The sequence below is a fragment of the Papaver somniferum genome, unplaced genomic scaffold (genome assembly GCF_003573695.1).
Source record: "Papaver somniferum cultivar HN1 unplaced genomic scaffold, ASM357369v1 unplaced-scaffold_10, whole genome shotgun sequence".
Classification (NCBI taxonomy): domain Eukaryota; kingdom Viridiplantae; phylum Streptophyta; class Magnoliopsida; order Ranunculales; family Papaveraceae; genus Papaver; species Papaver somniferum.
Window position 1 is genome coordinate 14,128,698 of NW_020618825.1, and position 72,089 is coordinate 14,200,786.

At 37.3% G+C, this 72,089-nt stretch overlaps 4 protein-coding genes across 4 annotated transcripts; all 4 read right to left on the bottom strand.

Annotated features, from left to right (window-relative positions):
• Window positions 1–28,593: 28,593 nt before the first annotated feature.
• On the bottom strand, window positions 28,594–30,781 carry LOC113326392. Its single transcript, XM_026574132.1, has 8 exons — window positions 30,715–30,781; window positions 30,259–30,310; window positions 29,974–30,125; window positions 29,774–29,901; window positions 29,465–29,682; window positions 29,139–29,357; window positions 28,934–29,014; window positions 28,594–28,840 (listed from the first exon to the last, which is right to left on the bottom strand). Exons 1-8 carry the CDS (start codon window positions 30,779–30,781, stop codon window positions 28,594–28,596), a joined length of 1,164 nt encoding a protein of 387 aa, XP_026429917.1.
• Window positions 30,782–41,342: 10,561 nt separating this feature from the next.
• Window positions 41,343–43,131, bottom strand: LOC113326393 (RNA exonuclease 4-like). The gene is made up of 7 exons (XM_026574133.1): window positions 43,048–43,131; window positions 42,756–42,907; window positions 42,488–42,618; window positions 42,182–42,405; window positions 41,848–42,066; window positions 41,670–41,750; window positions 41,343–41,577 (listed from the first exon to the last, which is right to left on the bottom strand). Exons 1-7 carry the CDS (start codon window positions 43,068–43,070, stop codon window positions 41,343–41,345), a joined length of 1,065 nt encoding a protein of 354 aa, XP_026429918.1. The 5' UTR covers window positions 43,071–43,131.
• Window positions 43,132–54,464: 11,333 nt separating this feature from the next.
• On the bottom strand, window positions 54,465–55,208 carry LOC113326394. The gene has a single exon (XM_026574134.1). It carries the CDS (start codon window positions 55,206–55,208, stop codon window positions 54,465–54,467), a length of 744 nt encoding a protein of 247 aa, XP_026429919.1.
• Window positions 55,209–55,214: 6 nt separating this feature from the next.
• Window positions 55,215–55,589, bottom strand: LOC113326395. The gene has a single exon (XM_026574135.1). It carries the CDS (start codon window positions 55,587–55,589, stop codon window positions 55,215–55,217), a length of 375 nt encoding a protein of 124 aa, XP_026429920.1.
• Between the last annotated feature and the right edge of the window lie 16,500 nt (window positions 55,590–72,089).

Sequence of the window (72,089 nt, forward strand, 5' to 3'; positions counted from 1 at the left end):
GCTTAATTAGATCCTTACAAGACTCCGGTTAGATTATCATTCATGGAAATGGTTCAAGAAAACGAGTGCCTTGAAACACTCTTAAAGTTTACAAAAGATTAAAAGTGGGAATCGTGAAAGAGAAGTTTACAAGATTAAAAATATGAACTGTCATGTCTTCCCAAATTGCCAAGTACCTGATGTCAAAGTATTTTCATAGCTCAACTTTCGCAGGGAAAAAATTTATACTTCTAACAGGTGATAGCCTCGCAACACCCCCACCTCAGTAAGAGAAACATAGAAACCCGTCCATTTGGCAAGGCATTTGCAGTCGATAACTGGACAAGTCCTACAAAATATAGATAACTCAGTGACTAACTCATCATAGATTAAACTTAAATTCAAAATAATCCAAGCATCACAAAGGGGAAAACTTTTATTAGATCAATAAGATGAAATAATACTCACCACTATTAAAATTCCATATCGTCACGGTTGTTATTATCATAAAATTCATACTCATCCTCATCATCAGAGGTGTAAACAACATCTGTATCAGGTTCCTCTTCATCTTCTTGGCTTCGACAAGCTACTGTTGCTGCAGCACGACTGATAATTTTGGGTGGAACGTCGTTCCTATCCCCAAAAAAACTGTCACTGCGATCCTGATGTGGCACTCCTCTTAGATCTTTCATCGAATAACTTGAATACCATTCTTGATATGCCTCACCTGAAATAGAGGTTTCTATTTCAGTTTCCCCATCCGAATCTTCTTCTGGAATATTGAAAGACCGACGAGGTTGCGTTTTTATAACCACTTCCTTTTGTTGATTATATACATCCTTGATGTAGAAAACCTGTTGTGCTTGAGATGCTAAAATAAACGGTTCATTCACATAATATCTTCTATTCATATGGACACTAGTAAATCCAAGCTCATATGTTCCTGCAATCGGCCGCCAATCGCATTTGAAAAGAAGAACTCGGAGTTGACCCACATACCATGCCTCGATAATATTATTCACAACTCCATAAAAATCATTTTCATCTTCAGCTACACCTTCGTCTTCCCGAGGGACACATAGTCCACTATTCTGTGACTTTCGTCGACTCTCCCACTCTCTTGTATGAAATCTAAACCCATTGATAATGTATCCATTGTAAATCAAACATTATTTAGCAGGACCTTGACTCAACGAATATAGTTCATCACTCACCTGACCATTTTTATGCAATTGGTATATCTATTCATACATGCATAGAGATGTTTATCAATGACGAAAAAAACGAAGTGAAAGTCATTAAAATCGCAAAAGAAATTATGTTACAATGATATATCGGTACTTACTTTAGTTGTAAACCAATCAGGAAACTCTTTGATGTGTCTTCTATTAACCTCGGCGTCTCTTAAGCCACGGCTTTGCAGCTCACTTTTGTGTTCCCTGCAGGTGCAGCGCTTAACATAGTTAACCACAACAGTGCTAAAATATTACGAGATCATGAACAAGTTAATGGCTATAAGAACAAAAATAAATAGCACGCGCACTCCTCATATGGCTGCACTTCTTTGGTATTCAGCAAAGCATAAAGTTGGATTTGTTTCATCTCTGACTCCGTAAGATGTCCCCAAGTTTCAGCTCCAAGGGGCCTACCGGATTGTTTGAAAACTATTAATCGATTATCAGGTTGTGGCGCCTCATCATCCTCATTCTTTTCAAGTTCATTAAATTTTGTAACAACACTATTCAAGTAACGCGTACAAAAAGTGATACATTCATCTATAAGGTATGCTTCAGCCATCGATCCTTCGGGGCAAGATTTATTCCGCACATAAGACTTCAACTTACGCAGATACCTTAAGTAATTACAGTAAGACTTCAAAGGATGCAAAAATAGTGATTGTATAAAAAAAATTACAAAAAGAAATATTCACCCAAGTCGTCAATGTAATTAGACAAATGTTGCACATAAAATAAATGAATACCCTTACCTCTCGATCGAATACATCCACCGATACTGAACTGGACCTGCATCCTTTGCTTGTTGTGTTATATGAATGGGCAAATGCATCATCACAACAAAAAAAGATGGGGGGAATATTCTTTCCAACTTGCACAAAGTAATTGCGATTCTATCTTGTAGTTTATCCAGATCCTCTATCTTGAGAACCCGTGTACACAACACTTTAAAAAACATACATAACTCACTCAGTGCTTCCAATATATCCCCATCCAAGTGTCCACGTAAGGAAATAGGCAATAAATATTCCATTAATACATGATAGTCATGACTTTTCAGACCCATAATCTTTCGATCCTTAACGTTCACACACCGAGAAATATTTGATGAGTATCCATCGGGAACCTTAATATCCTTCAAAGTTATACAAAAAGATTCCTTTTCTTTGGGCGACATGACAAAAGAAGCTGTTGGCACCACTACTTTATCTCCCTCTTGTCTCAAATGTAACTCCGGTCGTAATCCCCAGTCCATCAGATCCAACCGGGCATTAAGATTGTCTTTCGTTTTCCCTTCTACATTCATCACTGTTCCCAATACAGTTTCACAAATATTCTTCTCAACGTGCATCACATCGACATTATGAAAACATATAATTGAGCTTAAGTACGGCAACTCATGAAATATTCTCTTTTTTTTCCAGTTGTGTTCAAAAGTAATCGGTGTTATTTCTGTCAGACCAGTCTGTTTGGCGTTCTTACCAAACTGAACTTGTCGAAAATGAGCCATCTGTTGAGCAATTTCATCCCCATTCATCAAATGTGGTGGTTCTCGAAGTTCTTTCTCTCCATCAAAGGATGACTTCTAGTGGCGCCAATGATGATCAGCAGGCAAGTATCGGCGATGATGCATGTAACAATACTTGCCCCCATTGCTCAGTCGTTCTGAACATCGGTCAGGCCCACAGCACGGACAAGCAAATTCCCCTTTGGTGCTCCACCCGGAAAGCATAGCTAGTGCAGGGAAATCATTGATGGTGCCAAGTAATGCTGCACGACATTTAAAATTCTCTTTCTTTGAAATATCGTAAGTTTCAACACCTTCATCCCACAATTCCTTCAATTCCTCTATGAGTGGTTGCAAATACACATCGATGTCGTTTCCTGGGGATTTGGGTCCAGGAATTATCATAGACAAGATAAAATTTTCCTCTTTCATACACAACCACGGTGGTAAGTTATAATTGATAAGAACAACTGGCCATGTACTATGTGGATGCAACATATTCCCAAACGGATTCATCCCATCAGTTGCTAATGCAAGTCTTACATTGCGAGGATCAGCTGCAAACGCTGGGTGCTTCTTATCAAAGGTCTTCCATGTCTCTGCATCAACTGGATTCCTCAAAATTCCATCTTTGGGACGTCTTTTGGCATGATATCGCATATAAGAAGCGGTCTTTGAAGACATAAATAACCTCTGAAGTCTTGGCTTCAATGGGAAGTACCGCAATTGCTTTACTGGAATGTTTTTACCTCTTGGTGTCCTTCTGATTGATTCGTTATCCACATTCAATTCAGTAGTTTTCCATCTTGAAGCATGACATACCGGGAAAGAAGTTTTATCTGCATTCTCTTTCCAGAACAAAACACAATCATTCTCCCAAGCATCGATCAAAATGTAGCCAATCCCCAATCCCTTGATTGTTGTTCTAGCTTCATAAATAATCTTTGGTAGTTTGGCATCCGGAAAGGCTTTGGTCAAGAGACTCAACAACGCATCAAACCCCTTGATGTTCAATCCACCGAGGGACTTGACATGAAGTAAGTACACAATGAAGGATAATCTTGAAAACTTTTCACAGCCAGGATATAGTGACACCTACCCATCGTTCAGCAACTTGTAAAAATTGGAGGCGTCATAGTTCATTTCTTGCAGCAAATCAGACATTTCTTCATCGTCGTCCTGCACCACATTTCCAGTATTGGTTGTTTCCCTCACCTGGTCATCCCCTTATCCATGGTATACCCAATCGACATATCCCGGCATAAAGCCATTCCACAGAATATGTCCGTGCACTATAGACACAAGCTCTCTCTTATTATTATTGCAATCCTTACAAGGACAAAAAAATTTCTGGTCGGGTTCTAAATCCCAACTCGCATAGTCTATGAAATTTCGAACTCCTGCTGTAAATGCATCGTCGTCTCTTGGCAGTCCTATCCAGCTCTTGTCAATAGTAGTGAAGTCTTGGAAATCCATCCTATGAACATAAAGAGTAAATATATCAATTCGATTTTGATGAGCAATTTAGATGCAAATATTTAAGATACCTAAAATATAGTCTGAATTAGATCACTAAACTAAACATGCTCCAGTAAATTCAACATCAATGGTAACCAATAGCTTTATTATAGCAAGACAAAATCCATGGAACATCATGACATAACGAACACAAATGAGAATTAGTTATTACTTAATAGCAAAGAAAGTCGCAGTGCAAGCCTGTATAGAATGGATATAATTTATATGGCAGTACATTTCAAGTAGAATCGTGCAAACATGGGTTATAAGATTTTCAGCTGATGAAGTACTTGTTTAGATAGTTACTAAACGAAAATGCATGAATCAAGGTCTATAAAGAAGACCAAGATCAATTCACACGGCATTTATAGACTGTATTTTAAGTTTCAAAATTCTAATTGACTAGGTAATTTTCACAAACAGTTATAGGCTACTCTAAAAAATGAATTAGAACTTGCTAGGTAATCAATTCAAGGCTTGATTTATGATGGTAATTATAACTTATTTGGCTGCCTAGATTTACAAATCTTCATGAAATCATTTATCACATTAAAATATATACACATCTTGATATTAAGAGTTAAACACAAAGAAATTAGACAATTTCAAGCTAAATATGTCGGTGTGCAAAATCATCATAGCAGGAAAAGAGGTTCACAGACAAAGTTAAGTTGTTAAATTCTCGGTTGATAAACATACACATAACTAAACTAAATTGAGCCCATAACTAAAATAAAAGAGGTCAACGGAAAACATAACTTGGTAAGATGAAGGTTTGAATCAAAAATCGATAAGTTTCCTGTGAATAGAAAAAATATCAATTAGGGTTTCGAAACGATTTAGGGTTTTGTTTACAGTGAATGTCAAACGACTTTAGGGATCTCTTAAATAAATGAAGAGATACGCGGGAACAATCCCGCCCAAAAATTAATCCATTTGATTTTATCCCGCACAAAAAAAATTCTGATGGTGAACAAATTTCATTAGAGAGTGGAGAAATACTCCGATAACAAGGTTTCTGGGATCTAATCCAAGGTTCGGTTTATTAAGAAAAAAAAGAAACAAACTGGTTCATCTAGAAAATACAACATGGTCCACCACGAGATATATCAAAGAAAAAAAAATGTAAATATTTGGTGTTTGTGTGTTCGGCAAAAATGTACATGTGCCATATTTCTTTAGATGAAATATTGTTTGTCACATTGGCCCATAGGTAAGAGTATTACTCAGACTCAACCATTAACTTTGGTCAATATTTCGGTTCACTGACATAATCTATTCGTTTGACCCGATTCACTCAATTCGGTCAGTGTACTCGATTCTCCTGATCCTGTCCTGTCTATTTATGCCCTCATTTAGTTTTTCAGTCATGCAGTTAACCTAGTCTGTCAACAAGTCTTTCCAGTTAAAGTTTAACAACTATGCTTATATATACTAACTAAATTTCAAAAATAAAATAAAAAACACTTTATAGATCCAACTTGCATCCCCTTACTTCATCACTGAGCTTTGATATCTCTGGATTAGATTAAGATTTTCTAACTCACTAAGAATGGTTGCCTCTTAAGCTTCAAATCGTCTCAATTCAGAAGGATGGATTTCCGGTTACTTCATTTTTGCTCGAACTCGTTCCGACTCGGTCAAATTTTCAACGGAATTGTCGAGTCTTGATTATGTAACTATATTTTGACGCAAATCGTCTCAATTCGAAAGGATGAAGTTCCGGTTTCTTCATTTTTGCTCGAACTCCTTCCGACTCGGTCAAATTTCAACAGAAATGTCGAGTCTTGATTATGTAACTATATTTTGACGCAAATCGTCTCAATTCGAAAGGATGAAGTTCCGGTTTCTTCATTTTTGCTCGAAATCGTTCCGACTCGGTCTAATTTTCAGTAAAATTGTCGAGTCTTGATTATGTAAATATATTTTGACGCAAATCGTCTCAATTCGAAAGGATGAAGTTCTGGTTTCTTCATTTTTTCTCGAACTCGTTCCGACTCGGTCAAATTTTCAACAGAATTGTCGAGTCTTGATTATGTAACTATATTTTAACACAAATCGTCTCAATTCAAAAGGATGGAGTTCCGGTTTCTTCATCTTTGCTCGACCTCGTTCCGACTCGGTCAAATTTTCAACAGAATTGTCGAGTCTTGATTATGTAACTATATTTTGACGCAAATCGTCTGAATTCGAAAGGATGAAGTTCCGGTTTCTTCATTTTTGCTCGAACTCCTTCCGACTCGATCAAATTTTCAACAAAATTGTCGAGTCTTGATTATGTAACTATATTTTGTTGCAAATCGTCTCAATTCAAAAGGATGGAGTTCCCGTTTTTTCATTTTTGCTCGATCTCGTTCCGACTCGGTCAAATTTTCGACAGAATTGCCGAGTCTTGATTATGTAAATATATTTTGACTCAAAGCGTCTCAATTCAAAAGGATGGAGTTCTGGTTTCTTCATTTTCGCTCGAACTCGTTCCGACTCGGTTAAATTTTCAACAGAATTGTCGAGTCTTGATTATGTAAATATATTTTGACGCAAATCTTCTCAATTCGAAAGGATGAAGTTCCGGTTTCTTTATTTTTCCTCGAACTCGTTCCGACTCGGTCAAATTTTCAACAGAATTGTCAAGTCTTGATTATGTAACTATATTTTCAATTATAAATCGTCTCAATTCAAAAGGATTAAGTTCCAATTTCTTCAGTTTTACTCGAACTCGTCCCAACTCGATCCAATTTTCATCAAAAAAATATTCATATTGTTTCTTATTTATTTATTTATTTATTATGATTGACGTGTCGAATTTTGATTGTGTAATAAATCTTGATGCAAATCGCCTCTACTTGGAAGAATAAATTCTAGTCTCTGCAATTTACTCGAACTCGTTTCAACTCGGTCGAATCTTCATTAAAATATACTTAAATTGTTTTTGATTTATTACAAATGAAGTGTCGAAAGTGGGGTTTTGAAGAATGTTACTCTTGGTCTATCTGCCGACATCTAAAAGATTTTGAATATTTGATGTGGATAGATTTTTTAACTTTGACATAAAAATAGTGAAATTTGGATTCTTCTGCTTCAATGTTATTTCAGATATGCTTTATCTTGATCAAATTTTTATCAAAAATATTCAAATAATTTATAATTTACTAAATTTAAGTATCAAGTTTTAATTATAATCATGTAGTACGGGACAAATTTTAGTTCAAAACTTAATCAGATGAATAATGATAATATGCGCGAAACTCGACAATTATTCAACGATTGAAAAATGTCATGGAATTAAAAATCAACACGATTATGAGCGAGACAGAATTTTTGTATGTAACTAATTTCATTAATTTTATGTGGTGTTATAATTTTAATATGCTTCACAAATTAATTTAACAAGAAAACTTTTTCTTATATACAATATTTCTTATTGGGGAAGGTCAACCCTACTCAGGACCATTAAAAATAGACCGTGGATGTTAACAGGGCAAGTATTTCGTTTCATCAAAATAAATTAGAAGATGCTGATCCATCTTCTTCGAATGTTAGAAATAATTAATTCAGCATCTTCTTTAGCTTACGGCCTTACGGCTTTGAACCCAGCATCTGCTGAATTGAACATTTAACAAATACAGACCACCAACATTTCTTCCATTAAAAACCCAATTCTATTAAAAAGGATATCATCCATTTAACATTTCCACATTAAAAGTATCATAATTTATTTGTTAGAGTATTTGGTCCTATGGGTTATGTCCATAACGATCAAAAATTCAATCTGAACTGTTAGCAATGGTGGTGGTGAGAGGCGGTAATATTTTGGGGACGGTGGTGGAAATTGCTGCCCGGCGGTGATGAGTACTTTTGGTCCAATTGCAAAAAGTAAAAGCGAAAAAGTAAACTGCTCACGTCCCTTGGAATAAGATTACGGCCCTGTCAATAGGAGCGGTCTAAAAATAAAATACCAAAGCCTTTACTTTACCGTGTACGCCCAACTAAAAAAGGAAAAAAAAGAAGGAAGTAAAACAGACGTGTGTCTTTGATTTCACAATGTAAACATAGTTTTATCCTCAAGAATCAATTCCAGATCCAGCGTATTTCTCCCCATCTCTATTTCAGGTAGAAGATTTCTCCTCCATCTGATAGTTTGGCAGAAAATTAGGGATTATTCATCGAAGTTTAGTTCTACAATTTTGGAAATATCTCTGCATCGCTGTAGGATGATTGTGTTGATTATATTGATAAGGATTGGAAGAAGAATATCAAGCGGTAATAATCTCGGTCCAAAAACTTTCGATTTGAACCCTAACAATTTTTGGGCGGGATGAAAATCAAAAGAAAATCCTTTTGGGCAGGGATTATTTCTGCTTGGTGTTTTGGAATAGCTATAAATCTCAACCCTAAAATCATTCGAGAGATGTTAAGAGATTTATCTTTTTTGGGGAATTATCAGAGATCAAAAACAACAAGGTATATCTTTTTTATGCTTATCTGTAGCTAAATAACTTACGATTTTTGATTTGATCCATGAGTTCATAAGTTGATATTAGACTATTTGATTGAATCTGAAATTGGGGTTACATATTTTTGTTGGCTAGTGTTTTGGTCTAAATTTGGCCTTGTCTCTAGCTTTTTAGAGCTTTGTTTTCCTTGTAGCACTGTAATGTGTTTCTCTTGGATTCCTTTTTCTAATACATTTAACTTTTTTCCTCAAAGAAAAAAAAAAGAAACTAGGGTTACATAGGATTCATCTAGTTTTGTAAAAATTCAATCTTATTAGATTATCTTTAATTGAAAAGACTCATGATACATATTATTATTCAGTTATCAAACAAGTTACTTGATTTGCTTGACATACAGGAAGGTGTGGAGTGATGACCATATCCCTCTTTAGAATTTAGGAAAGTCTGCATCTGAGGCTAGAAAATGCATATCAAATCGCCGCACTATTTTACAAAGCAGTTAATTGTGTATGTTATCCTGCTTAAGTTGGGTGTTCCCTTTCCATCAGGTTGTGCAGAATGGTTCAAAACAAAAAATAATGCATCTAAATTATGATTGAATTTGTTATAGTTTAGTAATAATATAATCCTATGCTTGTCTCTACAGGATTGTTATAGTTTTGTAATATCATTCTTGATATTCAGATTTGGTTTCGTGACTGATCTTTTCTTATTCCTTTCCAGATGTCTCAAACCAAAAAACAACTTTCCAAGAACAAAATTGGGATCTCCGACAGAGCAAGCATAGCCCCTGGACAGTTGAGGTCAAATTACGGTAAGAATTATATTGTCAGATGACGGTATATAATGAAGTGTGTAGCATGTGTTAATTTTTTCATTCATTGTTTTCCTACAGGTAGCGTAAAGAATAGAGGAGGAAGGGCTAGTCAACTCGGTCGTCAACAATCAGTGCGCCATTCATTGGAGGATTTGGTTGAACCACCATCGCGTTCAGGAAAATCAAGAAGAGGATCAATATTCCAAAAAGTTTGTAGAAAGAAACAACAACCAATGAATCAGAAACCATCATCTTATATCGAAGAGCATGAACAAGTGGAGGAAGAATACCTTCAACCACCAGAAGAAATATCAGGAAGAACTCGTAACACTCCCTTGCCAACACGTTCACCACCACCGCGAGACAGGGGTGGACAAAGTCTTCCTATAACACCAAGCAGGTTACCTCTAATTGATGATGATTTTCTTGATTCTCCGAGAAGATATCCTAGAGGACTTGGTATTAATCGAGTACTAACCAGCAGGTCTAATGATTTTATTAATTCTTTAAGGAGATCTCCAAGGGGACTCGACAATAATAGGGTACAAAGATCGCTTGAGGCAGAGTACAATGCTTCAAATGCAGGACATATGCAAAGACATCGTCAAGTCCAACATCAATCAGATCAAGTTTATAACACTCAAGTATCAAGTTCTTCTCGGCAACAACCATTGGGATTACAACATCAGGTAGTCGAAGTTCATCTTCCCAATGACAATCTCAAACACCATCAAATGGCGCTCCTCTTGGAAACCAAAACATCTTGCATCATAATACTTCACGTTATGATCCACAACAAAATGATACTCCTGAAGATCAACACCTCCAGCGGCAGCATCCTTCACGTTCAACATCTAATTCTCCCCAATCAAATGAAGAATATGGTACTGCAGAAATAATGGGTAAGTATAAATGTATGCATATGTGAAACTAAAAGATGCAGACCACTTCATTTTATTTTTTTGCGCGAGTTCACTTATATGTTCAATTTTAATATTAAACAGCTGTACCATTAAGGAAAAAAAGAGGGCGCAGCTGTATGAAGGAACTTTCCAAATTCAGGGGACAAATACTTGAATTGGATCTCTATGAAGGTAGACTATGTGGTTATAAAAACGAAGTCGCAATCAATTCAGTGTGCATGTGGACTAGGCAAAGTCAAAACTGTCCCTTGAATTACGAGGCATTTGATGATATTCCTCTTGAAAAAATTCAGTGGGTGATCAAAAATATCTATGTATGTATTATAAGTCACTGTGTTATTCCAATTTTAATAATATTTTTTGTGAAAGCAATAATTCGGATGTTTTAATGTCAATTATAACTCCCAGCTAATCAGTTTTTTCTCAACCAGGACTACTTTACAATCAAGTCTCGCACTGGAGAAGACCCAGAGGAAGCAATCAAGAAAATAATGAGGAATGCATATAACAGGCATAGGCACAAAATTCATAAAGCATACCTAAAGATTCAAAACCTTAGTAGTCACGAGGTAGCTTTGGCCTCCGAACCACCCTCTGAACTGGAGATTAACAAAGAGGATTGGATATATATGTGCAAGACTTTAGACACGCCAGATTTAAAGTTATATACATTCAGTTACATGTGATCTTTTCATCAAACTATCATTGCTTATGTGTGAGATTCTGAGTTTACTTGTGGATACATTATAACCATAAAATTAGATAGCATATGCAATTTTATGTCACCTAGTGATACACCCCTTATACAATTTCATTGCTTCTTTGAAAATTTATTGTTTCTAGTTAGGAGTGTGTTCTTTTCCGCAAGGGTATGCATTTGAACTTCCTATCTGTTCTTCTATTGTCAAATATGCGTAGCATACCTAGTTTTAGACTGTCACAAATAAAATGAAGTTTTGACTTTCCATGAAAGAGCCTCCTGTAGTATGTGTAGAATGTTTAAAATATCAAGCTATATATGTTATGAATACACTGCAGAGTTGATTAAGCTAACAGATGGTGGAGTTTAAATGACAGAAAAAATCAGACAAAGGGACTGCGGCTGCTAAAGCAAAGGAAATTAATCATAATGCGGGCAACAGAAGTTTTGCCAGCGTAGAATATGATTTGGTATGCATTAATTGTATCTCATTATTTGTATACTGATGTTGGTTCGAATCCGTGTTTTATATACCGTGTAGTGTTAACTTACTTGGTTTGTATGCAACTGCTTGCTGCTTCAAAGATTGCGGAGAACAAGCCTTGTGATGCAGTGATTTTGTTTTCAGAAACCCATGGTTCTAAAAAATTACCACCGAAATGTCAGGAGATGAAAGTAAGACATACTACAAATATACTTTGAATTTTGTGTCTAAATTAATCTCTGCAACAGTATATGATCATGTATAGCTATCTGTAATTTATGTAGAAAACAATGGAGGACATGAAAGAAGCAACACTGCGAGGAGAATCTAGTAAAACTCCATCTGACATATATGAAACTGTCTATAATGAACAACGTGGGAGTATTAACAAACGTCGTCGCAAAGATTCTCACACTCACAAGAGTTTGGCTGATTTAAGGGGAAAAGAAATACAATTGTTGAATGGAATAATTGAGTCTCTACAGACTGAAAACATGCTACAGAGAAGAGAAACACGTCGGCTTACTGATCTAATTAAGAGTTTTTTTTCTAAACATTATCCTTCCATGGTTGTACCAGATGTACCAGATGATGAAATGGAGGATGATGCAGAGGTCAGTGGGCGAGATGAGGATCTTGATGTGGAAGGTAAAAATGATGAGGATGACTATGATGACCTAGAGGATGAAAACTACATCCGTGACTATCCTGATATGGAGGATCGAAATGTGGAAGGTGCCATGGATGATGAATGATTTTCTTTATTTGAAAGACTGACGTGGAGGATCCCAGTTCGGAGTGGGCCAGCCAGTGATGAATGAACTTCTATTTTATTTTGTTTTGTGTTTTTTTTCTTTCTTGTTTTTTTTTCCTGGTATTAGGATATTAGGGTAGGGAGGATGATAACGTGTAGTATGGCTTTTTGAAGCATCCTGTAGTAAGGTGTTATGACTTTTTACTCTTGGTTTTGGAAATGAAATGCATATTTTATTTTATTTTTTTGTCGATGCATACATTATATAAAAAAATTATTAATTAGGATATGATCAAAAATGGTAATTAACTAATTATGAGGTTAATTACGATATTATCATTACCATATTAATTATGATAATTATTTGAGTTTAATTACGATGTTAATTACAATATTAATTACAAGATAAATGAAGATATTAATTACCATATTAATTACAATAATTAATTGTGATATTAATTACGATATTAATTACAATATCATCCATGCATACAACCAAAATAATTACATTACGAAATGTTAGTTTTCGTCACAGTTGCGGAATGATTTGGGAACCATATGCCAACTAGTAAATTTAATTGTTTAACGATTCGATAACTATCAATCAACTTCAACTTAATTTTCTATCCCTATTGAAATTATGAATACGGCTACCACCAAATTAGTTGCTAAATAAATCCACAACAAGATTTTAATTTAGTTGCCATATTATGTGGCAAGTTACTGACAACTACGATGATTATATTGTCAATATGTTTCGCAACTCTAGAACAACTGCAAAAATTTGTGGTTTTAATTAATTGCATTTAACTAAGTAACGTATTTGGCTACTGTAACATAAGTTTCCAAATGAAACCATGGCAACTATGTATTTTTAGTAGTTTCCTTTACATTTGGAAACACCCCAAACGGAAACTTAGGGTCCGCAACTACCATTAATTGCCAATGTGTTTGGCAACTAAAAACTCATATTCGGCAACCAAACTGGCTTGGTTTCCAGTGCTCAGGTTTTTTGTAGTGAGTTGATTTCCTCTTGCAACTCATTATGGATAGAGTATTTGATCTTGGGAAAGAAATTCAACTTATGGGAAGGTATTCTAAACTTTCTGTGGGTTTCAAATTGTTGGATAAACACTATAGGAGACTTGTTCATGAGTTGATTAGAAAATACAGTTATCAACCAGATGTGTTTTTTAGTGAAAAAGTTACTTGTCTGTTAATTACTGGTGGTTTTACTGATATTGTTTTGGCGTTCTTTCGTCTAATTACTGCGAGTGAAGCTTGGTGTCTGTGTGATGGTGGAGATGTTTTTATCTTACTTCTTAAGACAGCGCAAATGAGTTACAAGTTAATAGTGGATGAGTGTCTCTTCCTTATCATCAGTTCTCCTAACTGGATATACGATCGTGGCAAGGTCCTTGTACAAATGCTTAAAGTTTCTACTCACTGGATATATGATAGAGGCAAGCTGTTCTGGAGTACAGGGAATATACCTCATAGGGTGGTTGTTGGAGTTTACTTCTCTCTGGCCAGGCTTGTGAGATCATATTGTACCTCAACTGACAATGTCTTTTTGCAACTACTTACAGTTGTAAGTTCAGCAGGTGCTTTTGTTCGATCTAATTTTTATACTTCCACATTGATGCTTGAACTTCCAAGAAGTTGCCTTAGATTCTTTAGCACAAGTTTATCCCTCCGTTGTTCATTGCTTATTCTTGAGTTCTGTCGTCACTATATTCTCCCACAAGAAAGTGTCCAGGTATTTCTGAACTCCATCCTAAGCACTGGCCCTTGCTACTTACACTATGATCCACATGAATTATATGGATGCATTCACTGGTGGAGTTTGAATGGAAGACTGGCGACTCACGAGAGAAATATATTGCAATTTAGGCAGTCCCTTTGTAGTTCTTTGCACTTGTGTTACTCTACCTGGTATATTGATCCTTTCTGCAAGAACCTAACAATTTTTTCCAAATTGGATTTGAGTGAATATTATCTTCCTTGTTACCCTGCTATATGGGATGGTGATTCTCAGCTCAATGAGGTACTGGTATTCACACATGTGATGAGGAGATTGGCTGAGAGTCTCAAGCACTTGAAGTTTCATGGCTGGCTTACAGTCAACAGTTATATTCATAGTCACCTTCTGGGAGGTAGAGTAACGGTGGAGGACTTGGCTTCTATCTCAGCTAATACGGTGTCTAACTACTTACTTCATGTCTTAACTTCAGGTGGTAACCCTGTGGAGTTCCTTATTTTTTCTTATATGGCGAGTCTCACATTTTTTATAAGATATTATAGACTCTTAGTTACATGCTTATTTATGCTCAGTACCTTGATTGCTCCTGCGATCTATGAGACTCTTACTGTTCTAAAGGCAGTTGAACTTGGTTTTTCTACCAAGTTGGAGTTCTTTGCAATGTTAAGTGGAACTCCGTTATTGCTCACAGTATTGAGTATTCTGAATGTGCTTATATGGTTCGAGTACTTGAAATGGAAATTCAGATTAGGCTCAACAAGTTTATGGAGTACGAGAGTTAATAATTATGTTATATGGCTTGTCATCAAGCTACTTGGAACACCTGTCTCTCTGAGTTGTGTTCGTTTGTTGTTTGATAAGGGAAAAATGATTCAACCCATTTTAGGGAAATCTGATTCTAAGGATTTTGGTGTGGCCAGTTGGATCGCATTTCAAAGCATAGAAGTGAATGATTATAAATGGTTTTTTATGGTTTCACGGCATGGTGCAATAGGTACGGTTAGATTTTGTTTAAAAGATACATTTTCTATTCAAATGAGGATTACAGAGAAAGCACCTGGATTCCTTGTTAACATGCCTGGATGTGCTTTGTGGAACTGGAGCACGAGTGAAGGTGAAATTGTCAAACATAGAAATGAGAATTCAGCTGCGTTTGTTCTCCAGTACTGGTACTCCGTCAAACATAGACATTTGTGTTGTGATAAACTGACGTGTGCGGCGTATCAACAACCAAGGGGTTATATCCAGCTTGAGTTCTCGGATCAGACAATGGGAATGCTTAGTCAGGATTGGATTCTTAATGAGACTTCAACAAGTTCATCTCCCAATGAAGTGGATGCTTCCACTTATGTGGTGACGATCCAAGCTGAAGTTTTTGAGCAGTTACAGGCTTACTTAAGGGTTACAGCCGTCTGTATTTCTTGTCAGCATTTTAAGGCATGCACAGTTAATGTAAAGAAGAAAGTTGCGCTGGACGTGATAAAGTTAGAAATTACACAGAGAATCAAAATGGTTGGCAGATTAACAAAAGGAATTATTACAGCTGACCATTTTATTTCCAGATTTCAAACAGGTGACTTCAAGCAGCTGATAAGCATGTAAATGCTACATTTTGTACCCATATTTATATTAGCTAGGATACAATATGTTAGTTGTTAATACTATTTTTGTGCTTTTGTAGAAAGTACAAGTGAATTCGATCATCCAGCGAATAAACAACAAAATGTGAGACTTAATGGTGTTTGCGACAAAAATTGCAAAATGTGGTTGGCCTGGTATTTCCATATATCAGCAACCACAATGATGAAATGTGGTTGGCCTGGTATTTCCATATATCAGCAATCACAATGATGAAACGTGGTTGGCCTGGTATTTCCATGTATCATCAACCACAATGATGAAATGGAGTTGGCCTGGTATTTCCATGTATCAGCAACCACAATGATCAAATATGTTGGCCTGGTATTTCTATATATCCGCAGCACTTATTATGATGGTCTGGTATTTCTATATATCAACAGCACTTATTATGTTGGCCTGATATCTCCATATATATCAGCAGCATATAATTATTTCACAGCCGAGGTCACAATGGGCAGACAAGTTTTAATTTGATCTTCAATTAATGTATGGTGAAGCGAGTCGACGTCAGCACACTAAGGCCACCTAAGATTGGTCAAGAGTGACTTTATTATTGTTAGCATAAGAATGGAAGAATATCACCTCCATGACCACGTGCAAATGAAGAAAAAGGAAAGATTAAGATATCTTGTCCTTACATAAGTTCTCTTGTTATATATATATAAAGAATCTGAAGGAATGTTTGAGACCAAATGACGTTATTTGTGCAAATACAGTTAAGGTGGGCCCAACACATGCAAGAAAATATCATGCTTTTTAAATTAAATTAATTTATTTCCTTGGTGGTTTCATATATTATGGAAAGTGAAGATTCGCTGATACTTTACAATGTTTCGTCATATTATGACACGCGACACAATATTATTGGGCGGATTATATTTCATGACATGTGGCAGACTTCTATTGGGAGGTGATGTGGCGACGACGTGAATTTATCTGTGTGCTATATTTATGTGTTGTTTGAAAATGAAAAGGAAGGAGCGGCCAGAGAGCCGTTCACAGAGAAGAGGCGACAAGGGTTTGGTGTATTTTGAGTTTTCTTTTCTCATGGTTTGCTAAATTGTTTGTTAGGATTTAGATTGAAGCCAATTTATTTATATAAACTCTACGATGATATTTCTAGTAATGATTCATTTATTAGTGATTTCTCTTTCATATAGCTTGGTGTTTAATCGATTATGTGATTTTCTTGATTACTTATGATTTTCAATTGATATAGCGTGCTTGGTTAAATTCTTTGACGCAATATTCTTTAAGATTGATATGTAATACTTTAGAATCACTACCCATGAAGCGAAGGAAATCACAGCGGAGAAACCATATTTTAGAATTTAAACATATTATCTTCCGAGACATGAGATTGATTTCGAAATTTTTCTTGAGTAATAAATAGAAATTAGTAGAGTCTTATATGATTGAATTGGTGGAAATCGAAAACCCTAGCAACCTTAATAACCCATTCTCATTTGTTTATCGTTAGAATTATTATTATTTCATTTTGTTTCTGAAAATCGTTAAAACATTATCTCTTTTATTATTGAGTTTTGGTATTAGTTAGTAGAAGTATATTCACACTCCTCGTGGGAACGACCTGTACTTGCCATTGTTCTACTAGTTAGACACTGTGCACTTGCAGTATTTTATTGTAGGTTTCCGATCCTACCAGCAGCCGACAACCTTTTCTACTGGCAAGAGTATGACACCTCAACTGATGAGTACTTGGCATTATCGATCTTCACTGGAGTTGTACAAGAGATTTCTCTCATAGTACCAAGCCACACCTTTCAAAATTCTCCAACACAACCTTGCTAGTCAGTTCTTTCATCCTTGAGGACAAGGATGTCTTGAAGGGGCGGGGAATGTTATGTGCCTCATGTGAAGAGAGTGCCCCATATCCTGTTAGTGTCAGTATTTAGTATTAGTTATTGGTGGTAGTGTTTATCTTAACAATAGGTGTATTTATCAGTTGTATGGGATGGGTTAGATTTAGGCATCTGTGCAGGTAATAGCCGTTAGATGCAGGGCAGGGCAGCTTAGCTTTATAAGTTCATTGTTCTGTAATGAAAACTCAACCAAAATTACTAATCAAAAACAATCTTTCATTCGATTATTAGACTGTTCGCAAGAGCAGAGAAACTTGATTCTCTGAATCAAGTATTTATCCTGTCATTGTACATCCTTGTACATGACAGTTTTCATCTAACGGTGGATATTGTTTTCTTTGTGACCAAGGAGAAACCCTGATTTGAAAGACTATATAAAGGAGACATCTAGTATTGTGCAAAACTAATCCCCACACTTCACGTGTGATACTAGTTTGCGTGCTAGAGTCGATTCTCCTTTAACATTTGGTTTTCTTCTTCTAAAACCAGGTTAACGACTTAAATACTTCATTGGGATTGTGAAGCCAGGCCGATACTACTTTTATCGTAGTTGTATGATCTGATCTTGCATATTCTATCCTACGAGTACAATCAGATTTATTGGCTTGATATTAATATCTCCGATAGGAAAGATATAAAAAGTAGTCACAAACATCTTCGTCTCATTGTTTGTGATTCCGCAACATCTTGTTTCGCTACCATACGATTAAGATTGTCGTGAGGTGATTGATTTATCTAGGCTGTTGTTCGGGAATATAAGACCGGATTATCAATTGGTTCCTGTTCACCTTGATTATTATCAAAAGACGGAACAAAAACTTTAGGGTTTTTCTGTGGGAGACAGATTGATCCTTTGATAGACTTGTTTGTGTGAGACATATTTTTTTATTGTCAAATCGTGCGATTCTGGGTCGTAGAAACTCTTAGTTGTGGGTGAGATCATCTAAGGGAATCAAGTGCGCAGTATCCTGCTGGGATCAGAGGCGTAGGGAGTACAACTGTACCTTGGATCAGTGGGAGACTGATTGGGGTTCAACTACAGTCGAGTTCGAAGTTAGCTTGGAGTAGGCTAGTGTATGTAGCGGCCTAATACAGTGTGTGTTCAATCTGGACTAGGTCCCGGGTTTTTTTTTGCATTTGCGGTTTCCTCGTTAACAAAATTTCTGGTGTCTGTGTTATTTCATTTTCCGCATTATATTGTTTTATCTTTATAATTGAAATAATACAGGTTGTTCGTTAGATCATCAATTAGAGTAATCCAACCTTTGGTTGTTGATTGTCATTTATTCATCCTTGGATATTGGTCTTTGGTACCATCCAAGTTATTCCTTGTATTTTGATAAGTACTCGCAGTTTCTGTTTGAGGAAATCAAATCAAGAGAGAGAGATATAAAATCGTTGATGTAATTTTAATTGATTGAGTCCTGTTGATTCTCTTAAAAGTATATTCGAGTTTGTCCATACATATTTTTAAGTGAAATATTGGGTGGTGGTGTTGTTAAACCCTCGCTTTTTCACCCTCCTATTATACTTTTAAAGTAACAAAGCATGTAACTGATTTTACAAAGTCATTATTCAGTAAAAAGGATTGGGATCATCCTAAGATGAAAATGGTAAACAAACCATTCTTTCAAAGGAAACAAGGTGATATTTGTGAACATATCCATACAGAATGCAGACCATTCAAGTGATTTATGGCTCATGTGGATGATTCGAAGTGTTGAATTAGTTATTGATCACATGAAATAATGTGTTTTTGAAACAATCCTAGCACATATTATACAATTTAAGGTGTCACAAAACTTGTCAATGCTGGATATTTACATCAAAAGGACTTGATGAATATTGCATGTTTAATGGGATCGGTGTACCCCATAGCCTCGCAGAGGCTACCGCATCAAAGGTTACAATTGGTGTCTAAGGATAGGTTATGCGTAACAATCTTCCTATAAATGCTTGGGGGTTATGAAATATTACACGCATGCTCACTTATTCGTTTTAGAACCAAAAATTAGTCAATCATTTATGCATACCAGTTGGTAACTAGATATAATCCTGACACTTGTATTCTTACGCATTTTTGGTTGTGTTATATATGTTCCACTACGACTCCACATCGTACTACAATTGTCATCAAAACGATAAAGTAGTTATGTTGGATATGAATTCCCAAAAATTATCCACATTTGAAAACTTTAGCAGGAAATATTTTATCAGCGATATTTACGGATCGTCACTTTGATGAGGCAGTCCTGTCGCTAGGGGGAGATAAGAAATTTCCGTGGAACGATAGGAATTGTCGTGGAACGATAGGAATTGTCGTGGTGTGTTCCCACTCTGTCTCATATTGATTCTTGTACTCCACAAATTTAAATGTGAAGTGAAAAGAGTAATCGATTTTCATAAAGTACATTGATATCGGCAACATGACAAGATCATACATACTAGCTGGAAATGTGCCTGTAAGGTTAGAAATCCTCAGTTTGGGGTATACCGTAGACTAAGGTGTTGCAACTACATTTGGTGGAAGTGTATAGTCAACTAGTAATATTGATAATATTATTGCATATCAATACTAGATGTTCATCAATCATCTATAAACATATAGATAAGATATTATGTATGGGTATTCAGCAAAGGAGTACTTTCAGACTTATCGCGTTGTACTCTTTTTCCTCCCTCAAGGTTTTATCCCATTGGGTTTTCCCTTATCAATGTGCCACTATGACTCCGCATCGTACTATAGTTGGTCATCAAAACGATTAATTAGTTATGTTGTATATGAATTCCCAACAATTATCCTTATTTGAAAACTTTATCAGGCAATATTTTATCTGTTATATTTACGGATCGTCACTTTGATGAGGCAGACTTCCCATCGCTAGGGGGAGATAATAAATTGCCGTGGAACGATAAGAATTTCCTAAAGGAACGATATAAATTATCGTGGTGTGTTCCCACTCTGTCTCATATTGATTCTTGTACTACACAAATTTAAATATGAAAAATCATACATGTTAGCTGTAAATGCCCCTGCAAGGTTAGAAACCCTCAGTATGGGGTACACCATAGACTAAGGTGTTGCAACTACACTTGGTGGAAGTGTATAGTCAACTAGTAATATTGATAATATTATTGCGTATCAATACTAGGTGTTCATCAATCATCTATAAACATAGATAAGATATTATGTATGGGTATTCAGCAAAGGAGTACTTTCGGACTTATCGCGTTGTACTCTTTTTCCTCTCTCAAGGTTTTATCCCACTGGGTTTTTCCTTGTCAAGGTTTTAATGAGGAAACATATGCAAGTTCAACTATGTCCTAAGCTTTCTTAATATTGTACTCTTTTTCTTTAGTTCCGGACCTCCGGTTTGTCCCTTTGGGTTTTTATGTAGAGGTTTTAATGAGGCAATAGACTTATATATGGTGGTCATCAAGGATAGAACTACATTTGAAGAACTACATCAAAAAGACTATATGTAAAGCACTACATATGAAGCACTAATATTGGACCGCACAAGAAAAAGGAGTGTTGAATGGCCTTGGGCCTTGAGTTTTCCTCATAACCTATATATAGAGGCTTTAACCTATGTAACGTGGAACTTATCTCTAATCATTAAGAGTTTCTCTTCTTCTATTCTTTCATATTCTGTTTCTACTTCAACATTTGTTTGTTTTTCTGGAAAAAAAAAACCAAGTTTCTGCTAACTTTTCACTAGGTGTATACTTAGTTATCAATCCCACGTACCTAAACTTCAAAATTGTTTTTTTGCCAGGTATCTGAGTTCGAAACTCGTCAACACCAAATTCTTTACCGATCGGAGGAAAAAAAAAAGTAGGACGAGATATATAGTTATGCGGAACCTACGGCATCCAATCACCAGAATTGTTGAATGGAAAATAGCCAAATGGAGATAGTATATTATTTTATTTTTATCTTAAACCTCTTTTACAAGAAGAGGTTTGCTACCTACAACCCAGGTAGCTAGGCATAAAAAGCAAATTCCTCTCCACCATGATGTAATTAAATGAAAATAGGGACAAGTTCCATGCTTTTACTCTGCTATATTATATGTTATAGTTTTGAAAGTCGTAGTAAAAGTTCGTTGCTCGGACTTGTAAAGATTTAAAAATAAAAATATATACAAAAAGTATTAACAATATGGGCAAGAGTACTGGGACTAAAGATACGGCCGTTTTTTTCATTTTCAAGTGGTTCAGAAATTAATTCTAACAATTATAGTTCAAAAACAAAACAAATATTAACTCTATTTTATTGCCAAGATAGATTTTATAAAATATTAGTTGTATTTTATGAGCATGGCGCATCAAAAATCCCTAGGACCAAGCATACACCATCAAATAAAATCACAAGGAATTAATTTAAAATCTTAATTCAATTAAAATTAGTGAAAAAAGTAAATAAAAGAATTAATTAAATTACCACATGGATGAATTAAGGCTTTCTCCGTCGTCCCAGTGCTTGGGTTTAGCTCATCATAGTGAAATACCTCTCAAAATATTTTATTAAGCTCAATTGGTGTTTACAATGAAGAGAAAATGGAGAAAAGGGTGAAAATCGGTAAACTGCAACGCTTATAAGCGTTACAGAACACTGTTACAAAGAACGATAAAAGAGTGCTGTTGTTGTCTGCGTAGCTGACTACGACCCACAGAGACCGGTCGTTGTCACTGTTGGGGAACGACTGTCTTTGGCCGTCTGTTCTTCGTGTTCTTCCTCTTCATCAATGGCAGCAGCAGAGAAAAATGGTGATTCTCCCTCTGCAGCCTTCTCTCCTCTCCTCCCAACTCTCGACACCCTTTCTCCTTGACCTCAGTGAGCTATTTATACCCAACATCATCGATATCTTCAATCATAACTCCATATAATCTTCTCTTCAATTCTTTGCAGACGCGAGAATAATATTTTTGATTTTTTTCCTGTTTAATCGAAATCGTGTTTACCAAATATTCTCTTGGCTTCTGACGCTCTCTCAATCTTTCCTAGCTTAGATATATTCGAATCCCATGAGATAACGCACGTATATCCTCCAACAGAATCCAATATTTTCCAAAATATTCTCCCGTGAAAACAGCTCCCCTGTTTGGACTTTGATCTTCTCTCCCGGTCATTTCAGCCCAACTTGATCGCTAAAATCACTTGCATTCGGCCTGTTTAGCCTTAACAGGCTTAGCCCAATAATTTCCAGCGATCGAATCTTCCAAAAAAACGTCCAAGAATCGAGTAGAAATTTCATGCAGGCGTGATTGATTTCTCCCGCCATTTTCAAATTCAAATCGTGAAAAGGTGTCCCCTTAGCAAACAGTGGTGTCCCCTTAGGAATTTGGGCTGAAATAGTAATTCTTGGGTTGAAATAGTAATTTTTCTGGTTTCCTCCGGGACATTTCTGGGACGTTTCCGGTACATTTCTGGGACGTTTCCGGTACATTTCTGGGGTGCCTTTAGTACTTTTCTCCGGGGTGTAAATCATCACTTTTTGAGCAACTCTTTCCATACAAGGGTATTTTCTCCAAAAACACCTAAACAAACATAAAACACAATATTAGTACAAAAATAGAGTTCCAACAATACAGGCATTGAGGACAAATTAGACACAAAAATGTGTCTATCAAATACCCCCAAACTTATTATTTGCTAGTCCTCGAGCAAATTTATTCTTGAAAAGTGACCGAGTTAATCTCGGGTGGGTTTATCAGAGGTGTACCCACAAAAACCAATACTCCAGACCCTAACTATCTACGCAAACTTGGAAAGCACTAAAGAACCTCCTTGGTTGGCATACATTATTATAGGAGGAAGTACCCTGATGCGAAATTCCAATTACTGTACACGAGTTTTCACTCAAGCATACTAAAATTCATATAAGTGACAGAGCTCTACTAAGATAGTTTCACGATGGACATCATACTCGGAGTCAGACTAATCACATGAAAAGATTAAGAAGATGGAAAAAGAAAAATGTAGATGGTTGAAAAGTGAACGATGTTTCCCATATCTGTCTGAAGGCCACTGCCAGAATGAACCTATCCTAATGGACTGAGATACCGGTCTGACTAATATCAACACAACTGGCATATACAAGGGAACCAGTGGTCAATAACTTAAATCTAGATCAACAAACTGGCAAATACAAGGGAACCAGCAGTTGACTACAATAACAATAACCATTTTTTTTTAACGGCATGAATAGATATTTTTGATCCAAGCGCATGCTTCTTGTCAGCAGATTACACGATAGTTCCCACGGGTCCTGCATTCCACGCTTGCTTAGGCGACGGAAACAGGGAGAACACACGCATATTGCTATCCAAGTGTTAATACTTATTCCGATTGGTCTAACTGGTCCAGTCTTTTTTTTTTTTTTGTAATCTCAGTCACTCTAATTCACCCTAGCAGTGTAACAACTTGAATCGTGTGCCCCACCAAATCACTTGAAATAAAAGAAAACTGAAAATAGAAAGTGAAAAGGACTCGACGAGATATGGCGAAACTATCATGTTATTTCTAACACCTGAGCTCTGTGCTTTTATGAATAGACTCTATAGATGTTTCCATCTAGTCAGATTGGTTCCTCAACTCCTAAAACAAAAATGTTTCCATCCACTTAGATTGGTTAGTGCTATCCTTAATAGGCGTAAATTTCTAGGCTCTGGAGTTTATTTATTGCAACTAAAAGATTTTCCCATACCCCCAAACTTAAATCTAACATTGTCCTCAATGTTCTAAAGATGAAATTAAAAGCATGAACAAGGAGAAACGGTTATTTGAAGCAAAAGAGTTAAGGAAGGATATTACCGTGTTGCATGAGATTGGGTTACCTCCCAAAAAGTGCTAAGTTTAAAGTCTTCAGCCAGACTTAGAAAAGGTTTAGTCAACTCGAACCGTATAACAGTAGCCGGAATAACTGCGGGTCTTTAAAACCAAAAAGAGATGACAACAGGAAATTGCAGTGAACCAAGAAAATGAACAAGACTAGCGTGCCCTTACCTAGTTTCCTGATTAAGATATTTATATCTAATTGTGGTTCAGGTTCAGGTTCTATGAAAGGGTCTAAATAAAATATTTTTCTTGGATGCATTTCCTCATAGATTGGATCTAAATTACTAGGTCCTAGAGTCTGGAAAAACTCAAATACGAACTTAGAATCACGAAGTAATAACCTAAATAATTGCGGATCCTCTAAGTCAATCAGATATGACTTACATAATTGACCACAATGAGAGTAGTGGTCATCCTTAAGCAAATGTGTCGATTCTAATTTCCTAAAGCATTTAGGTTTAGTCTCACAACTTAATATTCGACACATTTGAAATCTATATGTTCCCACATTTGGAAGAAAACTATTTGGTGGGAAAAAAAATCAATCTTGGTATTATTGCCTGGGTTAACCACATCAACCAGAGGATGGGTTTCTAACAGTTGAGACTCTTGTTGGATATCATTAGGTTCTGGAAAACGAGTACGAAGATAGTCTCGTAAGATGGGTGAGGCATTGATGTCAAGTCCCAAGTGAGGGATATTTTTAAGAGTTAAAGAACATGGAGAATGATAATCACCCCCAAACTTAGAGTTTTCGGCGTCTCTAGGTAGACTGGTCATAATCTCCCTAATTTCTAGGTCATCAGATTCCTGAAAGTGGGCGATTGATTTTTCTAAGTCAGGTTCATCCCCGCTAATCTCTACGAGTTCTTCTAAGACTATTGTTTTCTAAATCGTTTGACTCGAAAACAGTACTCTCAAGATAAACTGGTTCCTCTAAACCATCATCGGTTTCGTAATCATCGTCTAAAACGGGGGTATTTCTAGTCAAATCCTCGTCCTTTTGAATAGGTAAATAATTATTAAAATTATTTGGATTTGAACTAGAAATATCATTATAATCATCATCACCATCCTCCTCATCATCATCATCACAATATAATTTTTGATATTCACGAATTCTCAAGCTTTGTTCCCAACTACATGGTCTATGTTTATAATATTTCTCATAGATCGTTAGAGGTGATTCCTCAATAAAAGTTGGAGTATCCATATATCGCTGCCCACGCATATATTCACCAAGAGTCATTTCCGAAGACGTCTCTTGATAACGAGAATTTCTAGACATATATTCTCGCAACGTCATCGCAGGTGGCGTCTCCTCAAAAGGATTCATCACCGAAGAAATATAAACTACAGAGGGATTCTATACAATCACAAACAAGGCCGACTCGACTCCACCAAAGCAAACCTAAAGATTTCTAGCAAACAAAAAGCATGATGGCTCCACTTAGATTGTTTCTAGACCAGCTTCTATCTTTCGAAAGGGAATTCGTTGCAATTTGAGCAAACCCCTCTGGAATCAATCCGAGTCAAAGTAAGTTGAATTGAGGCGAGGGAAGCTCAGTGGAGCTTTGATACCCAAGGCCTCACCGCTATCACAAGGCGGCGCAGTCACGCATTCAACTCACAGAAACCATCATGAACTTTGGAGTGTGCTTAAAGAGCAACCAATATTTTCGAACGAGTTTTCCTATTAAGCTCGTTACCCTATCGGCTCGTTCTATTCCAAATTTTAGCTTGGGTTCGCGTTAGGTTTTCGTTTTCCTAAGGAGGGCAAGAAGGGAACGGTGATGAAATCCGAACCCTTATCTTGTTTAGGCCAGGCCTTGCCCTTTACTAGGAAAATAAAGACAGTCGGTTCGTCCTCAAACAATTATCACCTTAAGGCAGACAGTAACCCGCTTGCAGATGATTCGCGGTGTTTCGATTGGACTTACCTCTCCGTACCAGACGGGGCGATGAACCGTTGTGTCGACTCGGGCCACGACTCCTATGCCGTGTGCGAACCCGAGGGCCGAGACGATAAGTAATCGTCGTCCTTTCCCTGCACACAGTTTTAATATAATTTTTTTTTTTTTTTAATAATAATACCCTTCCGTAGGGTTAAAAAAAAAACAAAGTCCAATTGTTTAAAGTCCAAATCCAAAATAAATAAATAAAAATTACAGTTTTTCCTCACACACTCTAAAAAAAAATTACAAATTAAAATCCTAAAATTGTCCTTTTTTCTTCTCTTTTTCGCTTTTCGCTTTAAGATTTTTCCTCTCCAAGTCCTTAGTTTTCACTTTGAACCTGCAAAATAAGACAAAAAGAAACGTAAAAAGGAACAAACAATTCTAAAAAAAATAATAAACCTAAAAAAAAAATCAATCTATATACAGTCCGCGGTCGACGGCGCCATTTTGTTATAGTTTTTGAAAGTGGTAGTAAAAGTTCGTTTGCTCGGACTTGTAAGATTTAAAAATAAAATATATACAAAAAATATTAACATATGGGCAAGAGTACTGGGACTAAAGATAACGGCCGTTTTTTTCATTTTCAAGTGGTTCAGAAATTAATTCTAACAATTATAGTTCAAAACAAAACAAATATTAACTCTAGTTTATTGCCAAGATAGATTTTATAAAATATTAGTTGTATTTTATGACCATGGCGCATCAAAAATCCCTAGGACCAAGCATACTCCATCAAATAAAATCACAAGTAATTAATTTAAAATCTTAATTCAATTAAAATTAGTGCAAAAAGTAAATAAAAGAATTAATTAAATTACCACATGGATGAATTAAGGCTTTCTCCGTCGTCCCAGTGCTTGGGTTTAGCTCATCATAGTGAAATACCTCTCAAAATATTTTATTAAGCTCAATTGGTGTTTACAATGAAGAGAAAATGGAGAAAAGGGTGAAAATCGGTAAACTGCAACGCTTATAAGCGTTACAGAACACCGTTACAAAAAACGATAAGAAAGTGCTGTTGTTGTCTGCCTAGCTGACTACGACCCACAGAGACCGGTCGTTGTCGCTGTTGGGGAACGACTGTCTTTGGCCGTCTGTTCTTCGTGTTCTTCCTCTTCATCAATGGCAGCAGCAGTAGAGAAAAATGGTGATTCTCCCTCTGCATCCTTCTCTCCTCTCCTCCCAACTCTCGACACCCTTTCTCCTTGACCTCAGTGAGCTATTTATACCCAACATCATCGATATCTTCAATCATAACTCCATATAATCTTCTCTTCAATTCTTTGCAGACGCGAGAATAATATTTTTGATTTTTTTCCTGTTTAATCGAAATCGTGTTTACCAAATATTCTCTTGGCTTCTGACGCTCTCTCAATCTTTCCTATCTTAGATATATTCGAATCCCATGAGATAACGCACGTATATCCTCCAACAGAATCCAAAATATTTTCCAAAATATTCTCCCGTGAAAACAGCTCCCCTGTTTGGACTTTGATCTTCTCTCCCGGTCATTTCAGCCCAACTTGATCGCTAAAATCACTTGCATTCGGCCTGTTTAGCCTTAACAGGCTTAGCCCAATAATTTCCAGCGATCGAATCTTCCAAAAACACGTCCAAGAATCGAGTAGAAATTTCATGCAGGCGTGATTGATTTCTCCCGCCATTTTCAAATTCAAATCGTGAAAAGGTGTCCCCTTAGCAAACAGTGGTGTCCCCTTAGGAATTTGGGCTGAAATAGTAATTCTTGGGTTGAAATAGTAATTTTTCTGGTTTCCTCCGGGACATTTCTGGGACGTTTCCGGTACATTTCTGGGGTGCCTTTAGTACTTTTCTCCGGGGTGTAAATCATCACTTTTTGAGCAACTCTTTCCATACAAGGGTATTTTCTCCAAAAACACCTAAACAAACATAAAAACACAGTATTAGTACAAAAATAGAGTTCCAACAATACAGGCATTGAGGAAAAATTAGACACAAAAATGTGTCTATCATTATATTGACGTAATAGGATAAATTAAGCTAAGAGCTCTCTTAAAATAAAGTAGGTTATTATCTGATTTTATATCTTGATTACTATACGTTATATAGTTCTGGTAACAAAATGGCTCAAACGTCTTGGATTATATTCGAGTCAGTGTTTGGAATCCAAACACCAGCAATGGTAATCAGACGTTGAAATGGCCAAGAGCTGATCCGGGGTCATTCTCTCGAGATCATTTTGCCTCAAACCTGCAAAATTGTTACTGTTACCGTTTTGTGCATCTGTTGCAGTTGAAACGTCCTCGGCTTTGTGATTATGATTACGCATTCTCTTGTAGAGCATCATTGTTGCTACGCAATCCTCAAAAGGGTCTTGTATCCCAGTTTGAATATCATACCTGTTCATTTTTTATGTATACTTTTCTTTCAGCATCAACTATATATAATTTCAAAACGCACGATTGATTGATCGGTTCAAAAAATTTACGTACCCAAGGTAAGCTTGTGCTAGGTACTTCAGTGTGTTGCTCAGCTTACTGGTTTTCATCAGTGGTGGGTATTTTGCCGTATCCCTGATGAACAGTACCATAATATTAGCTTTTTCAAACATTGTTTTCTATAAAGTAAAAATGGATGTGGTTTGAGTTAATATTAAGAAACATCATGAATCTATGCTCGAAGGGATTAATCAATTACCTTATGAGTTTTGAGGGATATTCCAATCCTAAAGACTCCAAGTCATGACCGAGGCCATGACCTACAAGTATCCGTGCTTTTCCAGTACCTTTTGATGAACGTATCTTCCATATAGGCTCACCATTGCACAAGAAATCTTGGATGATCTTTTGCACGTCCCTCAGTTGCATTGCGTTTGAATCCCTTAAGTATTCAGGCCGTACACCGGTTGTTTCAAACCTAAATTCGTGTACATGGTTATCTATATTAGGTTTTGAAATGAAGATAATTGTATAATCTGTTAGTTTTCAATTGGTATCAATTTAGTTTATTTCTTCAGAACTTACCGATAGTTAGTGACTGGAATGAGTGGCTTAACATAAGCCTGAAGTATGATCCTATTATCTTCATCGATGAGGCACAGTCTTGCACAAAGATTTAGAGATCCATCACTTCCTCCCCCAACCATTTTGCAACCTAGTGCGAATGCTTGAGGTCCTCTGGTTCTTCCATCACCGTTTATACCCATGTTGGATATTCGGGAGAGGATGTCATAGTGAGAACCCTAGTAAAATTAAAACCAGAGGTCACTAGATATCATAAACCTAGCATAGATACATGTACGTAGCTCAAGTAATTTTGGCTATTAAGCTTACAAGGTTTGTCCGGGAGAACTGGCATGTTTTTCGATTACCGTCGACAGCATTAGGTCCATTAAGAATAGTTAAACAAAGGCTGCATCCTCGGGCACTGAATACCGATGTAAATATGTACTGTACGTACGCTTGTATTTAGTTTAGCTAAAAGGTTTCCACATGTATATATTGAGAGAGAGAGAGTATGAAGATTGTTATACGGATAAGATGCTCCCTGAGAGACTCGAAAGAACGGCAGTGTTTACCACAAACGCCACACATGGGTTCATGAACAGAGTGAAATGAGATCTTCATGTGCTCAACAAGGTGTTCGTTCTTATTGAATTGTCTATAGCATGCTGCACACTTATTCCTGGTCATTGCCATAAGTTCGCTGAGTAAGTTCCATTACATAACAAGAAGTACGAACCCACAGATGTAACGTACGTGTATATATACATAGAGCGCGAGACAGAGATATGGACAGAAAGGGTTATGCAATGTACCTAAGAGACTCTGAATCCATGATCGATGAATAAAAGAGAGTAGTAGTACGAGCTAGTAATAAGACAACAGAAGTGCAGAGGTTGTTGTTGAAAAGGGTGGAGGTAGCTGGTATTTATAATGGCTCTGAAGGGCTCAACTTGCACGGTGAAAGAGAAAAAAAGATAAATACTTATTCCTTTGAAGTTTCAACGCCTTTGGAGTTTTCTTCATACCTTAAATTTGTGATTAATATCATGCTTACTTGCATGGTCACTCTCACTGCCTCTTGACTCGACTCATACGACAATGTAGCACATTCGTAGTGATCCAAATGCATTTGATGCGTCCATTTAGTGTCAACTGGAATATTTCCCTTACCCTACACTCCTCGCATGGACGTGGCTGTGCATGGTTCACAAGCTGGTTTTAGGGTTCTAAAGCTTACATGTACACGTGCATGTCTTAGTTTCACGTACCCAATAGGGAGAAAGATGCATTAAACAGTACATGTACAATGTAGTCCACTATAATCAAAGAGTCCATCGTCAGGTATTTGTCTCGCCAAACCAAAAATATTTGTCTCATGTGCAATAGGAGAAATTCTAGACCAACAAAAAAAAAAGGGTACTCAAATCCTCCTTCCATAATATTTTGTTCATGTATTACACAAATTTACCATTTATCAACGATTTATCAACATTGTTAAGATATTACATTTATAATATATAGAGTAAATTTTCCACAATATTGGTCAATTAACCCATAATTTTTGGGTGAAAAAAATATGTAAAATTTGATACTGTTTAAATGGACGAGAATGTAAAAATAGTCAAAGATGTAAACAATTTTATCCTACCCATTTTCAAATGTTTTTTCTTATTTTTAATTTACATCAAGATGCATCCAGTTTCTTCGCTCTTTTTTAAGTTTAAGCCGGGATGAATCCAATTTCATTCTTATTAGTTTTTTAGTATTTATTTCACCCATACTAATTTGGGTAAATGACCCAATTTCCGTAAATTTTAGTAGGAAATCTCATTAATTTCACAACTTGTACGTATCCCTTCTTGAGAATTTATTCCCGATTGTATTCACGGCTCCATACCCACTGCTGCTGTAAGTGCCATCCAGGTGAATATACAAAAAGTATCATTTACCAAAGAGTAAAATAAAGAATCACTTTCACGTACAACACAGATGTGGCTCTCGCTACTTTCCCATCTTATCATGTTTTTGTTCTGCTTCCGTGAATCCATGATATGGACATACAGTCAAAAGGTTTTTGACTTTTGATCTGGTGATATATATGCGGAGTCAAAATGCCAACAGTCCTTTTATATGCGGTTTGACGGGATAAAAGAAAATCAACTACATTGGTCGGTTCTCAATTTCTAGATATCTCTTACCCCACAACCTGAATAGATTAATCAACATGTTCGTAATTTCACCACCCTGTCAGTGTTTTTTTTATTTTATTTTGGAAATCACATTTCAATTCATTCAAATTATAATGATGATTACATGATTGCTTACAAGATTATCAAAAACATCAAAATACAGGAAAATCAAAACTTAAATACAAATGATGACACCAATTACAAGTGCATCGTGAAGAGAAAGAGCCATAAACCGCAAAGACATCCGATTTTTGTAGATCTAGTGGTGATGAATAATGGTGTAACCGGAATCACCTCCGACATGTAATCTTCTTCAATAAGAGATGCTCCAAATGAAATGGAGTATTTTGCCCAAAATCTCGTAGATCCAAACGAATGCGGATACCTTAAACCCCTCTTGTTGAAGATGAATCCAAAACGGCGTCAAGCAGAATTTTTGATGTTCTTGATGCATCAAGGATAGCAGACCGAGGAACACCATAGAGATTTGAAAGAATCGCTATTAAAGCGAAGAGAAAATCGTCAAAAAAACGAAGAAAAGATCGCCCAAACAGCGAAGAAATGTGTCCATAGACACCAAAAACAACAAAAATAAAAACTAAAAACACATATTAAATTATTCTTGTTCATAAAATACTAAAACTCCTTAGAATCAGATAAGTTATTTCTTTATTTTTGTGTTTTATAATTTTTTTTGAGTCAAGAGTTGGGATTTATACATTATTTCATTGAGAATTAAGCACTTACAACCATATTTCCCAACCTAGCCATCTCAGCGATGTCTGGCAGAATTTTATCAAAATCATTACCGGAATTTCTAAAAAGAAATTATCGTACAGTTGGAAACTATTATTTAAAAGGATTGGGATTTGTCATTCAAAAATAGCTGGCGTTCAACTTGTTACTTACTTGTATGCTCATCCTATGTAATTCATTTGGCCACTCTTAAGAGCATACACTAATAATAATAAATAAATAAAAACTAATTAACACCAGCAGATTACAGTAAAATCTTAATATGTACGCAATAATATTCGTGGGACTAGAAAGAATATGAAATTATTAATTACTTCTATTAGTTGCTGAAATCAAAACCGGAAAAATTTATTAATTGAACGATCTCTTTTCAGGAACATACCTGGCAAGGGGCTAAGCTAGGCTATAGACCGTCCCCATTTTAGGTTTAATTCGGTTTTACTATTCAATTTTTTGTTAATTTATGGTTTTGCCCACCATTTGTGAATTAAGGTTTGTACTCCTTTTAGATACTTCATTAATCAACTCTTCGTTAACTTTGTTGCTTCAAGAGTTGTCTATAAATAAAAGTAGGTAGTATTTGTAAGGACACTCCGATGCATTAATAGGAAAGAGTTGTATGTAAGTATCTGTGGAGAGGAAATGATTAGAAAATATGTACATTTGCGGTAGGAACTTCTTTCTATCTATAGGTTGTCAAGGATCTGTCTAAATTCATCTTGACTATTTACTTGGACTAGATACTCTCTAGATTCATCTTTATCTTTAGGATAATCTAATTAACATTATTTACCAAGATAATACAATTATACCTGGACTGGTTAATGACCAGGTGCACCCCTATTTTAAGAATAATTGTGGTTTTCCCATGAATTTGGACTAGTAAACACCATATGATTCATTTTTAACTCAATGTTTGGATATTCATCTTATCTACTTTGTTTCCAGATTCATCTTACCCATTAAGTACATTATATATCTGGTCTATTTTTTGCAATGAAACCAGCATTGTGGGCTACTAACCCATCACGGACTTAGACTATAAACCAATAGAACCGGGGTCTAATTGAAGAATTATTTTTTTGGGACCATGGTTCTATTTTTAGTAAGACATTTAGAAGCAAATTTAGGTCATCCCTTATCTAGATATTTATATTAATATCTAAACTACACTCCTGATTAATTTGGGGTAATGATTAATGAAATGATTAAGCTAAAGAAGTAGAATTATTGAGAGAGTAAAATTAGAGAAGATGAAGAAGAAAAACATGAAAAATAATTTTTTTTCAATTCACCAAGCTTGAGTATTCAAGTGATGATAGCTCATCTGATTCTTCATCTCCATCCTCTCCTAGAGTATTTGTTAATCTTCACAATGATCTAGATATGAGTTATTTCTTAGATGGTGAATGTATTCTTCCACAAACTCAATCTCAAGATGAAAATGATGGATTTTACCAACCACAACCGGAGGAAGAGTATTTGGGTACCCATGTATGCTTCAAACTTAGATAATGGTGGTAGAATTGGTCCAAATATTCATAAAACTGTAAATTTTTATAAAAAATTCCTGCTAGGTTCAGGTAGTTCGGTTACCAAGTGTGAAGAACAGGTTACCAAACACGGAGTTCGGTCAAGAACATATAACCGAACACAGAGTTCGGTTTCTTTCTGCAAACACGCAGGTAGCCGAACTTTAGTAATAAGATTTACAGAGGTATGTTCGGTTAGTTCGCAAACTTCAACGCAACCAAGTTCCCAACCGAACTGCAGGTCAAAAGTAACCTAGTATTAGAAGTTCGGTTGGTTCGCAAACTTCAACATATTTTGCGAATTAACCGAACTGGGCTTATATCTGCATATATGCAATTAGGCAAACGTTCGGTTACTACGAAATTTATTTCTTGGCGAATTAGGTAGAGTTCGGTTACGAAGTTTCAAAAGTAGAGTTCGGTTACAAAGAAAACTTAACATTTTTGCGAACAAACCGAATTTTTGGACTTCTCATTATTTTTGTAAACTAATGTTCGGTGATATCCTTATTTTGCGTAGGAACCGAACTTATGGACTTGTGTTGTTCTAATACAAGGAGTTCGGTTAAAAGTATTTTTTAAAAATCAACCAAACTCTGAGTTCGGTTAAGAAAAAATTAATTCGTGATAACCGAACTTTTTGCGACGAAACCGAACATTTTGCGACGTAACCGAAATTTTCTCTGAAAAAACCTCCATTAAACCTCTCTGCAACTTTCATTTTCAACTCATTTTGATGATTACTTCTCATTTATTCAATCAAAATCGAATGACAAGTAATGGGTTTGTGAGAATATCTGTGTTAATGTTTTTAAATTAAGCTATATATATAGAGAGAGGTGGTGGTGGTTGGTGGTGGTGGTAATCGGCGGTGGTGGTGGTAATCGACGGTGGTGGGTGGTGGTGGTGGGAGGAGGTGGTGGTGGTAATCGGTGGTTGGTGTGGTGATAATCAGTGGTGGTGGTGGTGATAATCGGCGGTGGTGGGCGCTGGTGGTGGGAGGAGGTGGTGGTTATATATATATATATATATATATATATATATGTGGTTATTAGGTTGGTTTTAAATTAAATTAGATTAAGGGTAGGTTAGTCATTTCAACGTTTTAGGACATCCTTTATAATTATAGGGAGGGTGTCTAATAAAATCATGGTGCTCTCGTAAAAACCATGATCCCTAAAAACTCATTGCAGTGGAAAACACAATTGAAGATTCAAATTATAAAGAGGAGATATAGTCATAGATCTAACAGTATGGTATCATTAGATATTAGATTCCGGTGTGAAATATGAAGGGATTATTAATAGTAGAAAAAGTGGATGCTCTAAAAATATCCTATCAAGAAAACTAAACCTACTTGTCGTTGACTCAAGAAACTCATATGATGAAAATTAAAAATTGTTGAGTAAAATATATTCGGTGAGATGAGAATTAGCAATGGTGAGACATGCCATATCTCAAGGTCTCTGTGGAGGAGCATTAACAATTTGGGATGATGCATTGTAGGCAGTGTGTGGATGAGATGTTAGGTCTCAACTCTCTGTCTCAAAAGTTTCAAATGTAAAACTGAAAATGATAAATAGTCTTTTAACAAATGTTTATTCCACTCTCGCTTTTATTGAGGAAGGTATTCTGGAAAAAAAAAATAGAAATACTTAAAAAGAACGGGCACCTAGTTCAGCTGGTCATCCCTGTTCCTTAAAGTTTCATGCGTTTCAGGAGGTCCCAGGTTCGAATCCCCAGTGACGTAATATTGCAGAAATTAACATGGAAAGTAGACTTAATTTGCCTCCTTGTGACACAATCTCAGCCCCCCCACACACACCCAATCCGTTTCAGTTTCTTTGGCTAGGTTACCCACAAGAGGCTCGCTGGTAGATTAGCACAGCAACCTGTTCAATAAATGTAGTAGTATGTCGTTGGAGCTTAACTTGTTAGGCTTCCAACTAGTTTCATGTAATAATCGTTATCCTATAATATAATAATAGATTAAAAAGATGGGCTAAAGAAAATTGGTTGAGATTTTAATGCAACTTTAATAAATAAAGAAAAAAAATCTCTTCACGAGTATGTCAAATATACAAGTGTTGGGGCTTATGATAATTATTAGGTTGAAAAGAGTATACTTATACATAAGTTACAGGCAACTAACCCGGTGCGTATGCACCGGATGATTCGATTGTCTAAATCATATAAAAATAAAATTGGGTCGCTGGACATAGTACTATCACTTGGCATCATGAAAAATGCATATCAAACTTGGAAAGTTGTAAATACTATCCCCAAATCATGAGCAGAAAAAAGACATTTTAATCTTTCTCCATGGTAATAGCTAATTCAGTTGCTCCGAGTCTCATATCTCGTGATGTAATCGTGGTCTACATTCCTGAAGTATTATGTATCCCACATATCCGTTAAGCATTCATTAGTTTCTATCACGTGGTACTTTTAGTGTCGGTACTTTATCTGCATTGCCGTACCTTGTTTTCCCTTCCGTTGCGTTTGACCTACATTGTTATGCATCAGTATTTCTTAAAATATAGTTTTTAAGAAAATGAGAACCATATGTATATTGCTATGACATCTATAACAACAGAAAACATTTTACAACTCCGCCATATATAAGTACATGTCGTCCGAAAAAAATCCTAATAATTACCAGAATCTTCATTGTCGTAGAAAAACAGATTTCAATGTAAGCCCAAGTCAGGAATTTTTCCTTTCTTCGTACTGTAAATGAACCACATAATTTTCAAACTCGGAATATATTGTATATACGAACTATTCGAACAATTCATCAATTCTATCTATGTATTATTGTACACAACCATGTCTCCTGATTTTTCACCATCAATGCTAATGTGTCGTTGTTTAACCTCCAAAATTGTATTATTCAGCTTTAATGCCACTGACACCATCTTGGAATTGGTCTCTTCTCGAATCATATTGACGTAAAACCCAGCATTTGTATGATGTATTGCGCATTTGAATATCTTAATCTTGAAATGTTTACTAACCGATAACACTACCATACCAAATTTATTACTAAAACTACTGGCAATCCTCATCTGGTTCTAAATTTACTGATTTTTTTTTCTTTCCCCGCAGATGATACTCCACAAATTAATTGCATATTCTCATCAAAAAAAAAAATTTGAAGGAACAGGAGAAAATTCTCAATTTTATATATTATGAAGAACATTTACAACGATTGAGAACATCATAACTGAAATACATGAAGAAATACAAAATTTATGTATTCTAAAATACATCAAAAGTATCAAATACATGTAATTCATAGAGGAACTCGATAATATTTGGGGGATGGTGTGAAGATTCTGATTCCACCATTTGAATTGTTGTTCTTCATCAAGAATAAATTTTTCTTCTTCATTAAGAATAAATGCTCCTAAAAGAGAGGAGTAATCTGCACTGCATATCGAAAAAACGATCACATCTGGTAGCCATGGATTTCCATAACAATACAAATCTACGTCAATCCGATGTAATTTGCCCTCAAAGAAGATATACTTGAAACGATCATAACGATCTAACGAAGCGCCTGAATGGCTATATGAAATCGGGCATCTCCCCATTTTCTAAAGGGGGTAACCGAAGTTTCACCCCAGGATATGCTATTTCAGCCGCTATTACCTGCAAGCGTAACAAGTATGCTGATATATGTTCCGCTCATGGGTACAGTTTTGGTGTGTTAGCATTTTCAACCTTTGGGGAACTAGGAGACGATGTCATTGATTTCGTGAAGAGATTGAAGAACTGTATGGCAGATCACGATGTGAAAAATCATCTAGGCAGTATTCTATTTCATAGGCTAGGTATTATTATTCAGAAAGGTGTTGGTGCGCAAATTGTTGCGCGACTCCCAACCAAGTCATTGTAGTTTTCTCTTTTGGTTTGCTTAATAAATGCCTCAGTGACCCCCTTTCATAATAAAAAAAAAGAAAAAAGAAAAATAATAATAATATAATAATAACAATAATAAACCTAATTGACTTAACCAAGCCATTAGATGGAAAACAAAAGAACACACAGGCATATTTACACAGAGAAACCTAATAATCACTAAATCAGGGATTATTTTTATTCTAGATAAAGATTATTACATACTATTGTCCAAATCTACCCATTAATCGGATTTGGTATGTTTTTTGAAGAACAACTTGGATCTGAGAAAACTTAGTTTTTTCTTTTGGAGAGAGATGAGAGAAGGAAACCTATTCTCATCAAATTGGAAGAGTATGAAACGTCTCCATAGATTCGATAATATATTTATCGAAGCGTCAACAGTCACATCCCTGGTTCCTTTAAGAGTCATCCTTAACATCTTCCTAAAATCTCAAACAGACACTTTTGCTTTTCCTCCTAGTGTCTCTGTGGGATTGCTCATCAGATATCCAGCGCTTTATGCACCTGCATCGTCATTGCTTCATCGCATATTATTAGGTCTACCCTAGACATTAACGTCGCCAAAAATTTGTTCCTTTTCGTATGTCACACAAAGAGTTTTCATCAAGTTGTAAGGGTATTTTGAGTTTTGAATGCGGTGTCCTCTCTTTCGGCAAAGAAAGTGATGTTACTCCTTACCAAGCCACTGCAAAAAAAAAAAAAAATTGTTCTGGATCTTAAGCCGACTGCCAATGTTTTCAATAGATATGTCATTCCCGTCCCACCACTTCCAGAAATTAAAAAACAAAAAACAAAAAACACTCATCCTTTTTTGGATGCAATCATCAGCTCAAACACGTTTTTTTGCTAGATATTCAGTCTCTTGTGCAGCCATAAGAAATCTTCAGAAATTTGGGTTTTGTTCACGAATGAGTCTTTTTTCCTTTCTTCGGTTTGCAACATATTTGTGCAACATGTAAATCATCTCCTTTCAGTCTAAGGTGGTATTTTTTCTTCCAGGAAAACGAAGATAAAAAATACAAAACAGAATCACCATGAATATTTTATAAACTGGTTACTTAACATAAGACAAAAATAAACTGCATTAATTAATATCACTATGGATTAAGCATACGTTGTAACATTGGAAATTAGAAAACCATACACGGAGCATTTGTGTTTAATATCTTAAGAAACTATAGCTTAGTGGAATTTAAGATCACCTACCTTGAAACTGTTATCTTTAAGAGATGCACTTTGGTCCCAGATGATGTTAGCATCATCTTTAGAATTAGACATATCAGTTGCGCATTAGGATCACTGCATGCGATCATTTCATGGATCAATGTTTAATGGGAAAATTAACACGAAATCGGTAAGCCACGTCAAATTACACATCAATGATTAAATTCTTATGTTTGTCAGTGATATTTATACCGCAACCAGAAATAACTTACAGAAAAGGGAAAATGAAACCTATAATGGGTAGGATGCATTTAAAATTTCGACACATAAGAGATGTATACCATGCATGGATTAAACAATCTTCCATTAGAATTAGAGATCTTTGCGTGATGCAAAAAAAAAAAATAACCATGCTGAAATCATTCTTACAACCGCTCAATTTCTCCATCTCTGCGTTGCTTTCTGCAACTAACATTAGTCTTCTGATCGTAAAATTCTGTAGCTAAAATATCAGATTACGGAATATTGATCTTAATTAAGTACGCTCTTGATTCTGAGAAGATAATTCCCAGTGTGGATGATAATTTTTTTTTTCCAATGCCCGCTTCCACCAATGATTCAAACATAAGACACGTTTGTGACACTAGATTTAGATCGGCAAACTTATCCATGCCGTAGTACAGAGTTATATCTGAAACATGATTAGAATATATGCTGTTAGGACTTGAGAATATATATTTGCACTTCCTAACAGTCGTGTCTTTACGAAAATCTTGAATAGACATTTTTTTCTGATCGACACACCGATTTTCTGTTGGTGAACAGAAGGTGTCCATTAAGATAAACTGGATATATTTGCACCTCAAAAAAACAACGTTTCGAGTTGTCGATCATTGATCTCAAGATCTTTATTTTATCCTTTTTTTTTTTGTTGATGCAGAATATCATCAGATAGTTTTCTCCAGCATCGATCCCAAAGTTCTGCTGGATTGGTTATTTCGCAAAAAGTAACAATGTGATGAAGAACTGACGTAATGATTTATCATCCTGCCTCTTTCATCGCTTTATGCCATTCTCTTTCTGTGTCCAATGTTCTGGGATTTCGGAAATGTCAAAAGCTTTTGTCGAGGGATGATGGTACTGGTTAATGTGTGCATTTATAATGCTACCAAACAGTGTGATGATTTGAGATTGTTACGATGGTCTGTTTTTAATTTTGACACGAGACCTTTCACTGTTTCTTTTGACATACAACTCTGGGAACGCACAATATATGCTCTCGTAATACTTTCCTAGATGTTAGGATTACTCATTAATATATCTCTGGCGACTCTTCAAGTTGTCGTTTTGATTATCTCTTGGAGTATGATTAAATAATGGGGACTGCTGGAGGGTTATTCGGGGTTGCCTACTGGCTTATGTCTTGTGGGAATAACAAATCGTGACTCTTTAAGCTGCCGTCTGGATGTCTTGGATTATGTGTGGAACAGTGGCGACTCTTGGAGGGGGACTTGTCTACTGGATTATGTCTTATCGGAATAGCCAATCAAGTCGCGATGACAGGGATAGTTAGTGTTGACATGGCTTCATCACAATTGAGAGTGATTGTTAGATCGACATGTGGTGATTTTGGGGTCTCTTATTATTATAAAGAAAAATTATTAATTGAGGTTTTTGTTCTTTTCGGAAAAGAGGTTAAACCTCGGCAGAAAGGGACGGAGCTATGTAGAGCTTAGGGGTGGCCCTGCCCCCTGTTTTTACTTAATTCATTAGTGATCCTTCAAAATTCTTATTAATTAAAAATAAAATCTCTTAATAAGCCCCCTTAAATAATTTGTTTTGTCTATTAGCCCTTCATGTATGAAATTTTTGGCTCTGTCACTGTCAGCAGATATATTGATAACTCCAATTTAGGAAATCGGAAACATACAGGGCCAAATAGGCTTTGAAAACAAAATTAATCTGTATCCGCGAACACGCCAATGACCTGATCAGAATCAACCGGATATTTATCGGAACATGCGAATAACATGGACTATGGTTTTTAAAGTATCGGTGGAAGTTAGCCGAATAGGGATATTTCATTACTTTATTTTTATTTTAAACATCTATTACAACCCAGAAGGTAGCTAGGCAAGGAAAAGAAATGTCCTCGATAGACTCTTATATCTTATTGATGTAATAAGATTAATTAAGCTAAGATCCCTTATACAAATTATTAGGTTATTAAGTAATATTCGGTTGATTATATTTTTTGATTAATTAGTACACGTTGTATATAGTTCTGGTAACAAATTGGCTGAAATGTCTTGGCTAGTATTCCACTGTTTACTTGGAATCCAAACACCAACAGTAGTAATCGGACCTTGAAATGGCCAACAGCTGATCGGGGGTCATTCTATCAAGTTCACTCTGCCTCCAACTCGCAAAATTATTTTTACGTACATCTGCACAAGTTGAAATGTCCTCGGCTTTATGATTTAGATTACGCATTCTCTTGTAGAGCCTCATTGTTGCTACACAATCCTCAAAAGGGTCTTGTATCCCAGTTTGAATATCATACCTGTTCATTTTAATGTTCTTTCAGCATCAACTATATATAATTTCAAGACAAAACTAGCACAGTGGATCGATTGGTTCAAAAACTTTACGTACCCAAGATACGCTTGTGTTAGGTACTTAAGTGTGTTGCTCAGCTTACTGGTTTTCATTAGTGGTGGGTATTTTGCTGTATCCCTGGTGAACAATATAATACCAAACTATTAGATTTTTCAATCAAAACACTGATAGGAACATCCTTATGAACCAATGCTCAAAGAGCTTAATGAATTACCTTATCAGGTTTAAGGGATATTCCATTCCTAAGCACTCAAGGTCATAACCCAGACCATGACCTACAAGTATCCTTGCTTTTCCTGTATCTTTTGATGAACGTATCTTCCATATGGGTTCGCCGTTGCACAAGAAATCTTGAATGATCTTTTGCACGTCTCTCAGTTGCATTGCGTTTGAATCCCTCAAGTATTCAGGCCGTAAGCCAGTTGTTTCAAACCTAAATTTGTATACATGGATCACATTTATATTAGTTTTTGTAAGGAAGATAATAGTATAATGCTAATGTCAATCGGTAACTATTATGCATAAATAATTAGAACTTTATAACTTACCGATAGTTAGTGACCGGAATGAGTGGCTTAACATAAGCCTGAAATACGACCCTTTTATCCTCATCGATAAGGCATACTCTTGCACAAACATTTAGTGATCCATCGCTTCCTCCACCGACCATTTTGCAACCTAGTGCAAATGCTTGAGGTCCCCTACCCCTCGTTCTTCCATCACCGTTTAAACCCATGTTGGTCATTCGGGAGAGGATGTCGTCAGGACAACCCTAGTAAATTTAAAACCGGAGGTCACTAGCTATCACAAAACACTAATTAAACGATGTATATATATGTAGCTATTAAGCTTACAAGGTTTTTCCTGGAGAACTGGCATGTTTGGCGATGACTGCGAACAGCATTAGGTCCATTAAGAATAGTTAAACAAAGGTTGCATCCCCGGGCACTGAATACCCTAGCGCATTCTACCTTTGGCAAGGGTCCTGTTAATACCACAATTAATAAGCAAAGATCAATATATGATATACATATGATATACTGTATGCATGTATATTAAGTATAGCCTGTTGGTTTCCACATGATCTATATGTCTAGTGAGGCTGAAGATTGCTTAATTTACCGATAAGATGCTCCCTGAGGGACTCAAAAGAACGGCAGTGTTTACCACAAACACCACATATGGGTTCATGAGCAGAGTGAAATGAGATCTTCATGTGATCAACAAGGTGTTCTTTCTTATTGAATTGTCTATAGCATGCTGCACACTTGTTCCTGGTTATGTCATACACACAGAGCAAGTTATATTACATACAACAAGAAATACGAACCCACACATACGACGACGTATGGTATATATATATATATATATACACATAGAGAGCTAGAGATGAGAGCTGGGGTGATGTACATACCTGATTAGAGACTCCGAATCCATGATCTGCAATGAATCAATGTATAGATTATTAACAGCTATATATATAATGGTTGTTGAAAAAAAAAGATAGATGTGCCGAGATTGTTGAAGAAAAAGGATGGAACAGCTGCTAGTATTTATAAGGGTTTCTGAAAGGCTCAACTTGCATGCTGAAAGGGAAATGATGATTCTTCTTCAAAGAAAAAATATTTATTCTTCTCAACAAGTTTCAACGCCTTTGGAGTTTTCTTCGTTCCTTATGGCACTTACTTGGTCGCTCTCATCACTGATCACTGCCCCTTGATTTCATTCATACGGCAACATAACACATTCGTAGCAATCCACAAATGCATTTGACGGGTCCATTTAGTGTCAACTGGAATATTTCCCTTACCCTACTACTTTTTTCTTCTCAGTTGAACTACGTCAAGAACCCATGTTGGCTAGCTCCACGTGTGGACGTGGATGTGCATGGTTCACTAGGCTTTCAGAAGTTCGACAAAAAGTTACATTATGCATATTCATTAGATTAACTTTATGCATGTAGGGTTCTGAGGAGCATAGTAAAGCTGGATAGTCTTCAATAGACTAACATTATGTCCAAGATTGTAACCATGCATGTCTTATTTTTACAAAGCAGGGGGGAGATGCATTAAACAATATTGCTGCACGCATCCGTAGATATCCTCATATATTTCTTCTTGTTCTTAATGCTAGTAGGATACTTTTGGTCATGGACTCATGGCAACCCTTGTTTTCAAAACTCTTCATCTAAAAACTATGTAAACCTTGCATGTTTATCGCGTAGTTAGCTAATCAAAGAGTCCACCACTATACATTATAGTTAAGCCAAGTTCAGTAAGATCCATCAACTCCTTTCTTCTTTTTTCGAAAAGAAAAAACTCATTCAGTAAATTAAAATCCATAAAAGAAATGCTTCCATAGCAATTAAGGGATGCAAGAAATGATTATCCATACATGGAGAGCTGAAAACAGGGCAAGGGAAATACAACCATGGATTAGAGAATTCTTTCCCCTGTTGCATGTTTACAACTTAGAAGTTACAGCGCCGAAGAAATATGGAGAAGATTTTCTATCTCCGCGAGACCTTTGTATGTTCCTCTTTTATCTTTAGTCACTTTCATCCACAACAAAAATGTGGTTGTCGCATCTTATCATTTATAATACAACCAAAAGAAAGTAGAAGAGGCCAAGAAGGTATCTCTTTTTCTTCTAATATGCAGTCAAAAAAGGATCTTTGACTTTTGACATAGTATATGCAGGAGAGAGAATGTCAACAGTACTTTCATTGCAAGTTTTGACTAGTTGTGGGCCCGAATTGGATTCTTCCTGCTTTAACAACTCAAGATGCAACTTACTCTCTTTTATATCGCTCCATTTTTTTTAACTTCGATTCCGCTAGGTGCGGATTTTATAATCCTGGGTACAATAATTAACTTTTATGATCCTAGTATTCTTACAAAACTTTATTCCATCTTGAACAAGATATTTATATAAAAAATAAGGTATATATAAAAAATTTTGGAGAAACTCATTCAAATATTCAATCGTTCTAAATCTCACATATTCAAATAGCTTTTCTTAAATATAGCTCACAGATTTATTAACCATAACCCAAAATATTTAAGTTAAAATAAAAATAGCAAATAAGTTCTAATTTTTTACTAATAATTAAACTTCAATTTTTATTTTAATCAAAATCAAAATAAACCCTAATTTTTCTTAACCATACATCAAATTAACTGAATTTTTTCATTTACTATTCTCATAAATTGATTAATTATAAACCCTATTTTTTTGCTATTCCCCTAAGACTAAATAAACCGTAATTATGTTTAAGTTTATTGTGAATGGGAGACAAACATAATAGAAACAAAAGTAGAGGAGAAGAAGAATCGGAGAGTTTCTCATTTATTTCCTTTGTCTTGTACACTTTAAATACATAACACTAAATGCATGTAGTATTACAGGTGTTGAGATAATGTATGACATGTGTTTAGTGGGAAGAGTAAACACAACATGTGTCTAGGAAAAGAGGGGAGGTGCACATGCACTTTGCCACATGGTGGTCAGACACCTTTCCCCACATATTCCTACAACACTCCCTCTTGGATGACCACCATTATAAACTAATTGCTTTGCCAAAACCTTTCCAGAAAACGTCTGTTGATGAATAACTGGTCAAAGGAGAAAGACACTTGAGCTTCTGAAATGGCACCGCTTGTCAGAACTCTTCTCCATTGTAGAAATGTATCAGGAAACATATTTCGCACAAAACTCCGAACACTTGTAAGGAGAAGAATAACCTCAACCGAAGTTGTATCTATAGTGTATTCGTTGTCTCATTAAAAACTTTGTCGAGTAACAGAACTCTGTGGGAAAAAGTAACGTCGATGAAATAAAAGAATACAACACATTTTGATGTCATCTCTGCATCTTTAGATGCTCCCCATGATATTGACATCTCCCCATGATTTGTATTATGGTATATTGTTGTCTCATTAAAAATCTTTCCGAGTAGTAAAACCCAGTGGGAAAAAGTGACCTCGGTGAAAGAAAAGAGTTCAACATACCATCAGGTGCCCCCCTGATACAGGACAATTTATTTAGTCAAATACATTCATGGGAGTGACAATTTCTTTAGTCCTATGAGGTCATGGAAGTTCGGACAAGTCTGCATGTTTTTCAAGTGTGGCCTTAGGTAATGACTTAGTAAACAAGTCTGCCACATTTTCGTCAGATTTTACTTTACTGACCTAAATGTTTAGAAGACATTGTTGAAGCTGATTGTAGAAGAACTTCGGTGATATATGTTTCGTATTATCACCCTTTATATACCCTTGCTTCATATGTTCGATGCAAGCTGCATTATCTTCGTAAATTCAAGTTGGCTCTTCAGTGGTAGAACTCAAACCACATGTCCCTCGAATATGTGTAATGATAGACCTTAACCATATACACTCACGAACCGCCTCATGTAGGGCAATGATCTCAGAGTGGTTCGTGGAGGTAGCCACAAGGGTTTTCTTGGTCGATCTTCAGGATATTGTTGTATTCCCGATAGTGAACACATATCCTGTTTGTGATCGACCTTTATGTGGGTCTGAGAGGTACCCAGCATCAGCAAAACCAACCAAAACATTATTTGGGGTCTTGGTGCAAGGAGTTGCAATTACATTAGCATATATCCTTTCGTCTTCGTAGGGATAAAACAAACCCAAGTCAATGGTTCCCATTAGGTATCTAAAGATATTCTTTATACCATTCCAATGACGCTGCGTTGATGCTGGCTATATCTAGCTAACAAGTTCACTAAGAACGAGATATCTGGTCGAGTACATTGTGCTAAGTACAATAATGCTCCTATTGCACTTAGATAGGGATATTTTCATATCCCAATACATCTTTGACATCTTCCCTTGGACGAAATTGGTCCTTATGTACATCTAAAGTTCGACCAACCATGGGAGTGATAGCAAGGTGTACTTTGTCCATATTAAATTGCCTGAGTATCTTTTGGACATATACAGACTGGTGGATTAATATTCCACAAGCTCGATGTTCTAGTTCAAGTCCTAGACACATCCGAGTTTTCCCAAGATCTTTCATCTCAAATTCGGATTTCAAATAGCTTGCGGTTTCTCTTATTTCATCAAGAGTACCTATTATGTTCATGTCGTCGACATAGACAGATATAATTGCAATTCCTGAACTTGTTTTCTTTATAAAAACGCAGGGGAACAATTTGTTATTTGTGTATCCCTTCCCAATCAAATAATTACTTAGACGCAGGGAAACGTACCACATCCTCCCGGATTTCTTTAATACGTAAAGTGAGCGTTTCAACTGTATTGTAAACGCACTCCGTGGTTTAGAGTTACTTGATTTGGGAAATGGAAGTACATCTGGAAATTCCATGAATATCTCTGTATCAAGATCCCCATAGAGATATGCGGTAACCACGTCCATAAGTTGCATTTCAAGTCCTTCTGAAACTACTAAGCTGACTAAATAACGGAACGTGATGACGTCCATTATAGGAGAGTACGTTTCTTCGTAATAAATCCCAGGGCGTTGTGAGAAACCTTGCGCCACAAGGCGAGCCTTATATCTCAAGACTTCGCTCTTCTCATTACGCTTTCTTATGTCCTACAGGATTTACACCTGGTGGGGTTAGCACTACCCCACCAAATACCTGTCTTTTTGCCAGTGAATTTAATTTATCACGGATTGCATCTCTCCATTGAGGTCAATCTGCTCTCTTTTGGCATTCTGCAATAGAGCGTGTTTCGATATCATCGTACTCTATAATATCTCGAGCAACAGTATATGCGAATATATCATCAATATGCGTGGAGGATCTTTCCATCAACACGTATGAACTTTCAAAATCCATAGAGATTTCTTTATTCTCTGGAACCAATTCAAACTTCGGGGCGTCCCCCAGTAATGATTCATGGACATAACTGTAATCAGAGACAATCTCATGAGATGGATTATCTGTATTGATGATATATGGATATGTTTGTGCCTTACTCGCCCTTTTCTTCCTTGGATGAGTATTGATCGAACCAAGTGGTCTCCCCCTATTCCTTTTGGGGGCCACGGCTTCAGCTACACTTCCACCAAGTGCAGCCTTGGTACCTATATCTATTGTACCTTTTCCCTTGTCTGGAATTTCCAACGTTGCAGGCACGTTTGCAGCTGGTATATGTGATCTCGTCACTTTAGCGATATCAGTAAATGCATCAGACATTGAATTTGCCACATTCTGAAGATCGATAATTCTTTTCACTTCACTTTCACATTGTGGAGTGGGGGGATCAAGATAAGACAACGTGGGAACACACCAAGACAATTCTTGTCGTTCCCTTTGGAAGTCCTTTTCCATACCTCCCCCTAACGACGGGAAGGTTGTCTCATCAAAGTGACAATCCGCAAATCTAGCGGTAAAGAGATCGCCTGTCAAAGGTTCTAAGTAGTGGATAATTGGTGGGGATTCATATCCAACGAAAATACCTAGTCGTCTTTGTGGACCCATCTTAGTACGTTGTGGGGGCGTAATAGGCACGTATATAGCACAATGATAGGTGTCTAAAACACCTAATTTTATATCTAGTATTTATGCTTTCTTTGCTATTTTTCTTGTAAATTATATATCTTATGTTTGCTTTTGAGTGTTTAGGTACTTTGGAGTCATTTGGAACAAAAGAAGAAGAAACAGCCCAAAAGTCTCATCTCAAGTGCAAAAGTGTTGGAGGCGGATTATTTCTCATTATTTGCTTTTATTTCTTCATCTCTCTCTGAAAAGTATGTCGGTTTTAGTGATGCAATTTCTGTCTGAAAAGCATGACAACTTTAGTGATGTCAAGAAATTGAAGAGATAAAGTGGGTCTGAGAAAAGAGAGGCGGTTGTTGTTGGCGGAAGAATGCAAAAGAATAAAGCACTCTTTTGGAGCATAAGGGCAGAATCGTCAATTCATAGGCGAGCGATGGAGCTAGCTTGTCATTTCTAGGGAAATGAAGGAACAAGAATCATGAAAACTTAACTGTCAGTCTCGCAGGACCGACAGTTGAAGGGAAAATTGATAGTTCAGCTGGTTGGCCCTTATCCAGTATTACATGGGTGGATATATCACTCCCATTTCCTACACAATACCTAAAATCCAGTGAGGAAATCATTTCCCATCATTAGCCATTATTTATCCTCTATGCTTGAAACCAATGGAGGCTCCAGTTCTTGTTCAGAGAAATCAAAGATGGAAGAAGGAAGATGGCTGATTAGAGAAGATTTAAAGAGTTTATCTTTGTATGATTCGAATGCCAGGTCTTAAGAAGGAGGAGATGCTGTTGCTGTGGTTCAGTCGATTTTGTGAAAGGGGATCTGAAGCTGACTCTAATGAAGCTATTGTTGTTGAAGACTAGGGTTGTTGTTGAACTTGAAATCGAAGAACTGTGTTAACTTAGGTTCTATTCAATCTGCGCTGGTTTGAATTAGGGTTTTAACAGAGATTGAGGTTAGGATTTTGTGTTGGTGTTTTAAATGAAGGAGAAGATGATTAGAATCGAAGAATAGACAAAGAAGAATGAATTAGCAGATGGGTTAGCTTTGAACTCAAGTATGGTGGAGATTTGAGTCTGTTGCTGGTGAATTTAGAGAACCAGAATTGTGAAATCAGGGTTCAGATGAGCAAGGGAATGATTTTGTACAGAATTGGTGGTCTGAGTTGTTGAAGGAAGCTACAGCTGCAGGGACTTGGTTCAGAAGCTGGGACAGATAAGGAGTTGACTGATTCATGGAGATTATGAGCTGCAGTCCATCTGTGTGTCCGATGGAGAATCGATCTGTGGAGTTTGAAGCAATGAAGCTCAGATAAGTTGAGAGGGGTTTGATTCAGAGATTGCAAGCTGGTAAAGATGCAGTTCTGGTGGTGTTGGTATCTGAGAAGGAGATGGCATGGAAGTGCAGGCATGAATTGCACTGATGTGAAGCAGCTGCGGTGCAGGAAAGCTCAAAAATGGGTCTGTGGAATTGGCAGTGGTTATGCTGAAATGGGTGTTGCTACCAGTGAAAATGTAATTGAAATGGTGGTGGTTTTTGAGCTGCAGTTCAAGTTGTTGCAGGTGGAATGGGGATTTGAACTTGTTAGCATTTGGTTACTACTACGGGGAAGAATCGAGCTGAGTAAGGTGCTGAGAAGAGTTGATTGGAAGTGAAGTTTATCGTGTTGGCTTGCTAGGTCTCAGTTAAAAAGTGCAGCAGGTGCTAGAATGGAGCTGTTGGTGGATGATGGCAGGTGGAATCTGGTAGTGATGTTATTTGGATGGATACCTAGGTTCAGTGCTGTGATGAGCTTGGAAGTATAGGTTTACAGGGAATGGTGCTGAGCCATTGGTGGTGACTGAGATGGATGCAGCTAAGCTAGTTTCGCCTGAAATTGCAAGGAAATGTGAAGCTGCAATTGGATTTTTTATGAAACTGGTGGTATTGTTGTGTGTTGAATGGACTGAAATGGGAATCACAGTCAAGGGAGTAATTGCTGGTCAGGGAGTATTGTTGTGTTTAACTGAAGTGCAGTTATGGCTTGGGAAGGAGATGATGGTTTTACACAGCTGAAGGTTATGTAACGGCCATGTTTGTGTTACGAGAGACACTGCATGTGCAGGCAATGGCATCACCGGTGGTGGATTTGTGTTGATGCTGTGCAAGGAACTGAAATAATAGAATGTTGTTGTAATGTTGGTGGTCTGAGAAGTATGAACTGAGAAGGGTTTGAAGGTGATGAGACTGGTGTACTGGCAGTTGAGAATGTGCAGAATGCGTTGCTGGAGCTGTCTACAAGGGACTGCAATGGACTTTGTGGGGTTGTGTATGAATGAATTGCAGGAACTGAACTGAGATGGAGTGACTGATGCTGCCATGGTAATAAGTTACTGCAGTGGCAATAGAGCAGTGCCTGAGAAGAAACAGTGCAGACATGGAATTGGTAAAGAATTGAGCCGAAATGAAAAAGTTATATGAGTTGCAGCTGATGTTAGAATTCATGATGATGCAGAACTGAAGTTGAGACTGGTGGGTTGCAGTGCAGAAATGGAAACAATGATATTGGAGCTGTAAATGGAATGAATACTGATTATGGTGTTATGGTTAATGGCTGTGAACCGAGTATGTGGAGTCACTTTTGATGGCTAAGCATTGGTGGTGCTAATCTTGGAGGTTACAGGGAAGCTACAGTAGGGGTCAGAGATGAATTAAACTGTAGATCTCAGATGAATGATAGTTGTCAAGTTATCGCAGGTGATGTTGCAGGTGGTCTGAGCTACATGAAGTGGCGGATTTCAGAGTTGGTGGACTGGAAATGTGGCTGAGAGTATTGCAGGTTGAGTCTGCAATGGAGAATGGCTATGTATGTGGCTTGCAGGGTTGGTAGCTGGTATTTGTTGTGGTGTTGGAATGACTCGTGGAGATTGCATATGAAGTTTTGTGGCTGAACTGAATGAATTGATGCTGCCATGAGTTGGTTAAGTAGTTGTTGCTATACAGATGAATTACAGGCTATGGACTTAAAAATGTGCAGTGAATGTGCTGAGCTGCAGGTTACAAGAAAATGGAGCTGTGACTGATGGAGTGGCAGGTGATGAATGGCGAAAAGTGATGGTTGAATTGCATTATGGGCGCTGGAGCATTGTTGATACAAACCTTGACAGATGAGAGATGAAGAGCAATCATTGTGCTTGATTGAAGCATGGCCTGTGCAAGCTGCAATGGCTCATGCCAAACCCAGTCAGGCTAGTTAGAACCTGACTTCACCTGACTTGGTGATTGACCGGGTCGACTCAGTTGACCCTACCGATCTGACACGTTGGCTGGTGACCGGTTTGACTTTGCCGGTCACCTGAGCTATTTTCCGGACAACTTCAGGCCACCTTTCGGCGACGATTTGGCAGAGTTTCTACATGGTTTATCTCACTTTTGGGCCACGTGGATTTTCATCTAATGGGCTTTGAAGTTTTGACCTAGTTTTGGACGGGAGAAAAGCTACAAAAAGAGAAAGATTTCTACAACTTTGGACACGTATTATTTTCTACTTGGAACTTTGGAGAGAACTTCTTCTAGGATTTGCTTTCGTTTGTTTTCATCTTCTTTATTTTATTGATTATGATTATGATGAACTCCATTATTATGAGTAACTAAATACAATTATTGGTTATGGGATAAAAGTTGATTTCTCAAGCATGTTATTTGATTCTATGAATTACTTTTGTCTCAACTTTATTGTTTATGATTCATGGTTTATTTTATCATATGATTTGATTGTTTGATTGGTTGGTTGAGTCCGGAATCAATCCGATTTGCTTTCATATCTAGAGCTATATTAGGGTTTTCAATACGAAAAAAGTTGTTTGTCCCTGATTTTAAGTAGCATAATTGTGGGTAGTGCTTGTAGCGATATATCCTACTAGTCACATATGAATCATAACCTTGGTTAAATCGAATTAGTGCTTTTACACGTTTGATTGCTTTAATTAGTCTTATTCCATAAATCTTAAAGTTTTTAGGGAGTTAAACTTAATTGTGCTTTTACACTTTGGGTTATTTTTTAGGAAGAATTCACATATGCATCTTTTAATGTGGTTGTGATGAAATTAGGGAATTAGCGGGATATTCTTGCGATCAAGGTATCCTAGGGCTTTTAATATATGAGAGATTAAAATATCAATTCTATTCATTGATGAAAATACATGTTTGTGAATGATACTATCCCATGACCAATATCTTTTCCTTATTGATTATTCCAACTATTTGCTTTGCTTTACTTTATTTTATTATATTTGCTAAAACAAAAATCCCCCTTGGTTATCTTAGAAACTGAAAATTACATAACAACAAAAGCCTCTCTATGGATACAAACTCTTTCCTACCACTTAATATATTATTGTAGTTAAGTAAGAAAGTGAAATTATATTTGACGGTTGACAACCGATCACACAACCAAATATGCGTAAATGTGAAATATCAGGATCATATCCAGTTACCAACTGGTACACAGAAAATGGTTGGCTAGCAGTGGATCTAAAGCGAATAAGTAATGTTGCATGCTATATGGCGTACCCCCAGGAAGTAATAGGCAGGTTGGAACACATAACCAATGCCCTAGCTATCATTTGTAACCTCTTGATGGTAGCTTCTGCGAGACCATTTTGAGTGTGTACATGGGGTACGGGATGCTCTACCTCAATTCCATTAGACATGCAGAAATCATCAAATCCTTTAGATGTAAATTCTCCGGCATTATCAAGTCTGATCGACTTGATTGGATGATCAGGATGGTGAGCCCTTAGTCGTATAATTTGTGCTAGGAGCTTTGCAAATGCAGAATTTCTTGTGGACAACAATGTAACGTGTGACCAACGGGTCGAAGCATCAACCAGAACCATAAAATACCTGAATGGTCCGCATTCTGGATGTATAGGTCCACAAATATCACCTTGTATTCTTTATAAAAATGGAATATTTTGTTTGGTATCTTTAGCATAGGATGGTATCGATCCTGTCTTTTCCAAAGAACAAGCTTTGTAGAATGAGCGATGTTCCTTCGACAAGGACATCGAAGAAGAATGGGACAGGGGTGCGCTTCAATTACTTTGGAAGGCGAAGGTTGCGCTTCTCTTGCTTTAGAAGGCATAAATTGTGCATCATTTACTTTAGAAAACACATTGTTACTTTGCATTGTAACAATCTGTTTACCCATTTTATTTTTCATTCGAAAGAAGGGATTCCGTGTGAGTTCTTCAAAACACGGATCATCATATCACGACCTGGGTGCCCTACTCGTTCGTGCCATAGCTTATATAAGTCACTGGCCAACAGTTCATCGTTGGCAACAACATGGGATTCAATAATCCTAATAGTAGTGATATACAATCCACTAGATTGACTCATTAGTTCTCTAAGATGCGCTTCCTTCCGCATTCATTAGAGGTCACGTATATGTACTCAATTCCATTTTTACAGTGAGTTTCCAAGTGATAACAATTTGCACGGATATCCTTGAAACTCAACAAAGTGCGGTGATCTCTTGGTGCATATAGAGCTTCTGTGACTTTAATCATTGTGCTGTTTGGCAACAAGAATTGGGCAGTATCTCGCCCAATGATTACTTGTGATGATCCAATCATCGTAGTCACATATGTATTATAAGGAGTAAAACTAACAAATAATTGTCTATTTCGTAGGATAGTGTGGGTGGTTGCACTATCAGCTAGACATTCAATTTCTCCTTGAGACATTTCTACAAGTACATTAGGCAGGAAGGTCATAAAATGCACAGTTTATCTCATTTTCTTTAGAGAAATATGTTCCATTAGAATGGTGTCCTTTCCCGCCCCAGCTACGATGTGGTCGGGCCACATCCATTTTGTATGTGGCCCCTCTTTATTTTTTGACACCTATTCGACCAAAAAACCTGCCCCCTCCAAATCCCGTTAATTGTTTCACTTTTTGAAAAAAAGTTGGAAGTTGAAAAAAAAACAGTTAGGTAATAAAATAGTTTTCCAAACTTTTTCCTACTTTATATGAGGTGTCAGCATTTAAAGAGGGGCCACATACTTGAATTATATGGCCCGACCACATCGTAGTTGCACCGGTCCTTTCCATTCTAAAATACATGCTAAAATAATAGATTATCATAAACAAAGTAAATTTCTATTAAACATGATAGAAAACAAGTACTCATAGATAATCCACACACATAACATAAATATTCTAAGAACATGTTTAGCAACAACAACACCTACTCAAACCATTAAACAAAGCAACTAAATGTCACACCATTTGACTGAGAAAACATAAAGTACCTCAAAGCAACGAACAACCTATTAAAACAACAAAGTCTAGTAAGCCTTGAAACAAGAAACTAAATGTTTAGGCCTAGGAAAAGTCAGGAACATCCATTGTTGGGCAAAATCCTCGTTTCCCAGGAAATCTGAGATTGTGAGGTTAGCGTCAAGGGTAACAGTATTTTCTTCTGCGTAGTTAGCCTCTTGTTCGATATCTTCCTGGTACTTTTTATAGCTCGCAGCTACATTGGCGCTAGCCTTGCAATTCTTGTACCAATGTCCGGTGAATCCACACTTAAAACAAGGCGCACTTACATCTGAAGCCTTTTTAGTGGCGGGATTCGTAAGGGTTTTATAGAAATTAGGATCACTACCACTATGGCCAGAAGTTTCTTCTCTGTGCCAAACATTAGAATGACCATTTCGCCCTCGACCTCGATTATGTCTCTTACGCCCTCTTCCACGAGAGGTGTTATCTCCACGTGGGTATGGATCATGGGGATGTGAATTAGAATGTCGAGCCCTCTTTCCTTTGGGGACCTTCCCTTTGTTGACCTTATCATGGTTAGCTTCGGGAACTTTCTTTTTCCCGACAGCTCTGGAATTGTTGTTGACAAGAATCCCATTATGCCTTTCGACCACTTGCAGTAAGTTTATCAACCTACTGAATGTGGTGATTCTTTTGTTATCTACCTCTAAACAATACTGGTTTGCTAGTATCATGGAAGAGGTAGGAAAGGTCGATAGAGTTTTTTGAATCATTTCCTCATCAGTAAGTTTCTTTGCACAAAAGTCCATACGTGCCTAAATTTGCAGCATTTCTTTTTGGAAATCATTCACTTTTACATAATCGAGAAACCGTATTTCGTTCCACAAGACGTTTAATTGTGGTATTAAGGAATCATGAATGTTCCCAAACCGGCTATCGAGAGCATCCCATAGATCTTTTGGTGTCTTCAAGTGATGATAACCCCAACGCAGGTTAGGATCGATATGCCTCTTGAGGAACATAGGAGCATTAACTTTGTTTTTTTCAGTTGCCGGAGAAGCGTCGGCAGATGGCTCGATAGTGGAGGTGAAGTCCTTTGCCACAAAGGTGGTTTCCACATCAGCTACCCAACGGTGGTACTCAAGTCCTGCTGAGTCCAAAAGTTCGAATTCCGGTCGAATTGGGTCCATCTACATAGACAAAGTAAAGGACATTAATATGGTGCTCAAATCCTTTTGAGTCCATAAACATGAAAATTTTTGATACCATTTCTTATGACCAAATTTCTTTATGGCCAAGATGAATATATATAAACTAAATTTCTTTATGGTTGTATATAGGTAATACGGATATGTCATAGTCCAATTTATGGTCATAACCCGTCAACAAAAATTATTAACCAAGTTTCTTTATGGTTAACAAATTGATCAACCAAAAATAAGCTTGTTTGGAAAAAATTTGAAGGAGGATCTAAAATAGTACATATACACTATTATGATTCAAATAAGAACATATGGTAAATAAGTATGGTGTAAAAAAAATTAGTATCATGGCATTCATGAGGAAAGTCTGTATGCATATAAAGACAATGAGTAGCATAGTATTTTTCTAATAAGTAGTATAAAATTATGATATGATGCTTTACAGATTTAAAACACACATACATGCATTATGAGTTTGAAAAGTAAAACAAATAATATAATATAACACTACATGATAAAAAAAAAAGTTGAGACAAAATCAGAGATTCTTAACTTTTGGTCTAAAGTAAGGACAAATCTATGAGATGGCTTTATCAATACAAGAGAAGGACTAATATATATTACTTTTAATAAGAGTACAAACATGTGATAAAGAAGAAAGATAAATGTATCATTTCTAAGAGAAGGACAAAACAACGGATTTTTTTTTCAAACTAGAAAAAGAATTTCTATTTTAATCAATCTCATAGCTTTATCAATAAAAAATATATAATTAATTTTTAAACTAATAATTTCAAAAAAAATATATAATTAATTATTATTTTTTTGAAGAAGATATTTATGGGGTTAAAGAAGAAGACAAACCCTTAATATTAGTATTAGAAACGTCTAATTAATATCGTGGAGAAAAACAATCCTATCAACAAATATCTAAAAACATCTAATAAATAAGGGAGACAAACATGCATCATTTATTTAGAAGAGGACAAGCATGTTTTCACATACCTTTTACTTCTCTAGCTTACTTAGTGGCTGCCCCGAATAATGGTGTGACTTCCTTAATAATTAGTGACGTGTCTTCCTTCCATTTGGTATTTGTTGCCGGTTAGGGTTAAGACACGCGTCTGTTTGGGATTAGTTTTGAAAAAGTGGGGGTCTAAAAACAACACACAATATTTCTCTTAGCAATCTGTATGGACTAACTCCGAAATTCTTTCTAGAGAATCAACTAGACAGTCAGACTCAATCTAGGTAAAAGTATCTCAAGGAATTAGTATCTCTCTCTTGTTTTTATGTACTCGAGCTGATAGAAATCAGTGAGTCTTCAATCAAACACAAGGAATAACTTGGATGGTACCAAAGACCAATATCCAAGGATCAATCAATGAAAATCAACAACGTAAGGTTGGATATTCTAATTGATGATCTACAACGCCAACCTGTATTATTTCAATTATAAAGATAAAACAATATAATGCGGAAATAAAATAACACCGACACCAGAATTTTGTTAACGAGGAAGACGCAAATGCAGAAAAACCCCAGGACCTAGTCCAGATTGAACACACACTGTATTAAGCCGCTACAGACACTAGCCTACTCCAAGATAACTTCGGACTGGAATGTAGTTGAACCCCAATCAGTCTCCCACTGATCCAAGGTACAGTTGTACTCCCTACGCCTCTGATCCCAGTAGGATACTGCACACTTGATTCCCTTAGATAATCTCACCCAACTAAGAGTTGCTACGACCCAAAGTCGAAGACTTGACAATAAACAAATCTGTCTCACACAGACAAGTCTATCAAAGGATCAATCTGTCTCCCACAGATAAACTCTAAAAGGTTTTGTTCCGTCTTTTGATAATAATCAAGGTGAACAGGAACCAATTGATAATCCGGTCTTATATTCCCGAAGAACAGCCTAGAGTTATCAATCACCTCACAACAATCTTAATCGTATGGTAGTGAAACAAGATGTTTCGGAATCACAAACAATGAGACAAATATGTTTGTGATTACTTTTTATATCTTGCCTATCGGAGATATCAATCTCAAGACAATCAATCTGATTGTACTCGTACGATAGAAGATGCAAGATTATATCACACAAGTACAATATAAGTAGTATCGGTCTGGCTTCACAATCCCAATGAAGTATTTAAGTCGTTAACCTGGTTTTAGAATAAGAAAACCAAAGGTTAAAGGAGAACCGACTCTAGTATGTGATGAGTGCCAAATATTGTATATATTTATCCCTTTCTGTTGGCATTTTAACTCATCTTTTGTGCATTAATTCTACATTTTATCCCATATTCTGTATTTTCATTGTTTTCAAGAATAAATATTTTTATTAATTAATTCTGCATTTTTAGGTAATAAATAAAGTTCGGATGAGTCGCGGAGCGAAAAGAGCAGAAAAGTAGTGAAAAGCCGGGAGAAATTACGCAAGGAAGCCGCGAAGAATGGTGCGCACTGGCAGGTCCGGAAAGTGTATAAAAATGATGCGATGAAAACGGGCCTACAGTAATACCGCAAGTGCACGGTCGTCGGTTGTAGCTCGTGCAAGTACGGGTCGATCCACAGAGATCGGGTGTGTTTTGGAGTGTTTAGCTAATTGGGTTCCTAGATTTGCTTTGGGCTTAGGAGCCCTTTGGAAGTGTTGGGCTTAATGTACTCTTGGGTTTGAATACTCTTGAATGAATTGGGCTTAGTGGGTTTGTTAAAAATAAAATGAACTGAGCTTGGGCTCAGTTATCTCTAAAATGCAAATGGGCTTTGGTTTTAGAAACTGGTTTGAGCTTTGGGCTCAACAGTTCAACTGTTACTTGGGCTTAACAGTTCACTAGGCTTTGGCCTTACAGTGAACTGAGTCTTGTGCTCAGTTGTTCACTTATGAATTGGGCTGGGCCTTAACAATGAATTTGACTTGGGCCTTAATGAACTGGGCTTTGGTTTTGGTCTTACAGTTGGGCTCAAATTGTGCTCTGGGCTTTTGGAAGTGAGCTTTGGAGAGCAAAGCAATCAGCAGCAATGCAACAGCCACAGAAGTGGATTGGCAGCAGCAGCTGCAGAGAGGCAAGTAGCAGTGCAGCAGGCACCAGCAGCAGCAACCTGGTAGAGCAGCAGGCACCAGCAGCAGCACAACAGAAGAAGTGGCAGCAGCAACAGAAGAAGCACAGCAGTGCAGTAGCAACAGAGCTGTAGCAGCAGTGCAGTAAATGCAAAGCAGAAATGCAACAGAGTTGCAGGTCAAACAAGTAGTAAAGAAAGTGCAAAACAGAAATGCAAGTAGTAATGCAGCAGTGCAGGTAAAGCAAATGAGAAGTGAAAGTAAAACAAATGAAAGAAAACAAGAAAGCAAAGTTAAACAGTAGAAGATGGAATTGTGGATGAGAATGAAGGTTGATGGCAAACTAGGGCATTGATTCCACCTCTTAACCTAGACTAAGTCGGATATTCCAATTGCAACCAAATTATCCTCCCAAGGTACTAGCTATCTGATTAGAGCATAACTAGTCTGAGGTTTGGACCATAATCAATTAACATGGGCTGCTGCACTTTCAATCACAGGGGTATCCTAACTACAATGTATGCCTGACATACAATGTGAGAGCAAAGTGATGAGAGTCAGAATTGTAGTCTCCTACACAGTGGAACTAAGGTTTCATCTTCACCCTAGTGGTGAATTAGAACATGCTAGCAGGACATGAAATCACACAGCAATTAAACATTAAACTACAGTGAATTTATCAAACTAAGAGCATTAAACTAACAAACATCAAACAATTGCACACTACAACATCATACACAGCACAGTGAACAAGTAGAAAAAATATGCAGATGATTAAAATTGAAAATGAAATTAAAATCAAACCTAACCCAATTAGGGGGAAACTTGGCTAGTCCAAGAACAAGTTTTAACATCTCATACACATCCCCTTTTATACCCAAATTAGCAAATTAGGGTTTACACCCATTTTCCCCCAAATCAGAAAATTAGGGCAATTTTAAATTACATAAAATTTACCTACAAACTCCCAAAATTTGCTCGACCCATGCTTCTTGATGTCCCTCTGATGCTCTTCCTGCTCCTATTGTCCCCTAATTTCTAGCTATTTTACTCACCCCAAAACCTAGGGTTTCAGAGGTTGTGAGATGAAGAAAATAGCTAGGCTAGGGTGTTGTCGGGTGTTGGAGATGGTGGTGGCAGTGATGGAACCGGTGGTGGTGAGGGAATGGTTGCGGCAGAGGAGACAGAGGAGGAGGTGGTGTTGCAGAGCTCTGCAATTTTTTTGGGAAGAAGGGGAAGAAGAGCTCGGGAGAAGAATGGGAGAAGGGTCTGTTTGTTTGGGGTGGATGGGTTCGGTGCTAGGGTGTGAAGCGGCTGCATCGAGTTCGATATTTGCGAAGCTTAGATGTTGGATCATTAGATCTGAGTGGAATCGAACGGATAGATGGAAGGATGTGTGAAGCGACCGTCGGATTCTGAGGTGCAACGAAGTTAACGGCACCAGATGGAGTTAGGTACTGTAGTGTAAGGCGGAATCATCGGGATTTGATGCACAGGCATAGGATCGACCGTTGGATTCAACTACCATCTAATCTGAAGGCTTGGAATTTCAGCGCTGTGGTGCTCGGCGGAGACATCAGATTTTGATGATTTATGAAGGAGCGACCGTCGGATGCTCCTGAGAACTGATCTGATGGCTGAGAACGGAGGCGCTTTTGTGTGTAGAAAATGAGGTTGTGCGCACCATTCTTCGCGGTTTCCTTGCGTAATTTCTCCCGGCTTTTCACTACTTTTCTGCTCTTTTCGCTCCGCGACTCATCCGAACTTTATTTATTACCTAAAAATGCAAAATTAATTAATAAAAATATTTATTCTTGAAAACAATGAAAATACAGAATATGGGATAAAATGTAGAATTAATGCGCAAAAGATGAGTTAAAATGCCAACAAAAAGGGATAAATATATACAATATTTGGCACTCATCAAATACCCCCAAACCTGAATTTTACTTGTCCTCAAGTAAAACAGAACTAAGGAAATCCTAACTATACCACTGTCGCTGGTCTCTCGAATGCATTTAGCGTATGCACTAAGCCTTTTAAACCACTAAGTGTCCCTAGTGGACGAGTTAAGTCTCGTGAAGGTTTGCTTAGAACGTACCTACAAAGTTCTAGGTCAAAATATAAGCTCATATTCCATCAAATGTGACATGTGCAAGTCAGTTTAAGCTCACAGCAAAATGGAGATGTCAATCTAGCTATCAAAGGAACAATCCTAGCACTGATAACAAAAAAAGACATGTGATAAGAGTGTAAAGTGTATCTACACATGTGTAAAGAAAGATCTGAAGTTATGACTATTAATCACCAAGAGATAGTTTCTCAGGCTAAGAACCAAGGTCGAAATCTAGCTAGCTGTCCGGACTTTACGAGAATTGTGAATGAGTTGGAGGTATTTCACAATTACTCGCGTTGTACATCAATGGCATACACCCTTCCTTGCTTATTACAATAAAACACAAAAGATGACTCTTTACATGACTCTTATTTACATTGACTATTCTCTTTTATTTTTGGAACAAGAGAGAATGGAATTGATAAATACTTGATTTTTTTTTTTTTTTTTTTGAATAAGGAAACACTTTTGATACATATACAAAAGGAAACAAAAGATTACATGACACTTTGCAAGAGGTAGCCCTTTTTGATGCACCCAGTTAAATTCGATGGTTGTCTTTCTTAATGTAACCTCCACCTTCTATCCCAACCAACCAAAGAACAAGCTAGTCCAGTTTCGTTCAGTATTCTAAAGTGATTGGCAATCGTAACTTCCTATCAAACACCTTGAAGATCGAGGCCATACATGTATTGGTAGATCGTGCGCGTGCAAATTTCTTATCACTATGTGAATTGTGCTAGAATCAGGGTGCCTAAATATCTAGACTAAGACTCCTAATAAAAATACATATTTGCACAAGAGTCAACATTTCAAGGTAAATGAGCTCCATTTTTTATGATTTTTTCATTTTTTAATTTTTTTGAATTTTGAGTTTTTTAATTTTTTTGGAATTTTTCAATTTTTTCAAAAAGAAGAAAGAGTTCGTTTTCAATTATAGCATATTATCGTGGTATCTACTCTATACCCCCAAACCTAAACTAAACATTGTCCTCAATGTTTCAAAATATGGAAAGAATTAAAATGCATCATATGGAAAGGGACATGCTGAGTAGAGTAAAAGGAAAGAAAATACCCGATTTCGGCGAAAGCAATATTAGAACTCCGTTATTCAAGGGAAAAAAAAAAATCCAACATATTTCAGCCGAGATCATATTGGATTAGCAAAATATATACAAAAGGAACAAAAGGGTTTTTAAAATTTTATCTACTGGATTATATACAAAAAATTCACCATACACTAACAATCTAAAGAGTTGAGGATCAACCCAAAAGAAAAAGTGTAGAAATTTCAACAGCTTCACACAATCATAACAGGAAAGAAACGCAAGTGAAACTGTGAAACAAAATGAGCTACCCCCAAACCTGGATTTTACAGAAGATATAATTTTGAAAACAAAATCGCGCAGTTTTGGGGGTTCATCATGCAAAAGGTCTAGCTCGAAATGAACTGTGCTAGGGACGGGCAAACATGCTATTTCCAACTGTGGTTCCTCAAATGTATTATATTTGGAAGCAAAATAGTCCAAGAGGACTTGGGAAGCACACAGTTCCAAACCTAGGTTGGGCATTCTCAGAGAAATTGGTTTTATAATATTGGTACAAACCAAATCTAGGTTGGGTGGAAGGCCATCAGATTGTGACTTAGGTAGAAGAATAGGCATATCATTATCAATCAAATCAAAATCTTCTAACTCATCTACACATGTCACATCATGCTCACAATCATCAATCAGTTTAGCAAGTTCACACTCAGAATCATCAACATCATCAACAAATTCTTTCTCATGCATTGGCAAATCAGGAGAAATATCACAATGTGACCTAGGTAGAGAATCAGACACATCAAATATATTTTCATGCATATTAGTGTCTACAGAAGATTCAACTATTCCTATGTCATGTTCATCTTCACAGAATAATCGTACGAATCCCATGTCAATATCAAAATCATATGAATTACAATGAGTATTAGAAAGAACAACATTCATGAAGGTCGAGGGCGAGAAGCCATATGTTATTGAACCAACAGGTTCCACAATATTTTCATGTTCTTCTAACACATCATCATAATCATCATCATGGTAGCATGCATATTGGTCCTCATTAAAAGTGGTGGTGTCATTAGTCGATTCATGTTCCTCTAAATTAGGTTCATATTCAACATTATTTACATGAATGGGGCTAAACACTTCATTAGGGACAACATACATTTCCTCATGAATTTCCTCCTTTTGTAGGTGAAGCAAAATCTGATCTAAATATGCCTGAATTCGTGATGTAGATCTATCGAAGTTTTGCTCACTAAGTCTGAAAGCTTCTGTGGTGGAGTCTAAATTCATGGGAGTACAAAATTCTTCATGTTCAAATTGTGGTGATTGGTACATGTGTGCATGGTCATTAGGGTTTATAAAAGATTGATCGCAACCCTCAAAGGATTGATTATGGTCCCAATGACTACCATTCTCACAATTTATGGGCATTTCATACCTTGGATTTTCTCTAGATTGCCTAAAATTATGCAAAATATGACAATTCTCAACAGGGTGGTCTAAACTACCACATGCGGGACATGCATAGATTTCAGGTTGCCTAAGAAAATTAGATGTGACAGATTCCTCATGTGATTGCATTTCTAAAGCTGTGATTCGAGCTTCTATTTGATCCATAAGTGATGATTGTGTGAGTGAGGCACTAGCAAAATGTTCATTTTCACGTTGTGGCGAATGATGCATGTATGAGTAGTCATTAGGGTTCATGTATTGCGGCTCGGGACTTTGAAAATGTCCATAATAATTCCTATGACTATTGACATCATGGTCCGTGGAAGGTTCATAACGTGGCAGATGCCCATAAGCAAGTTCTCTAAGAGTTTTATTTCCATCCCCAGGAGCAGACCAATATCCGGACATGATTGGCTCAAAAGCTAAGTAACTATGTTACAAAGCTCAGAATTTGGTTTTTTAAAGGGTTTGGATTTTTGGGAAAAATTTGGTTTTGGTGGGATATATTTGAAAATTTGGTTTAAAATGGGAGTAAAAATAAAAATTTGGTTTAAGATGGGAGCAAGTAAAATTTGGTTTTTGAATGGGAGAAAAGTTTTGGTTTTTGAAATTAGGAGCAAATTTTTTTTTTTTTTTTTTTTTTTTTTTTTAAAAGAAAATAAAATTAAGAAAATAAAATTTGGTTTTTTGAATGGGAGCAAGCCCACTGTGCAAGCCTCTAATGAAATGGAAGGAAGGCTGCGGCCCACAATCGGTTATCAGCTCAGCTGGGTTTAAACCCAGAGTCCAAAATACAAGTCCAATGGAAAAATTTAAACAAGCCCACACAAAATAAATACAAGCCCACAAATTAAACAACAAGCCCACAAATTAATTATTACAAACCCAAAATAGAAAAATAAAAAGCCCAAAAAAATTGGGTTAATTATTACAAGCCCACAATTAAAAAATTTGGAAGCCCACAGGTTGGGTTCTCTCAATTGAATGGGTTTAGGCTTACCTTTGTAGCACAGCCCAGCTGCTCTGATATTGTTGCAAAAACCCAGTTGGGTTTTGGTTCTTTTCCTTAGTGGCGTCCCAGCAGAGGAAAAACAGGTTCAGAATCAGCAGGTCCAATAGCAAATGAAATGAAGCAGATGCAGATGCAAATGCTATGAAATGCAAAATAGCTAAGAAAAACACAGATAAAACACAGCACCAATCCCCGGCAGCGGCGCCAAAAACTTGGCAGGTCCGGAAAGTGTATAAAAATGATGCGATGAAAACGGGCCTACAGTAATACCGCAAGTGCACGGTCGTCGGTTGTAGCTCGTGCAAGTACGGGTCGATCCACAGAGATCGGGTGTGTTTTGGAGTGTTTAGCTAATTGGGTTCCTAGATTTGCTTTGGGCTTAGGAGCCCTTTGGAAGTGTTGGGCTTAATGTACTCTTGGGTTTGAATACTCTTGAATGAATTGGGCTTAGTGGGTTTGTTAAAAATAAAATGAACTGAGCTTGGGCTCAGTTATCTCTAAAATGCAAATGGGCTTTGGTTTTAGAAACTGGTTTGAGCTTTGGGCTCAACAGTTCAACTGTTACTTGGGCTTAACAGTTCACTAGGCTTTGGCCTTACAGTGAACTGAGTCTTGTGCTCAGTTGTTCACTTATGAATTGGGCTGGGCCTTAACAATGAATTTGACTTGGGCCTTAATGAACTGGGCTTTGGTTTTGGTCTTACAGTTGGGCTCAAATTGTGCTCTGGGCTTTTGGAAGTGAGCTTTGGAGAGCAAAGCAATCAGCAGCAATGCAACAGCCACAGAAGTGGATTGGCAGCAGCAGCTGCAGAGAGGCAAGTAGCAGTGCAGCAGGCACCAGCAGCAGCAACCTGGTAGAGCAGCAGGCACCAGCAGCAGCACAACAGAAGAAGTGGCAGCAGCAACAGAAGAAGCACAGCAGTGCAGTAGCAACAGAGCTGTAGCAGCAGTGCAGTAAATGCAAAGCAGAAATGCAACAGAGTTGCAGGTCAAACAAGTAGTAAAGAAAGTGCAAAACAGAAATGCAAGTAGTAATGCAGCAGTGCAGGTAAAGCAAATGAGAAGTGAAAGTAAAACAAATGAAAGAAAACAAGAAAGCAAAGTTAAACAGTAGAAGATGGAATTGTGGATGAGAATGAAGGTTGATGGCAAACTAGGGCATTGATTCCACCTCTTAACCTAGACTAAGTCGGATATTCCAATTGCAACCAAATTATCCTCCCAAGGTACTAGCTATCTGATTAGAGCATAACTAGTCTGAGGTTTGGACCATAATCAATTAACATGGGCTGCTGCACTTTCAATCACAGGGGTATCCTAACTACAATGTATGCCTGACATACAATGTGAGAGCAAAGTGATGAGAGTCAGAATTGTAGTCTCCTACACAGTGGAACTAAGGTTTCATCTTCACCCTAGTGGTGAATTAGAACATGCTAGCAGGACATGAAATCACACAGCAATTAAACATTAAACTACAGTGAATTTATCAAACTAAGAGCATTAAACTAACAAACATCAAACAATTGCACACTACAACATCATACACAGCACAGTGAACAAGTAGAAAAAATATGCAGATGATTAAAATTGAAAATGAAATTAAAATCAAACCTAACCCAATTAGGGGGAAACTTGGCTAGTCCAAGAACAAGTTTTAACATCTCATACACATCCCCTTTTATACCCAAATTAGCAAATTAGGGTTTACACCCATTTTCCCCCAAATCAGAAAATTAGGGCAATTTTAAATTACATAAAATTTACCTACAAACTCCCAAAATTTGCTCGACCCATGCTTCTTGATGTCCCTCTGATGCTCTTCCTGCTCCTATTGTCCCCTAATTTCTAGCTATTTTACTCACCCCAAAACCTAGGGTTTCAGAGGTTGTGAGATGAAGAAAATAGCTAGGCTAGGGTGTTGTCGGGTGTTGGAGATGGTGGTGGCAGTGATGGAACTGGTGGTGGTGAGGGAATGGTTGCGGCAGAGGAGACAGAGGAGGAGGTGGTGTTGCAGAGCTCTGCAATTTTTTTTGGGAAGAAGGGGAAGAAGAGCTCGGGAGAAGAATGGGAGAAGGGTCTGTTTGTTTGGGGTGGATGGGTTCGGTGCTAGGGTGTGAAGCGGCTGCATCGAGTTCGATATTTGCGAAGCTTAGATGTTGGATCATTAGATCTGAGTGGAATCGAACGGATAGATGGAAGGGTGTGTGAAGCGACCGTCGGATTCTTAGGTGCAACGAAGTTAACGGCACCAGATGGAGTTAGGTGCTGTAGTGTAAGGCGGAGATATCAAACTTTGATGCACAGCAAGGGAGCGACCGTTGGATTCAACTACCATCTAATCTGAAGGCTTGGAATTTCAGCGCTGTGGTGCTTGGCAGAGACTTCCGATTTTGATGCTCTATGAAGGAGCGACCGTCGGATGCTTCTGAGAACTGATCTGATGGCTGAGAACGGAGGCGCTTTTGTGTGTAGAAAATGAGGTTGTGCGCACCATTCTTCGCGGTTTCCTTGCGTAATTTCTCCCGGCTTTTCACTACTTTTCTGCTCTTTTCGCTCCGCGACTCATCCGAACTTTATTTATTACCTAAAAATGCAAAATTAATTAATAAAAATATTTATTCTTGAAAACAATGAAAATACAGAATATGGGATAAAATGTAGAATTAATGCGCAAGAGATGAGTTAAATGCCAACAAAAAGGGATAAATATATACAATATTTGGCACTCATCACGCACAACCTCATTTTCTACACACAAAAGCGCCTCCGTTCTCAGCCGTCAGATCAGTTCCCAGAAGCATCCGATGGTCGCTCCTTCATAGAGCATCAAAATCTGAAGTCTCTGCCAAGCACCACAGCGCTGAAATTCCAAGCCTTCAGATTAGATGGTTGTTGAATCCAACGGTCGCTCCCTTGCTGTTCATCAACGTTTGATATCTCCGCCTTACACTACAACACCTAACTCCATCTGGCGTCGTTGATTTTGTTGTATTATATAATCCAGCGGTCGCTACAAGCTTCACTTCATCTCACCGTCCGATTGATCTTTCATCTCCCTATCCCACGGCGCAGCGTCGCAGATCATCACACTCGATACACTCGCCTCACACCCTAGCGACCGAGCACCTACACCTCAAACAAACGCACCCTTCCCTTTCTCCTTCGAACCATCTCCTCCATCACCCCCTCTGCAGAACCGCCATGCCCCGTACCACCACCATGTCCGTCTCCATCACAACCACCTCACCCCAAATCACTCCACTATTTTCTCCCCAAATCACTCTACCTATACCCATCATCACTATCACGTTTTACATCAACTAATCTCCTCAATTTCTCATCTCTGCCGACTGAAACCCTAGGTGAGAAATTGAAGATATAAGTTGATGTTAGAGCAGCAATTGGAGCGGGAGATGACTCAGGAAGAGAAATAGAAGGATGGGTCGACGAGATGGAGCGAGTATCTCATCAACAGTAGGTAAATCAATTTTTTTTACCAAAACCTAATTTTACTGACTTTGGGAAAATTGGGGGAAAACCTAATTATGTGTAATGGGTATAAATTGATGTTTTGGGAAGTATTAGGAGGAGACTATTTACCTCTCTGGACTAGCCAGTAGAGAATTGAACAAAATTTTATGAACTGAAAATTTCAGTGCTTGTATGTTTGTATGTTTGTATGTTGCAATTTGCTTATGTGTTGTAGTCATTTGTTTTGCTGCAATTTATGTTTAAATTATCTATGTTAGTGTATGCATGTTGTCACTTCATGGTTAGCATGAGCTAATCATTTTCAGGCCAAGGCTCAGTGAAGCCTTGTGCACTGTCAAGTGTGAATGAACTAGATAGTTGCTTCCTGTTGCTATGTTTTGAATGTGCAAATGAGAGAGGCCAATGCTCATAGAGCCTGTGATTGGCTGTACTGTCAAAAGACAGCCAATGCTAGGGGTGGACTAGTGAGCAAGTTGGTGTTCTTCCATTTCTAGTTGTATGCTTAGGATTGAACATAACCTAGACCATGTCACTTGATTAGGACACAAGGTGGATCATATGCTTTGGCTTGCCCACCACTTCTCTTTCAATCAATCTTAATTTCAGTCACTTTTTCAAGTCCTGTGTGTTTGCATTTCAGCTGCATTTTCTTGCTTTTTATTTCCCTGCATCTTGTAGCTACTGTGCACTGAAGTCAGTGCACAATCTTGCCTCTTGCCCTTGGCTGCCAAGCCTTGGTAGTTTGTTGCTTTTTCTTAACTGCTTCTTTATTGTCTTACCCTGCATTTTTGGTTCTTTGCTTATCTTTCCCTGCTGTGGTTCTTAGCCTGTTTCTCTATTGCTTTATATTGTGTTCTTGGTTATATGCCTGAAATTTTGTTTGCCTTTAGCTCACTGCCATAGTGCATTGCTACTCTTTTTAGCCTAGGAAAACTTCTCATATGCTCCTCTCCCTGTGGACAAACCCCTATTCACTCTTTTACTACAAATATTGACCTTGTATACTTGCAAGCATATTGTGTGCATCTTAGAATTCACACCAAGTTTTTGGCGCCGCTGCCGGGGAGCTGGCTGCCTTATCTGTGAAGTTTTCAAGGTCTGCTGTTGGTGTGCAAGTGTTGGTGACTCTGCTGTGAAGCTGCTGCAGCTGCTGCTGCTGGTGTAGAGCTGCTGCTGCCAAGTCTGCTGTTGCCAACTTTCTGCTGCTGCTGGTGCTGCCAACTTGCAACTGCTGCCAACTGCTGCTGCTGATCTGCTGGTGCTGTTTCTGCCAAGCTGTTGCACTTGCCAAGCTGTTGCACTTGCCAAGCTTGCTGCCAACTGCTGCAAGGCCTGCTGCCAACCTCTTCTGCTGGGCTTGCAACTTCTGCTCTTGGGCTTGCAACTTCAGCTGGGCTCCGTTGCTGCTGCTGCTGGGCTCTGCTACACTTGCTGCTGCTGGGCTTGGACGTGAGCTGCTAGGACGATCCTAAAGCCCAACTGGGCCTTGCAACTAAAAGGGGACTAAAAGCCTATTTTTGGGCTTCCCTCCAAAAACAAGTAAGCCTAACCCATGAGTTAACCCACTTGGGCCTCATTTAAATTCAAATTTGGGCTTGTAATAATTATTTAATTATTTATTTTGGGATTGTAATAATTTTTATTTTCTTTTCTTTTTTTTTATTTGGGATTGTAATAATTTTTTTTTTTTTTGTTTTCTTTATTTTTCTTTTATTTTTCTTTTTTCTTTTATGGGTTGTTTTAATTATTATTATTGTTTTTATTTTCTTTTATGAGTTGTGATAATTTATGCTAGGTTTAGTTCAAAATTTTCAAACCCAAAATTTTTAAACCAAAAAAACAAAATCCCTTCTTTAAACCAAAACCCATTCAAAAACCAAATCTTCATAACCCTTGGGCCAAATTGTTTCCGATTGCTCTGTCTGACCAACATGTTAGTTAAGGTACCTACTAGGACATGATTGTGACCTACAGAGACCAGACAAACAGACTTGTTAGAATTAACCCAGACGAACCTATCGAAATTCTAAGTTCTGAGGGAGACAGTCCAGATCAACCAGAAACAATGGGAGAACCACGTACCCTCAAGGATTATATGTACCCAACTAGAGCCAGTCAACCTTCTGTATTTTGCTGCCCGAGGCTAATGGCCATTATGAGCTGAAATCTAGCACAATACAGATGCTTCCTATTTTTAGAGGTGTTGAGAATGAAAACCCGTACCACCACGTGAGAGAATTCGAGGAAATTTGTGGAACTCTGCGTTTCACTCAAATGACCGACGAAACCCTGAAGTTAAGGCTTTTTCCTTTTTCCCTGAAAGATAAGGCAAAGGCCTGGCTCTATGCTTTACAGCCTCAATCCATCATGACATGGGATGACCTCAAAGGAGTTTTTCAAAAAGTTTTTCCCGAACCACAAGACTGCGACAATTCGTCAAAGTCTGAATAGCTTTGTGCAATTAGAAGGTGAGACCTTAGCTAGATACCTGGAGAGATTCAATGAATTATTGCTCCAATGTCCCCATCATGGTTTTGAAAAATGGAGACTTGTGCAAATTTTGTATGAAGGTCTAGATGTGTCCACCCGAACAACGGTTGAGTCGATGTGTAATGGTCTATTCGTAGATAAAACTGCTGACGCGTCTTGGGACTTCTTGATTGAAGTAGCTGAAAAGACGCAACAGTGGGAATCCATCCGTGAAACCAGAAAGACTACATCCGAAGCAAAGGCTTTTAGGATTGAAGCGGATTTTGGGGTAGAGCAAACATGGCATCAATAGTTAGGAGATTAGAAGAGTTAGAACTACATAAAAATTCAAAACCTTCCACCACTACTCTCCGAGAACATGTCGCTTCATCTGTTTGTGCTGCTTGTAACGACCCCAACCATCAATTCCAAAATTGTCCAGATTTGCTTGCAGTCCAGGAGTCTAGGCTTGAACAGGCACATGCCATGTTTCAAAACCAGAGCATAACCCTTATTCACAGACCTACAATCCAGGATGGAGAGAAACCACCCTAACTTTTCATGGTCAAAAGGACCCACTCAAGGAGGACCATCTCAACCCAATCAGAGCTATCAAAACAATCAGGGATATCAGAACAATCAAGGTTATCAACACCCGAGAAACCCTCAACAACAATCAAACTCTCAACAACAATCATATCCTCAACACAATAGACAAGAGATTATCCACCTAGAGGAAATGTTCCAGAGTTTGATGCAAAGTCAGAAAAATCTAGATCAAAAGATGGATCAAATATGTGAGAGAGAAAAGGGTAAACTTCCGAGCCAACCCCAACAAAATCCAAAGAGGATATTTCAAACAGGCACAACATCCTGCACTGAAACCTCACCTGATCAAATCCATGCCATTACCACCCTCCGAAGTGGTAAAGTCATCGAGAACAACGTGGGCGAACCTAATGATCTGATACAAATTCCACACTGTCTCCACAACCCCAGAAAACCAAAGAATCTGAGCAAGTTGGAAAATCTGACAATTCTACTGCTGTGAATGTCCCTTTGCCAACTCATCTTCCTGTTGCTCCATTTCCTCAAAGATTGATCTATCAACAGAAAAGTACCCATTACAATGAGATGTTAGATCTGTTCAAGAGAGTCAACATCAACATTCCTTTTCTTGAAGCAATCAAGCAAATCCCTGCTTATGCCAAATTCCTCAAAGACTTGTGTACTCAAAAGCGCAAGCTCAATGTGCAAAAACGTGCTTTCTTAGCTGAGCAGGTGAGTTCCATCATTCTAAACAAACTCCACCCAAGTTTAGGGATCCAGGATGTCCAACAATTTCTTGCACTATAGGAGAACACACGGTCAATAAAGCGTTATTAGACCTAGGTGCAAGTGTTAACCTACTGCCATATTCTGTTTATGAGCAGTTAGGTCTTGGGGAGTTGAAACCAACATCTATCACTCTACACTGGCAGACCGATCTGTCAAGATTCCTCGTGGAGTGGTGGAAGATGTTTTGATCAAGGTTGACAAATTCTATTTTCCCGTAGACTTCATTGTCTTAGACACTCAACCTGTACAAAACCCAGACTGTCACATTCCTGTCATCTTAGGACGTCCTTTCTTGGCTACGTCCAACGCGATCATCAACTGTCGGAATGGAGTGTTAAAACTGTCTTTTGGTAACATGACGGTAGAATTGAATGTGTTCGATATTAGTCAACAACCTGTGAATCTTGATGATGATGTGCATGAAGTTAATATGATTGAAGGATTAATGCAAGATTCGTTGACTAACATTCTATCCGTTGACC

Coding starts and splice junctions, on each gene's coding strand:
- LOC113326394 (XM_026574134.1), bottom strand. CDS start 55,208: ATGGACTTTTGTGCAAAGAAACTTACTGATGAGGAAATGATTCAAAAA.
- LOC113326393 (XM_026574133.1), bottom strand. CDS start 43,070: ATGGATTCGGAGTCTCTAATCAG. Junction 42,908..43,047: donor GATTCGGAGTCTCTAATCAG/GTATGTACATCA, acceptor TGACATAACCAG/GAACAAGTGTGCAGCATGCT. Junction 42,406..42,487: donor AGTTCTCCAGGAAAAACCTT/GTAAGCTTAATA, acceptor TAAATTTACTAG/GGTTGTCCTGACGACATCCT.
- LOC113326395 (XM_026574135.1), bottom strand. CDS start 55,589: ATGGACCCAATTCGACCGGAATTCGAACTTTTGGACTCAGCAGGACTT.
- LOC113326392 (XM_026574132.1), bottom strand. CDS start 30,781: ATGGACTCTTTGATTATAGTGGACTACATTGTACATGTACTGTTTAAT. Junction 30,311..30,714: donor TGCATCTTTCTCCCTATTGG/GTACGTGAAACT, acceptor TCTTATTACTAG/CTCGTACTACTACTCTCTTT. Junction 29,358..29,464: donor ATTCCAGTCACTAACTATCG/GTAAGTTCTGAA, acceptor ACACGAATTTAG/GTTTGAAACAACCGGTGTAC.